This window comes from Cupressus sempervirens, chromosome 9, assembly GCF_028749045.1.
Source record: "Cupressus sempervirens isolate cs-2001-9-10 chromosome 9, ASM2874904v1, whole genome shotgun sequence".
NCBI classification, from domain to species: Eukaryota; Viridiplantae; Streptophyta; class Pinopsida; order Cupressales; family Cupressaceae; genus Cupressus; species Cupressus sempervirens.
Window position 1 is genome coordinate 716,276,360 of NC_143126.1, and position 72,089 is coordinate 716,348,448.

At 35.0% G+C, this 72,089-nt stretch overlaps 1 protein-coding gene across 1 annotated transcript; it reads right to left on the reverse strand.

Annotated features, from left to right (window-relative positions):
* Positions 1 to 18,692: 18,692 nt before the first annotated feature.
* On the reverse strand, positions 18,693 to 19,423 carry LOC149540723 (histone H2A.1-like). The gene has a single exon (XM_089801815.1). It carries the CDS (start codon positions 19,366 to 19,368, stop codon positions 18,949 to 18,951), a length of 420 nt encoding a protein of 139 aa, XP_089657941.1. The 5' UTR covers positions 19,369 to 19,423; the 3' UTR covers positions 18,693 to 18,948.
* Between the last annotated feature and the right edge of the window lie 52,666 nt (positions 19,424 to 72,089).

Sequence of the window (72,089 nt, forward strand, 5' to 3'; positions counted from 1 at the left end):
ATCAGTAGGCTCTTAACTCATTTGCATGACTATTTCATAAATGTTTTCTTTTCGTACTAGCATACATGAACAATTTGTCACGTCAACTTAGTTTTTAATTCACAAACATGATACGTCATCATAATACTAAGTTTTAACTTGCAAAATATAAATTAAAATGGTATGCAAATATAATGAAAAAAGTTGCACATCCTCCACCAACTAAAATTGAGCATGGGTCCCACAATCCCATGTGATCAAAATTAATTAAGTACAAAATAATGTGTATCTATGAAATTAAAATAAATGAATACATGTATGAAGGTAGAGTACATAACACAATGATATTAGGCAAGAGCCTATAACACAATGATATCTTGTGAGCCTCTCATCTAAGAGATTTTGGGTTCGAGTCTATTCAAGCTTAACACATAATAATAATTAATCTCAACAATTATTAAATAATAATTAATCTAGGCTTCAACCCATTACGTATAAATAAAACTAAAAATAATTATTTATTTCATTAATTCAAAAAAAAATTTTAAAATATTTTTATTTATTTATTTTTAAAATTATATAAATAAATATTACTTATTTTTCTTATAAGTGGATTTTAATACTGGTATTTTTTATTTATATAAGTAAGCCTAGTTGAACTTTGGATTGAATATAATTTTATAATATATTTATTAATACAAGTGTAATTATAAGTTAAGAAATGGAATTCACTATATAATCATTTATTTGTGATCAAAACATAGTTTGGGATTATGTGAAAGATGGTGGCACAAGCAAAAATGGGAAAATACCAAAATCAAATATTTTGGTATTCTGTATGTTTTATATTTTGCATTTCCAAAGGTCTAGACATTTTAGGGCTTCAACAGCTCCAGGAAGGTGTAGCGCTTTACTTAAACCTTCCAACACTAATTTAGAGCTATTGAAACCTTATTTCCCTCCTTTACTAGACATTGCAAATGTTGCTAAGAAAATCAATCATATAGAGTTGAATCCAAAAGTTATCAATCCAGTTTAATACGATCAAATTGTGGACTTTATTATGAAGAATTTTAGGAACTAGACTATCTATTTGTACCATGTGATAAAAGAGGGACAATTTGTTCATCAGGGCAAGTGCATACACATGAGAAAATCCAACTATAAATAATTTAATTATAATTATATTTTAACTTTTAGTTATTTATAATTGCATTATGATTTAAAGGAATTTGTTAATATTAGAATTAAATGAAAGTCAAATTAATGTTGTAAAAATCAAATTGGTATTAATATTTAATCCAATAGTAGATATATTTATGTTATTAACTAAGCCATTTATGATTTAAGATCATTTAAATTAATAATATGATAGTATTACATAACATTTTATATGCACAATAACCCAATCAACATTCTCACAATGACACGTGGAGAGGGAGCGAGAGTAGGAGCGAGAATTGGTGAGATCATAAATTTAAATTCTGCTTCAGGCGGGTCAATCTAGGATGGTGCAGAGAAGGGATCTGGGACCTACTAGGAGGATGAAGACCAAGGGATTCAGCCAACCTCTAGGCATGAGGGCCCATGAGAACCTAGGAAGGACCTCGGGAAGGAAGCACTGAGATGGACTATGCTAGGCCTACACTCTACTTGGAAAGTCCTTGATGCAAATTTAACTAGTCAGTGGTCTCCTCTCTTTGGTATCAAACCCACAGGTAAGTCTTCCTTTCTGGAGATAAAGGATATATCATATAAGAAGGGTTTATTTTCCTTCGAATTCTCTTGTCTAGAAGATCTCACAAGGATCCTCTACACAGGGTCTTGGTCCTTTGGTCAATCCACCCTTTCTCTACAGAAATGGACCTCAAAGTTGGATCTTAATGATTCTTTCTTTGTCCAAGCTCTTGTATAGGTTCATCTTCTTAAACTTCCTATGGAGTTTTGGTATGAAGATATTTTTGATGGCATCGAAAATTCTTTTGGGGAGCTTATTTCCATTGATCACATAACAGTGTCAAGAAGTTGATTAACCTATGCTTGGATCTGTATTGGGGTCAATGAGGACAAAAACATGTCAGAGGTTGTGTATCTCCATTCCAAACTGGGAATGCATATTCAGAAGTTGAACTTTGAAAGTGTCCCTTTTGTGTGCTTCCATTGCAAGAAAGTAGGTCATGTAGCTAAGATATGCCCTAGATTTCTAGAGGAAAAATCTAGGAAACAATAGTTGAGTAAGAATAAGACCAAGGGTATTTCCAAAGACAAAATCAAGAATACCAAAGAGGGAGATATGGTATGGAGACAAAAGGAAATTTTTAACCATGAAGGAGAGCCTAAGAAACAATAGGAGGACCAAGTGGGAGCCCAGCCATCGGTTGTTGTAGTGGTTCAAGGGGTAGAATCTGGAGGAATCTCTATCATGAAAGTTAATTTACTTAGGCCTTTGGTAAATCAAAAACGGGCTATAGAAGAGGTAAGCACAAAGGTTGTATCCCATGGAAAGGAATTTGAGGATATCTCCTTTATTGATATCCCTCATATTTTTAATCCTAAAGAGGCTAATAACAAGGTGGATCTTCTATTTGAGGAGTTAGGGATTGTATGCTCTAAGAAACTAGAAGATGAAGCTATATCACAAGTTTCAAACTCCTAGGCTCTTGAAGGGAGTGGGGAGACTACTCAAAAGAGTAGACCCTCCTCTAGGGAATCTATTATCAACCTTAGCATGGAGATCACATCCCCTAGAAAGGTTTCAAGAGTGATAGAAATGGTTAGATCCTCATCGCCAGGCCAACTAACAAGAATGGAGGCTCTTTTTACGAGTTGTTCTGATGAGCGACAGGGGTAGTGGACTACGATTAGAAAGAAAAAGAAATATAGAGACCCTTTTCTAGTTTCCCCAGCTACAACCAGGAGTAGAGTGAAAGTTGATGTTGGAGGAAAACCTAAAACCCCTAGAAGGAACAGTCTTAGCCAGAACAAAAAAAGAGGAGACTAGAAGGAATCTAGCAAATGGGAGTCAAAAGACCATCCAAGAGGCCTGCCTCACAAAGAAGAGATGAGGGTCATATCCTCTGGAATATATGTAGGCTAAATGGAGCCCACAAACAAGAGGTGATTAGAAATATGATTATGGATCATAGACCATATTTTATGCTTATTCAAGAAACCAAAATGAAAAAGGAGTATGTAGAGAGAATCTCTTTCAATAGTAGTTTGGAGTGGTTTTCCACGAATTTTGATGGGGCCTCGAGAGCTCTGCTCACCCTCTACAACTCTAACATTTTCAAGCCTCGGGTCTTATATGGTGAAGGTAATATTTTACTCATTCAAGTTCTTAATATCAAAAATAAGGAAAGTTGGTATCTTCTAAATGTTTATGCTCCTAATTCTAAGGTTGGTAGGAGAAATTATTGGGTAAATATTAGAAATATTTTAACTACATTCCAAGTGGGAAATTGCATCATTATGGGGGACTTCAACACCCCACTAAGGGCTGATGAGAAACAAGGTGGTTTGGCCCCGGATCTGGATAGTAGGCAAGACCTTTCTAACTTCAACAATGATTTGGCTTTGCTTGATATTGAACTTCAAGGAGGTTTCTTCACCTGGTCTAATAGAAGAGTGATAGAGATTGCATCCAAGTGTGGTTGGATAGGGCTCTCATTTCTTTATACTAGATGAATTCCAACAACTACAATTTGTCATTATTGGCTCAGATTGGTTTAGATCACTCTCCTATTTCTCTCACTATTGACTCCCTTTCCATCAAACATAACTCCCCCTTCAGGTTCAAAAGAATGTGGACATCCCACCCAGATATCTCTCTTCATATCTCAAACTAGTAGAATATTCACATAGAGCAAACTTCCATGTTCAAGGTGGCCAAGAATTTGAAACATATCAAAAACAAAATCAAGAAGTTGGATAAGTTAGATTTTGGTAACATATTCCAATCCAAATCAAAGATCTCAGAGGACCTCAGCATCATTCAAGGTGTTATTCAGAAGGAGGGCTATAATGAAGAGCAGTTGGAGGAGGAAAAAAATATTCTTTTTGATAAGTAGGAGATAATTTCCACAGCTAGTCAAATTGTGATATGAATATCAGGATTTAACTGTGTGATTTTGAGTCAAACTCGATGACCCATATTTCATGAGTAGTGATTCAACATGAATCCATCTCTCATGAGAATAAATGGAACACTTAGCACTCATTGGATCTGGAGTAGTACTGGGATGGGTGACCTCCCGGGAAGTCCCGGTGCTTCACCCCTGTGAGCATCACCTAGATCCAATGAGTGCTAAGTGTTCCATTTATTCTCATGAGAGATGGATTCATGTTGAATCACTACTCATGAAATATGGGTCATCGAGTTTGACTCAAAATCACACAGTTAAATCCTGATATTCATATCACTATTCTTTTTGAGCTTCACAATATTATTGGTCAAGAGGAAGCTTACTGGAAACAGAGATAAAGAATTGTCCGTTTAAAAGAGGGGGACCAAAACACTAAATTCTTCCATATCTCTACTTTGAACCACAGAGACCATAATAGAATTAGTAGAATCAAAAAGGGAGTTGTTGTTTTGGAGGAAGAAAAAGATATAGCGGCAGAGGCCATCTTTTTTTTCTATAATCTTTTGATTAGAGAACTTAATCTCTTGGAAGATGATCAGTAAGACACTATCTCCAATATCCTGGCTTTGATCCAGCTAGAGGACAACTCTATGATTGAGGCTATTCCTTCCCCTCTAGAAATTGAGTGGGTAGTGTTTTGCCTCCCTATGGAAAAATCCTCGGATCTGGATGGTTTCTTTATTTTCTTCGTCCAATTATTTTGGGAAGTGGTTCAACAAGATGTAATCAAAGTAGTCCAAGAGTTTTTTGGAGCTAAATGTCTACTCGAGGAGGTTAATTCCACATTATTAGTGCCTATCCCTAAAGTTTTAGGGGCATATTATATGGATCTTTTCAAACCTATCAGCCTCTGCAACTCTTTCTACAAGATTATTTCTAAAGTCCTAGCTAACAAGATTATCAAGATCCTCCCTATTATTATTGCTCCTCAGTAGTTTTGTTTTGTTTCGGGGAGGAAAATCCTGGATTCTATCATGATTGTTCATGAAGTCATCCATTTTTTGGAAGAAGGCAAGAGAGAAGGCTTTATCCTCAAGCTTGACATGTCCAAGGCCTATGCTCGAGTTGACTGGTCTTTTCTTATCAAGGTTCTTAGAGCCTTTGGGTTCAATTCTAAGGTCTACAACCTTATCAACCATCTAATTACTACTTCCTCTTTGGTTTTTTTTATCAATGAATCTCCTTCAGCATTCTTCAGAGCATTAAGGGGGTTAAGGCAAGGGGACCCCCCACCACCCATTCTCTTTATCATTTTGGCTAAGTATTTGGGAAGGATGATTTTAGTTAACAGAAATTCAAGGGCTTTGAAAGGAATCAAACCTTCTTCTGGTCTCTTGATCTTCTCTCATCAAAAATTTGTGGATGACACCATTATGGGGGGTGAAGCTTTGATTGGGGAAGCCAGGGTGGTCAAAAATATTTTAAGCTCTTACACTAGGGGATTAGGGAAACTTATCAATTGGAATAAGAGCTCTATCTTCTTCATCAATACTCTAGTTGTGAGACAGAGGAAGATGGATGATATTATGGGATGTGGCATAGGAAGCCTTCCCTCTACTTATTTGGGTCTCCCTATGGGCCTCAAGCCCCCAGATTCTTTCTAGATTAGTCTTATTGATAGTTTTAAAAGAAATTGACTGGTTGGAAGGGTATCGCCCTAAGCCAAGCAGGCAAAATTCAATTGGTCAAATCTACCCTTTAAAATCTTCCAACCTATGTGCTAAGCCTTTTTGGGGTTCCCAGCAAGTTTGTTGACATAATGGAGAAGATCCAAAGGAATTTTCTATGGTCTAGTTTGGAAGACCACAAGAGATTTCCTCTCATTTCTTGGGACAATGTGTTCCTTCCCAAACACTATGGGGGTTTGGGTATCAAAAAACTGAGACTTTCAATAAAGCTCTTCAAGAAAAACATATTTGGAGAATCTTTTCTAGCAAGGAGGATTGGAGAGATATCATGGAGGACAAATCTCTTCGAAGACCTTCCATTCAATACTTGTTCAACAAAGACACCATTCCTAATGGCTCAAATATTTGGAAAGGCATGCTCAAAGCCAGAGATACTACCAAAAGCAATGCAAAGTGGAGAGCGAGAAATGGTAAGGACATTCTTTTCTGGTAGGACAATTGGTTGTTTCAATGGCCTCTCCTCAATTTTTTTGTTTTTGATAGATGGGCCTATACTTGCATTTAGAGGTTTGGTATTAAAGTCAATGACTATAGATTAGGACAAGAATGGAGAGAACTTTCTTCTATCTCTGAGGGTCTCAAACCTTCAATGACTATCCTCCACTCAGTGAATTTGAACAATGATTAGGACCAGTTAATGTGGGAGAAAACTTCTAATGGCATTTACTCAGTGGTTTCTTGGTACCAAGCTCTGATGAAGCAAGATTCCAAACCTTTATGGGTGAATGCTTGCTACCCTGGCCTTATTCCTAAAATCAACATCTTCTTTTGGTTTTTCCTCCAAAATAGGGTTCGAACTATTCATAATCTTAGTAAAAGGGGACTCTATATTCCTAATATATGTGTTTAATGCAAAAACTAGGTAAAGTCAGTGGACCACTTGTTTATTCATTGCACTTTTTTGAGAGAGGTGTGGTCTAGTTTCATTCGAGGTTTTGGTTTGGACTAGTGTGCCCTTGCCTTGACTACTGACTTATTTAGGCAATGGGACATTTCTTGGAAGGGTTCTGGTCTTTATTCCATTACTAAATAGGCTCTTCCCCACTATAGTTGGGGAGTATGGAAAGAATGCAACAATCATATCTTCAGGGATGTCATCCTTCCTACCAAGATTGTGTTGGGTAAAATTCTTAATGCCCTTATGGAGAATTGTCTTTTTATAAAGGATCTAACCCATTTGTAGGAGACACCAGAAGAGGTAATGACACGCAGAAAAGAAGAAAAGAATGTCAATGGTCGTTATCCCCAGAAGGGTGGCACAAAGAAAACTTCGATGGGGTGGCTAAAGGTAATCTGGGAGTAGCTAGAAGTGGTGGGGTGATTAGAAATTTCTTTGGTTATGGCATAGCGGTTGTCACCATCCCTCTGGGGCACCAAACTAACCACTTTGTTGAGGCTTGCGTTGCCCTTCACACTACTAAGCTAGAAAAAGATATTGGAGTTAGATGCCTCTGGCTTGAGGGAGATTCTAACAACATCATAAAGTGCCTCAAAGGTGAACATTCTCCTTCTTTGTCTATTGAGAATATGGTGGAAGAAACCAAACAAATCTTGCTTACTTTTGAGAAAGTCTATTTGTCGCATGAATATAGAGAGGCTAATTCATTAGCTAACTAGATGGCTAATGAGGCAATCAAAAGGGACACGTCAACTAGGTGGATTAATGGTGATGGGCTCCTAGTGGTAATTAAAAGCATGATTGAGATAGAAAGAATCCAAGGAACGATGGGTAGTATAAAAAGTAATGATGAAAGGTAATGTTGTCAAATCCACATATCACTTAATGAAACTAAGCATGAGTCGAACACAAGGAAACTTAATTTGGTGATTTATTGGCATGCTTTTTGGGTGTTTTATAATCATATTTTCTCTTGTATTCTTGAGGACAAAAGAAAGCTTAGTTTTAGTGAGAATTATCAAAGGTTTGTTCTTCTCTCTCAAAGTTTGTAGAGAATCATCCCTACTCTTAACAACACTACGGTGGGAAAAAGGCATCGCAGAGAGCCAGAGGATGAAACGGAGAAGTGGAAAAGGAGGTTGAAGGTTTGGGAGAAGATGAGGGAAGGTGGCATTTCAAACTAAATTGAGAAATTGCATGGTTGGAACCCTAAGGTGACTACACTTATGGTCACGTCTTGGAGAGAAGGGAAAGTTAAGATTGACAGAATTGATCTCCTGGTTAATGAAAGTGTTATTGTGGAGGTTACTGACTCCCCTTCTAAGGGCATCAAATTATTTATGGATAAGAAGGTTTCCCTCAATGTTGTTAAATACTTTTCCAAGAATGCTAAGGAGATGAAGGATTTGTTGAAGATGGGAGTGTACTTTGAACCAACTTCAATAATAAAAACTCTAGAGTTTTGTTCTTAGGGTGATCATCTCTTACATTATGATGGACACAAGGTATGATAGAGTTTGTACTCATCACTTTGTCATCCTTAACCGCTTCAAGTATGGCACTAAGATTTCCATTCCCTATTACCTCTTCTTCTCTATAAATAATAATATCATGGGATATAAAAAGAAATCTTATGCTAACCTATCTTTCCATGAGGGCTTGTTGTTACTGATTTATGAGGACATTAAGGCTTAGTGTTAGGCTTCATTCAGATAATGAAGAGGAGGTATCCAAGATTATAAAAGATTTGAGAAAAAACAAGAAGAAAAGTGAACCCAAAAAGAATATAATCAAGGTTGGGAAAGGCTTGGTAAGTAAAATTATTAAGTCTGAGGTTAATTCTGCTAAGGACTACAATGAGGAGGATGAGGGAATAAACACGAAGGAGGAGAATAGTGTGAAAGAGGAGGGTACTAGCAAGGTCCTTGTTCACAGAAAAGTGGAAAGCCTAGCCATGAGGGGAAGGGGCAACGAAAGGGATGTAGATCAGGATTCTAGTAAGGGACAAGAGATGCCCACGCACCCCCCCCCCCCCCCCCCCAACATCCAAGAGGAAAGAAACGAGGATTATGGCACAAAAAAAGCCACTTGTCCTCTCAACTCTAAGGGCAGGAAAACAGTTTGGAGAAACTTTGAAAATAGAACAACAAAAATGGGCATTATGAAAGAAACTATCCAGCCCAAGGTCTTGGAGAGCAATGATGGCAGAATTCATCTGGAGGAACTTATTGATCTAGACATGGTGATTCTCAGTGATAACGCCAAGGAGGTGGAGATGAATCTCCTTAATAACGTCTGAAATAGCATGGTGGAACAACTTTTGGTCTATCAAGTGGATTTTTCATGAAGTTGAGCAGATAAAGATCAAGTTGTTGGGTCTAGAAAGGAAGGAAGGGGAAGACAGGATTGACAAAATTAGTAATCTAGATAACAAGGTAATTGAGGTGGAAAAAAGAATGGAAAGAATGGAGAGCTCTTTCCACAACACTGCTAACCAGAGCTTCAATATTATCAGAGCATTAAATGATAATATCAAACAGCTACATTTTATGATGCAGGTTAGCACAGGGGTCAAAGATGACATGGAAAATGAGGACAATAGGGTAAAAAAAGATGATTTCAACCCCCTTGTTAAAAGCTTGAGCAATAGAATGAGATCGAACAAGAAGAAGAGGGACAGGGATGAATCTCCTGATGACATACAGTTGATGAGTGAAGCAGTTGAGACAATGGAAATGTTCGAGCTCAAGACTGTTGAGTTGGTCAAAAATACGGTGCCCTAATTGGTTTCCCTAGCTTTTCTATTTTTCCTTTGGTTTTTCAGGTGCTAGGCTTGCCTACTCTTTTAGAGGATGTGTTTTGTTTTGTCAAGTTCTCCTAGCCTTCTATGGCATGTTGTTTGTTGTTGATTTTCTTCATGCTCAAGACTTAATGTTGGTTTCTTTTGTTTACTATTGGGTTTCAGGCACCCATTAAAACCTATTTTACTTAATCAAAAACATTTTATATGCACAATGAGACTTATTATTTAAATACGTATTCATTTAACAAGTATATTGACATTAAAATTTATATGAACATATCTCTAGTCAATTTGGACTTTGGTAATTAAATTAATTATTTTAGTAAATTGATCTTATAATATAATGGTATGTTAGTTGTAGTTTGTATTTTTAATCTGGAGTTTGAGGTTAACCCTTGGGAATTCTAAAACTAGAGGCTTTGGGGTTTTCTTTTGTACGTGAGAATATATAACCATTTTTATGTTAGGATCAGTTCAAGTGTGATTTTGGAGTGTATTTATGAGCAAGGTCACTTGTCTCAATCATTATGTCATTTAACCAAAAGGGGTAACTACCATTATTTTGATTGGTATAATTACTTGATCACCTTGTGTTATCTATTATGTTTGTTTAATAGTTACCTTTATGGATTGTGTGTATTCCACATTGTAGATAGATGTTATTCATGTTTGATTGTCATTGATCTCATGTTATGAGACTTGTGGATTTTTAATATGATCGTCAAATATCCATTATGTAATGGATGATCTTTGGAAATGTTATTATTAAAATGGATAATGGGTTCTTGTATAGATGTGACTGATGAAGGGTGCTCCCCTTAATACCATAAACACATAACAGAAACAAAGAAACAACAATAAATGCGAGAAGAAAGTATAGACTTCTTATTTGTGTTGCAAATGCAGAATTACAGAATTCACAAGTACAATATGCTAACCCACATGGGTGCCTTCATTACAGTAATTTGCAAGACTAAGTTGTGAACTACCTGTCAGAGTTGTTTTAGACAATGTTTGGGTCTTTCTTAAATAGACAATTTTATGCCACCCGAGAAGGTTCTAGATGCTCAAACTCAATAACTAAGGCTGACAGACCCTAGCAATAGATATAGAGTCAGCTAAATACATCTTTGACTTTTATTTTAGGAATTTGGGGTATCCCAACTTTGGAAGGCCATAACTCTCGAACTGTTGCTCTGATTGGCTATTATAACCACTTTTTAAAAATGCTAGCTCCTAATCTACAGGCTTGAAATTGCGCAAGTGCCCTTCCATTGAGTTTTCAGACCTCATTTGGGCACTCTAAGGCCTCCAACGGTGAGCTTGAAGATTTTTCTACAAAATTTTCCATCAAAAATCCGCAATAACTTCTTTGATACTTAAGTTGGAGCAATGAGATTTTTATGGTAGACTTATAACTCTGAAATGAACCTTCATGTAGAAAATGAGAACATTTCAAGCTCGTATGACAAACTTACTAAAAATAGCAAGTTTCCAAAATAGTAACCACCCTATCTACTAGTCCTTATTAAAATAGAAAAGACTAAAAATAAAATATTTTTGGGTGATGCAAGATTGCTCTTACACCAAGGATACTCCTGCATCAGTGATATTCTTTTCTAAGCTCTATTACTTTTCTTTGGTGGGTTTCATTATTATTGTTTTATTATTTTATGATAAGCTTTTGTGAGAGTAATTGTATCATGCTCTTCATTTTTTATTTTTTTTTGATGAATTGACCTTTTGCATTAATTTATAATTTAAAGATACACTAGGGTAGGTTATCTAGGTGTATAAGGGGAAAGTGACTTGCAATGGCAATCAGAACCCTAAGTGGTTTTTAGAGATGCAGAGTTTTAAAATGAATTAATAAGGTATTTGTGTTCCTCACTCATGCATAAGCACTACTTTGAACTAAGATGGGAGTAGGAGAAGATGCTTGATCATGGTCTTACGTAGTCAATGAGCCTTATATGTACGAAAAGTTATTGACACACATAGAGTCATTAAGTAGTCGAGGTTTAGAGAGTCTACAAGAGTAACCTTAGAGTTGACTCTATGATGACACTTCTCCTTATGCATCTTAGATTTCCTATATATATGTTTATGCATGTGTTCGTTTTCTTCTATGATTGTCTATATGAGTAGCACCACTTGAGATACAGGACTTTCAAGATCCATTGCCTAGGATTGTGTTGATGATTTTATGGTTTAATTATCTATGTGGGACCTAATATTGTCTCCTTAGCACAATGGTAGTAGGTCATTTAAGCTCCATGTGGTTGAGAGGTAGTGATTGAATTACCATTGACATTTTGATGGACTTCTACTAAAGTTAGATATTCTTGTAACAGTTGAGCCTCCTTGTTGATTCTTCTTATTGGAGACTTGTACTTATCTTCAATTAATCTTCATATCATGTACTTTATATCTTGAGATCACTATGGGATATTATATTATATTTGTATTTGGTTATTATTACATACCCTGCAGATTGTCAATGGGTATCATATTCATGTAATTCATTTATTAGGTGATGTATTAATGTGTATATGTGGTTGTGAAATATTGTACTTATGGTTGATAAAATTAACACATATGTGATTCTACGTCATTCAACCCTTGAGAATTTTAATAGGTGAATGTTTTGAATTTATTTATATGTGGTGCATCCTATTATAATAACTTTTGCATTATCTTTGATTAAGTGACAATAGGTTTTGAAGGAACCTTCGGATACTTTAAAACGGATTACATAAAACATTTAGACTTTAAAATTGTACAAAACAACAATGACAACAACAAAAAAAGTTGGGATCCAAACAAAAGCCAACCAATCAATAAGACAGCAAGGGACAAGCCCACCTAGAAATAGCAAAACGTAAAAAGATCTAGAAAAAGACCAGTTACCCAAGGCTCTTGAAAAGCTCAATAGCTTCTAATTCCATCTTTTCCATTTCATAAATCATCCTCTTAACATCTTGGATCTCCTCAAGGAAACATGTAAGTCCTTCCTAGTACTAGCATTGGTTTTTTTGCTAGGGCCATGTTGAGAGTTTTGTGGAGAATTCTTATCACCTATAACTTGGATGATAACCTTGTCAAGAGTAGAACTCTTCAACTTCCCTAAGAGGATCCTCAAATGATCAATCAAAGCCTTTAGCATCTCCTACCTTTGCATTCTCCATGTTGGCATAATTGTTTTCTACAAGGTAATCATATCATGCATACCCTTAAGATCAACAACATCCTTCTCTTTCCCAATCAAGTCCACATCGTCACCAACATTCATGGTAATCTCATCAACAAATTCTTTGCCAATAATAGACACATGAATCATGTAAGAAATGAGAGAAAAGGCTAACAATATACATAATATCATGTCTAGTGGCAATGAGGTACATGGTGCTACCAATCAAACTTTTACCCAAAATAACATCAATTTATAAGCAATTTTTTACTTCACCATTCTAATATTTTTTCTATAATTACAAACACAAGGAAAAAAAATTTATATTCTAATTATTTTATGAATAGCTCTTTATTCAAAAATAAATAAAACATTGCGACTACATCCCACAAGTTCAAATAATATAAATTAGACAAGTATTGACAAATCTATATATGATTAAAGAACATCCAACCCATCTAATAGGATAACAATAGCAAAAATGCAATAGCAAGAGTTTATGTCAAAGCAATCTAACATCATTACATTCATCAAAGCTCTTCTAACAAGTTTTTTAACTTCAAAATAAGTGGAACTCACCTACATTAATATTTGGAAATGAGATCAAAGATATAAATGAATTAGTGAAATTGCATGAGAAATAAACACTATTTATTTATTATTTTTATTTTATTTTTAAATAAAAATTGTAAACCTTTACGATGCTTGTTGTAATATACTCTTTTTCAAGAAATTTGTGGACATCAACAAGTTGAAGATTATTAAAAAAAAACAAAAATTAATTATCCATCAACACAACTAACCATTATTACAGTTATTTATTACAATTTTTCACATGAATCTTATTCTGCGAATTTTCTCAACTATTATCATTTCTTAATTGTGATTTAATGTTCTTTCAACATAGAAATTCACCTATACTGTAACATGAGCGGTCATCAAGTTTGATTGCAACTTCTTCAAGGGAGAAGACAAACTTGTAGAGAACGATGACAAAGAGAGATTGAGAAATTGAAGATTCCAATGCAAAGAAAATATGCATTAAATTATTATGGGCATGAGAAATGATATGCTAAATTATCGTTCTCTAAGGTGCCTATTATTATCTTATCAAAAAAAATTTAATTAAATACATTCAATTTACTGAAGAAAAAAAACATGTTCTTGTAGGCAAGAGCCTATAACACAATGGTAACTTGTGAGCCTCTCAACTGAGAGGTCTTGGGTTTGAATCCACTCGAGTTTATCACATAATAATTAATTTCAAACAAATCATAATAATTAATCTAGGCTTCGGCACATTACCTATCAAAAAATTAAAAACATGTTCTTGTAAAATAACTTCATATTACTGTACATACACTCAGTTTACTAGATATATAACAATTGCCTTCTAATATTACATTTGAAATATTAAACAGCCAAAACAAGGGGGTTGGCCCTTACAAACAATCCAACCGGCCAAATACTAGCAGATTACCAATCGAGCAAGCAGACAAAAAGCAACCCCTAAGCCAACTTAACACACCGAAAACAACTCAAATAACCTAAGATAAACTTTCAAAATAACCAACAAAATATTAGTGTACCATAACCAGCACCAATTCAAACATAACAAGATTTTAAACAAAGGCATCACTGCCTTAAAACTAACCAAGTCCATGACCCACCAAAAAAACCAAGAACGCATAAAGAATTTGGAGGGGGGGACAAGGCACTAGTTAGCCTTCCTGTCACCTTTCCCCTTGAGGAGAACATTCACCCAATCTTCTGCCCAGAACCCGAACAGTAGTTTAGAGTCTTCCTGATTCAAACCCTCATCCTAGTTACCTTGAAGCAATTGCAAGGTGGTAGTCATCACATGAGTTACTTTGATGGTGAATTTGGACAAAAGGCCAAACCTTTCCTCCAGGACCATCATTTTCTCTCTTATCTTCTTGACCTTTGCATTCATAACCAACATCATTTCCTCCAAAGAGCAACACGACTTGCACTTCTCCACTTCCATGTTGTTAACCTACAAAATTGGGGAGTCAAATCATCTTCCCTTTAAAATTTTCCCAAGTCAAGGAGGAGGCTGTCATGGGAGAGGGGACCCTATCATCCACCATTTTCAGGAATTGATCTCTCGTGAGATCCACCTTATTCATTGTGAGGGACATCCTTGCTCTCTTTTTCCTCTTCTCCTGAGCTTGACGCCAAGGAATTTGATATATCCACCTCCATTTCCACATCCTCATCCTTCTCCACTCTATATCTTATCGTCTCTTGTTTCATCCTTTGCTCGGGGGGGGGGGTGTCATATCATCAAAATCTGACTCCTCATCCTCATGCAAGATAGTGGTTCTCAACTTCCTCTTAGCCTTCATTTTTGTGAGTCTTCGAAACCTTCTACCACCTCTGACCTCCTCAGAATCAATTGGGTCCATGTCCTTCCCTTTCTCTATTATCATGATCTTCCCAATGGACATCAAGTGGGGCCTCTTAATCTCAATAGGGGAAACACTAGGAGAGGGTTGGGGGGTGGGAGCCTTAGGGCCAATAATTCTCAGACAAACACAGGGAGGGCGAAGGTCATGAACAATAGGGATATTACCAACCTCCACAATTCTAGGGAGTAATAGGGCCAAATGAAAATGGTAGAGGTGGAACATTAACCTTGGTGCAAGATAGTGAAATTAGCACCCTTTTTCATTTTTTCCTTTCATAGCCAAACAGTGTCCACTAACTCATGCAGCAAAAAGAAAGGAATAGAAAGGCTATCATGGTTCCTAAAATGGTTAAGGAGGAGAAAATGGTAATAATAACAAACCCTGTACCTCCCTTCAAGAGTGAGACATTTCGTCAGCACTAAACAGACATTGTTCCAAGGCTCAAGAAGCTTTTTCCTTATAAATCCACCACAATGGCAATCAAGTTCTTCTCCCTCTCGAAAGAAACAACTCAAACTAGCTTCATCCGTGACTCTAGTCATTTTCTATCATTTCCTACTCGCCAAAGCAATGACTTCCTCAAACACTTGAAAGGTTATACCATTCACCATCACTCTTCTATCATCCCACAAATTCACAAATTTAACCTCAATTTGTTATCATAAGAGAACTTATTTTCTTACAAGTTCACATTAAAATTCAAAATTTTGATTGTTATCTTCAAATTTAATTGAGTGAAGATATTTACAAATCACACTCTACAATCAAGAATAAAGTGAGAATTTATAACAATTCATAACAAATTAGCTCATACTTACAAAGCAATAACCAACCTTTCAATCTAAAACATTTCAATCAATGCTATTTATGCTCATAGCACATTTCAATTAATGAAAGACATTTAAAAATCAAATTGGTATTAATATTTAATCTAATAGTACATATATTTATGTTATTAATTAAGTAATTTATGATTTAAGATCATTTATATTAATAATATGATAGTATTATATAACATTTTATATGCACAAAGAGACTTATTATTTAAATACCTATTCATTTAACAGATATATTGACATTAAAATTTATATGAACATAGCTATGGTCAAGTTGGACTTCGATAATTAAATTAATTGTTTTAGTAAACTAATCTTATAATATAATGGTATGTTGGTTATGGTGTCTTTAACCCTTGCAAATTCTAAAACTAGGGGCTTTGGGGTTTTCTTTTGTACATGAAAAGATATAACCATTCTTATGTTAGGATCCATTCATGTGTGATTTTGTAGTGTATTTGTGACTAAGGCCACATTTCTCAATCATTATGTCATTTAACCAAAAGGGGTGACTACCATTATTTTAATGCATCTAATTACTTAGCTACCTTGCATTATCTATTATGTTTCTTTAATGGTTATCTTTATGGATTGTGTACTTTGCATTGGACATAGATGTTATTCATGTTTGATTGTCATTGATCTTGTGTTGTGACATTTGTGGATTGTTAATAGATCATCAAATACCAATTATGGAATGGATGAGATATGGAAATGTTTTGATTAAGTAAAAACAAGTTTTAAAAACCCGAAACCTTATTACAAAAGGACAATCTCAAAAAAGTTAAATCATTTAGGAACAAAACCAAAACAACCCTCCAAAAAGAAACACAAAAGGTCACAAACAAAACTACTAAAAAAAACAACAAAGAAACAACACTAGGAAAGCAAAAGGATAGCACAAAAGACAAAAAAGAACTAGCTACATGGCCTTAATTAGGTCCAAAGCCTAATCAACTAGCATCTGCATGTTTTCCGCATGATCTATGGAAATGTTATATTGAAAAGGATAATGGAACCTTATAAAGATGTGATTCTTTTCTATGCTCTATTACCTTACTTTAATAAATTTCATTATTATTGTTTTTTTATTTTATGATAAACTTTTGTGAAAGCAATTATATCCTTCTCTTCAATTTCTTTTGAAAAGAGCATTAGGGTAGGTTATCTAAGTGTACAAGGGGAAAGTGACTTACAATAGCAATCAAAGCCCTAAGTTATCAAAGTAAGTCATGCATAAGCACTAAAGGAGAAAACCCAATAGTTGTGTGCATTCCAATAGTTGTGATAATAGTTGTTAACTTAATACCCATACTTGTTGATTTAATATCCAACATTTCTAACAAAATTGTACCAATGGATGTGACTTTAAAGTTGTTTTTGTTAATGATGATTATCCATAAATGAATGAAAAGTGTCCTTTTTCTCAAAAAACAACCAATAGTGTGATGCCACATCAATTGCACAAATATGGGGTCTCCAATGCACTATGATTGGTCTCACTTTTTTTTTGGGGCTATTTTGAACACTTTGACAAAAAGCATGCTAATGTGGCATATATTTTTGATGATGTGGCTCTAAAACCTTAGTTATGAGCAAAGGACTTGCCAAGTAAGCTACTATGAAAAAATGAGAATGATGTGGAATTTTTGCATAAGATTTTGAGAAGCACAAAGTTAAGGTGCACAACTACTAGGTCCTCTCCCCTACTACAAACTAAGATGGAGTGGGAGAAGAGGCTTGATCAAAGTATTGCATAATTAATAAGGCTTATATTTATGAAAAGTTATTGACACATAGTCACAAAGTGGTTAAAGTCCAAAGAGACTACAAAAATAACCTTAGAGTTGACTCATATAATGACACTTCACATATGCATTTTAGATTTCCTATACATTTGTTTATGTATGTATTAGTTTGCTTCTATAATATCAATACAAGTAGCACCAGTTGAGATAGAGAACTTTCAAGATCCACTGTAGACAATTGAATTGATGACTTATGATTTAATTATCTATTGGCTGTGGTACCTGATGTTGTCTCCTTAGCACAATGGCAATGGGTCATTTAAGTTCCACACTATCCATAGACACTAGTTAAATTAACACTGACGTAAAAAATGAAGATTATGAAAAAAATTTATAGAAATCAAATATCTGTCAATACAGACAACCACTATTATTGTTCTTAATTCAAAATTTTCGCTTAAATCTTATTCGACAAATTTTCCAAACTGTTATTATATCTGTAATGTGAATTAATGGTCTTTTAATACCGCAATTCGCCTGTCCTCCACCCTCAGCGGCGATCAAGATTATTTGCTACTTTTGCAGAAGGAAGATAAACTTGCAGGGAACGACAAAGGGAGATTCAGATATTGAAAATTCCAGTGAACACAAACTATGCATTAAATTATGGGCATGGACAGTGATATGCTAAGTTATCGTTCTGTAAGGCGCCTATTATTATCTTACCATAACCTTTTATGAAAAATATTAAATACATTTAGTTCACTGGCAAAATCATAATCTTGTTACATAAATTCATATTACTGGAAATACACTCAGTTGACTGGATCTATAACAATTGCTTTCTAATATTATATTCAATTTAACATCGACTTGCTAATACCGGCTCAAATCAACGTTCGAATTCTTTAGTATTTACTCTGGTTTTAATTGAGCGAGGATCTTAGAAGTTCTCACTGTGGAATCCAAAGAATAAAGTGAGAAAATATAACTATTCATAACAAACTAGCTCATACTGACAACGCAAATCCAACCTTTCAATCTAGAACATTTCAATCAATGCTATCTACGCTCACAGCAACTTTCAAACAATCTCGTGCCAATACAAAAGCGAACGAAGAACTTGACATCTAATACAGACCGCTCAGGAAAGGAACAACAAATATAAATACTGGTGGTGTTACAAAACACCATTTAAAACACAAACCTGTACTTCATTTCACCGGAGCTCATTTCTTCTTGGGAGACTTTGGCTCCTTCTCCGAAGCAGCGACAGACTTCTTGGGAAGAAGAACCTGATGAATGTTTGGCAGAACACCGCCATGAGCGATTGTTACTCCTCCAAGCAATTTCCCTAATTCTTCATCATTCCTGACGGCAAGAAGGATATGCCTCGGAATGATCCTGTTCTTCTTGTTATCCCTGGCAGCATTTCCAGCGAGCTCAAGAACTTCAGCCGCCAAGTACTCCATTACAGCTGCAATGTAAATTGGGGCACCAGATCCAACTCTTTTAGCATATCTGCCCTTCTTCAGATATCTGGCGACTCTTCCCACAGGGAATTGAAGGCCGGCCTTGAGCGATTTGGAGACGCTCTTCTTCTTTGCTCCGCCCTTCCTTCCTCCCTTTCCTGCCTTGCCTGACTCCATTTTCACAAATCTGTAAATACTAAATTGAGGATTCTGCTTTCAAATTGATATGTTCGCCACTGCAGCTTGTGATCTAATTTGACTGCTGGGTAGCTTTATATAGTCTCTTGATAAGCTGGGGATTGTTGATCACCGTCAGCTTGTTTTTCTGTGAACGGTTGGGATGTAATCTTCACTGATCCGTGGGACGTCCGTTCCACCAATCGGTGCTTCCTAGATTTGAATTTGAATGAAATATCATTCCCTCGTTTATTTTTTTCGTGCCACAAGCGGTCCCACTGATCTAAATTTAGGGAAAGGCTTTCACGCTTATTTTAATTTTCCATGTTTTTTTTTTTTTTTTTTTCAACGTGCGGGGTATCAAATCGGGATCTTGTCTTTGCGAAGTAAGATAATTTTTTATTTTTAAAGTAATTTTGGGAAATGGGTAATGTTACTAATTTTACCAAATTTTAGGTTTTTAAGGATTATGTTGAAATTTCATAATATAAATTTGAAGGTTATTGTGAAGGGAAATGAGAGCATATCAAAAAGTCATTAACATCGCATATTGTGTATTCAATAATTTCTTGAATAGTTTCTAATAAGCAAATCTAAAATCAAATATTTATATTATATTCATTGTTATCATTTTTTTTAATGAAGAGCTTGATGTTGACTTCTAGGATGCAAATGACATATTAGACAATAATTAGTCCTTATTGTTGGCAAGAGATTAAAGTTTTCATTTACTTTTTCTCAATTAATCTACCTCATAAATTGTGCCCGAGAAACATTTAGCCTATGATCTTGTTCGTTCAATTATAATAAGTGAATTTTTATTATGTTATTTTTATTTTATAATAAGTCAAATTTAACATTTAACTTAGGATTTTCTGAAGTTTTCTCACTAGCATAGGGTAAAAGCACAAACCTGTGTCACCTTTTATAAAGAAACGTGATATCAAAATGTGACAGTTCAACATTGATGACAAAAAAAATGGTATTTGTGTTTAAAATATGAAGATGATGTAAACTAATGAAATGTGTAGAATTGTATGAATTTTATGCCTATAATTTTTATAATTTTTTTGACTAATAATTTATTCATTTTATTTTATTTTGAAGTCCCTTTTTTAACTGTAAAAAATATAGGATGTAGTTCCCGTCAAACAAGTATGTGCAAATCATCTTTTTTTGTTCTGATTTGAAAATATTTTATAGATGACATGTATAGCTAGTGAACAAAAAAATAAATTTTTATTTTTGATATATATTTTCTTTGTTATAAGTACTCAAGTTCGACCTTGTCAGAATCCAACAGTTTTTTCCTCTCGTCAAAACTTCCCTATCAAATCTATACTTTCTTGAAAAAAAATTACATATTCATGAAGAGGATTCTCTCCTCTAGTGATAAATTTTTTTTTTTAAATTTTTTTGATATGATTTACTATTTTTTTTCATTTTTTGAGAGAGCATCTTCTGAAATGTTGAAATATTGACTTATAATATTTTGAGATTATAACATATTATAACTAATCAAAACACTCAAAAATCTATATAATGATGATATTGAATCTGAGATCTATAAAAGGGTATTTTTAGTTTTTGAAAAAAATTGAGTTTTGGTAGAGAAATGAGATTTGACCAAAACAAGTTTTTGTATCACAAACGGTGACATAGATCTGTGCTTTTACCTCATAGATTTAGAATTATTTTTTCTGAATGATTTATTTAGTTTAAATTTTTATTAGTTTTTTTTATTACTTTAGAGTTTTTTTTAGATGATTAATATTTAGATTATTTTTGTTTAATTTTTTTTGTGAATTAAGATTTATTTATTTTGAAATTAATAGTTTTTTTTTTTTCAAACCAAAAGGTCGAAGCCTATATAAATATATTAAATTAATGAAATAAATGATTACAGGAATGTTGTTAGAGTAATAAAGTATTTCCTTGTTAACTAAAACATTTTGGTTTAATTATTAAGTCACTCATTATCTCTATTATGCTTGAGATAAACTTTAGGCATATAATAATTAATTATTATCATGCAACCTAGGTTAGTTACCTTTTAGGGTTTTGATCTCCTTCACAAGGATTGACCTCTCTTTGTAAAAATTTATTCATTTAATACAATTACAAAAAAAAAAATTGCATAAAAAATGTTTCTTCTTTTGTCAATCTCTAAATTCAAGCCTCCATAGTTTTGTTTATCTCTTTCTGTGACAAGCATTTGCATGCAATAATTATTGGGAGCCATGGGTTGGGATTTCCTCAACTTCAACATGGTATCAGAGCATTATAGGGCAGTTGTGTTAGTTCTAATATTTTATTGGTTCGACGGAGTGAGTTATGTATTCAATTTTTGTTTCTATGTACTAGGCAGATGTAGTGGGTGGATATCTATCCATTTTGGTGAGACGGTTCATTCACCATACGGACACTCTTTCTTTCCTATTTTTTTAGGCCACAAAGATATATTCCATCTTCAATTGATCAACTCTTCAGACTTAATTTTCTCTACTTGATCATGTTCCATGTAGTGGAGGTTCTTCAAATTAGCAGTTTGATAATATTTGCAACTTCATACTTCGGTGGTGTTCTTTATGATCATCATTTTTTTACTATATTCTAGGATGTCCTTTCCATCTCTTTTTGGAGTTGGGTTTTTCCCATGTGGTTTTCTCTATTTCTCCTCTTTAAAGAGATTTGGTTGTGACTGGGTACCTCACGAGGGCTTGTTGTCGGGACCCAATTTTACTTTCAATAGTAAGTTTCTAGGTTTTTAGTGACTCCTTAAGTTTATCTTAAGGGGGGTGTTACAGTAACAAAGTATTCCCTTATTAATTAAATCATTTTAATTTAATTATCAACTCACTTATTATCTCTAGTTTACTTAAGCTAAACTTAGGCATATAATAATTCATTCTTTTATTAATTTGTAATGGACACCCCTGGATGTCCCATAAAACTAAACCAATTTGCTGAAATGAATTTTGTCAAATAGTTTGCATGCAACCTCTTAAAACCCCTTATAACTCTGGAAATCAAATGTTTATTTGTTTGTTGTGTTTCATGCATGGAATTGGTATCATACAACATAAACAAGCAAGAAACTACAATAATATGCAAAGTGGAAATGAACTGCTGCTAATAAAATGTTATTTTCAGAATTCATAAAACCAAATACATGGCAGATTTATCAACTCACTAATTACTTCAGCAATATTGTCATAATACTCCAGCCCATGCTTACGAACTTGCTGCTACAATACTTTGTCCTCCAATCAGTCCACTACCTTCATAATACCATTCCCTCCAAGCGGCATAAGCGTCGGACAAGTAGTGAAGAAGATATGAGCAAAATATCAAATCTGCCTGTAGCCGAAAATGCAACTAAACTGCCTGATAATGAAGCCAATAAGAAAGAATTCCAAAGGCCAAACCCCAAGGGAATGACGTCTAGAATGTTACAAGAGAGGATAGACGTCCTCAAATGCCAAGAACAAAGCTGCAACTCACACACCAATTTCTTCTCATATTCAACCTTTCTAATGAAGCCACAAATGCTTCCTTTTATTCTATTCCCACGGGTCCCCTCAACTCATATGGGCAATGTGGGATAAAAGATGTGTAATATAAAACATATATTAAAATACCCCTTATGTCTCCCTTGGGTACACATCACCATAAAATAAATATTAAAGTAACACTTTAATATTTTACAATTAAATTAGACGTTACTTTAATAAAACTTCAGGCATTAAAATGTATTAGCAATCGGACTCCGAATAATGCGAGTGATAGCTCATCGGAAAGCTCTCACCGAGGAGTATCGAATCCAATCACCAAAATTGACCTGCATTGTGTCCTGCCGACTTACTAAAAATAGTAAGTATGCCTGAAACTGAGTAAATCAACTTCGTTTTGGCCCAAACTGGAAATGACTAGGCCAAAACACTCCAAGATCCCATTTAACCCTTCGTTAGCCCTCGGGACCATGTAGAACAAGGCTAACGCGCACACACTTGGTCAACTGCTAAAATGGGGACATTACAGTCTGCCCCCCTTGAAATTACTTGTCCTCAAGCAATCTCAGTCCAGCCTGCTGAATAACCTGCTCACTCTCCCATGTAGAATCTTCCTCCGGCAGGTCTTTCCATTTGACCAAATACTCCTTCACTATCCTGTTTCTAAGCTTCCTCTCTCTGGTATCCACAATAGCCTCAGGTACTAACACAAGCTTCCCCTCCTCATCCAAAGGGGGTAAATCTGCAGAAGGCACTACACTCTGACCAATGGCTTTCTTAAGCCTAGACACATGAAACACATTGTGCACTCGATTGCCCTCTGGAAGCTCAAGCTCATAGGCGACTTTGCCCACTTTGCGAATCACCCTGTAGGGACCATAAAATCTAGGTTTCAACTTTTCAGCTCCGCTCTTCTTGAGCGATGACTGTCTATATGGTTGTAGCCTCGAGTAAACCATATCCCCTACCTCGAAGCTACGCTCTATTCGGTGCTGATCAGCATACAATTTCTGTTGATTCTAGGCCTGTTGTATATTCTCTTTGAGCACTTTCAGGATGTCCTGACTATCCTGCAATAAGTTTTTGGCTTTGGGCACTCTACTGTCCCCCAAAACTAAATCCATGAAGCTAGGTGCTTCATAACCATAGAGTGCCATGAAAGGAGTCATCTTGATGGACATATGATAAGTGGTGTTATAACAATACTCTCCCATATGCAACCATCTGATCCAAGCCTTTTGTTGTGTAGTTACATAGTTCCTCAAATATCCTTCCGCCCATTTATTCACAATCTCTGTTTGCCCATCTGTTTGCGGATGATAACTAGTGCTAGGTGTAAGATCTGTACCACACAACCTAAACAACTCTTGCCAAAAAACACTCATAAACTTACTATCCCAGTCACTGACAATGAATCTGGGCAGCCCATGTAACCTGAATATCTCTTTAAAGAAAAGATCTGCCACCTGTGCTGCTGTGTAAGTGGACGGAATAGCAAAGAAGTGAGCAAACTTCGTCAAGCGGTCCACCACCACATAGATGCAATCCCTTCCCTGCACTCGTGGTAAACCAGTGATGAAGTCCATCGAAATACTTTCCCATTTCCTATCAGGAATGGGCAAGGGCTGTAATAAACTTGCAGGAAATGTGTGTTCTCCCTTATTCTGTTGACAAACCATACACTCCCTAACATACCTTTGAACATCATCCTTGAGCCCTTTCCATGAAAACCGCTCTCGGATCTGCCTGTAAGTCTTGAAGACCCTCGGATGTCCTGCTGTGGGTGCATCATGAAATGCCTTCAATATCGCCTCTCTCAAATGTGATGACGGAATCAAATAAACCCTGTCCTGAACTCTGATCAATCCATCTATCACCTCATAGCGATCATCCTGTATGGTACCTGAAATCAATCCAGAAGCCCAAGCATCTCTGACATACTCTGCTATAATCCGATCTCTCCAATCTCCTGAAATCTCTACCAGAGCACATAAGTGAGGTCTCCGAGATAAGGCATCAGCCACCACATTTTTATTACCTTTGACAAACTCTATGTCAAAGTCATAAGCCTGCAATTTAGTCACCCATTTTTGTTGCCGGTCATTAAGATCACGCTGGCTCATGAAGTATTTAATACTTTTGTGATCAGTCTTGATCACAAAACGTCCACCTACCAAATATGATCGAAATTTGGCCAATGCATGCATTATGGCCAACATCTCCCGGTCATAGACAGAATAACTTTTCTCAACTCCTCGGAGCTTCCTACTCTCGAATGCAATGGGATGCTTCTCCTGCATCAATACTGCTCCAATCCCATCACCTGATGCATCACAATGAAGCTCAAAAGGCTTTGTGAAATCCGGTAGAGCTAGAACTGGACATGAAGACATTACCTGCTTGAAATGCTCAAAACACCTCTGTGCTGCCCCTGTCCACACGAAGGCTCCTTTCCTGGTAAGATCTGTCAAGGGTGTAGCAATCTGTGAGAATCCCTTAACAAACCTTCTATAAAAACCACATAAACCAAAGAATCCCTTAAGCTGTGTAAGGTTTGTGGGAGTAGGCCACTCTACAATAGCTCTAATCTTTTCGGGATCAACCCGAACGCCATCTGCACTAATGATATGCCCCAGGTAAAGGAGCTCAGTCATGCCAAACTCACATTTAGATTCCTTGGCATACAATGACTCTCTCTCCAGAATAGATAACACCTCCTCCAGATGATGTAAGTGCTCCTCCCAGGTCTTACTGAAGACCAAGATGTCATCAAAGAAGATCAAGACAAATCTCCTCAGCTGCTTCCTGAATACCTGGTTCATACAACTTTGAAATGTAGCAGGTGCATTGGTTAGACCAAATGGCATAACCATGAACTCAAAGTGGCCATAGTGACATCGGAAGGCTGTTTTCTCAATGTCCTTTGCTCTCATCCTGATCTGATGGTATCCGGATCGCAAATCAATTTTGGTGAAGAAGCATGCCCCATGCAACTCATCAATCAGCTCATCAATCCTAGGAATGGGATACCTGTTTTTAATTGTTTTCTTATTCAGTGCCCTGTAATCGATGCACATGCGCATTGTCCCATCCTTCTTCTTTACCAATACTACTGCTGAAGCAAAAGGGCTCTTACTAGGCCTGATATGCCCCATCTCCAACAAATCCTTAATCGCCTTCTCTATCTCATCCTTGTGTTTCTTAGGATGACGATAGGGAGTAATCATAACTGGTTTGGCTCCCTCCTCGAGCTCAATAACATGTTCCATCCCTCTGTCAGGAGGAACCCCATGAGGAATATCGCTAAATACTTTAGCGTGTCTATCAAGTATCTTCTGGACATCTAGTGGATGACTCTTTTCTTGTGGCTCTAGTGAAGTTGGCATAATGTGGCACTCTGCCGCCCACTCTATGTCATCATGACGAAAAAGTCTCTGCATTCTCCTCAAGGACACTATTTTGCAACCTCCATCTGAAAGCCCTCTAAGTACCACAGTTCTCCCCTCCTGCTAGAATCTCATCTCCAATTTCGCTAGATTGAGTGTGAACTCAACTAGTGAAGCCATCCATGTCATGCCAAGGATGACATCATAATCTCCCATGTCCACAACATAGAACTCATCTTCCAACTCGTAGCCATCTCCAAACCTGATGCAAAGATTAGATATCTTTCGAGTGCATAATAACTTATCACCGTTAGCCACCATGACTCTAAACCCATCATGCTCCTCTGTCTGTAACCCTCTCCTGGCTACCAACTGTGCATCTATGAAGTTATGTGTAGCCCCAGTGTCAATAAGAGATATCACTTTCTGCCCCTGGATAGTACCCCTGACCTTAAATGTGATTGCCTTTTGGGCCCCTGTCAAGCGTGCCAACGATCTATCATCCTTAGGAATGTTGCTCTCCTCTATAGTGTTACCCTCATCTGAATCGGAGTGCTGATCCTCCCCTTCTGACTCTGACTCTTCTGCTAAAAAATACTCCATTTGATTTGCCTTAGCCTTGAGAGAACATTTATGAGATAAGTCCCAAGGCTCTCTACAATGGAAGCACAGCTTCTTCTTTCGAAGTTCATTCAAGGTTTCATTGTCTAGTCCTTTTGATCCTTCTTTGGGTTTGCTATACTCTTTCTGAAATGATTTTTTGTCTTTGTCCTTGCGGTAGGAAGAATCTATTGAATGGTTTTTTCCTTTGTATACCGAAGGGGCTAAATCTCGTGCCTTTTTAGTTGCTTCAGCTAACGTGAGTGGATCATGTCCCTTCACCCAACCTCGTAATGGATCAGCAAGACCATCACAAAATAACACCACCAATCTCCTAGGAGAGATATCAGTAACAAGTACAGACAAGCGCTGAAACTCGGCAATGTAAGCATCCACAGAACCTGACTGTTTTAACTGTGCTAGCTCCTTGAAATGTAACTCGGGATCCTTAGTGTCAAATCTCCCAATCAATATTTCGGTGAATTCCTCATAGGATGTAATCTGATTATGCCCCAAAGTCACCATGCCATGATGCCACCATTCATGTGCAACGCCATCCAAGTGCATAGCCGCATACTTGATAGCCTCCTCCTCAGGCATAGGATTAAGCTGCAAGTATGTATCTACCTTCTGCACCCAAGCTCGGGCAGTCATCTTCCCTGAAGCATCATAATAAGGTAAAGAAAGTTTTCCAACTTTCTTCCTCAGCTCAAAGTTTTGATTCCTCCCTCCTGCTTTAGGCATGTGTCTCATCCTCAAGTCCATATAATCTCTAAGAGAAATATCCGCCTGAAACTCTGGTCCACTAGCCTCCCAGTCCCTCCTGAACTGATCCTGTAACTCGATAATCTGCAGTTCATTTACTGGATGAACCGGATCTCTGGGTGGAAAAGTGGGTAGAAGAGGTCTCGAGCTCACAGTCCGTGCTGGGCGTGCAACGTGTCTAAAGTTATCAGCCTCATTCCCATTGTTGCCGTGTCCATTATTACCATTAATGTTATTCTCAGGACCATTGTTGTTGCCTTGGCCTTCATGGTTATTGTTTCCCCCGTTGTTATTATTTCCCTCGTTGTTATTGTTTCTGTTGTTGGCATCACCTGGATTAATATTGACACCCATCTGTCTAGCCATGAGCTGCAACATCATGTCCATTCGCCTATTCTACTCCTGCTGCATATGCTGCCCCTGCTCTAATGTATCCAGTAACTGTCGGAACAGTACCTCCCCTTGATCTGGACCAGCATTTCTGCCTCCGCCTAATCTTGTATTCTTGTCATCTCGATCACCCATATTATTGTCCTGATCACAGAATATCTCCTCTGTGTCTGTATGGTTGAATTCAATGTCCCCCTGCACGGATGTACTAGACTGTTTGCTTTGCAAGTCTGAAATCCTATTTTGTCTTGCTCTGGTATCGCGAAAATTAGAAGACCCCTGTCGCATGCTCAAACATAAATGCTTAGCCTGTGTTTTTTTTACTTACTTTTTCCCTCGATCCGGCTGTTCCAAATTCCCTATAAGACCCCCACAGGATGGCAGGACTTATAGCTCTGATACCACTGTAATGGACACCCCTGGATGTCCCATAAAACTAAACCAATTTGCTGAAATGAAGTTTGTCAAATAGTTTGCATGCAACCTCTTAAAACCCCTTATAACTCTGGAAATCAAACATTTATTTGTTTGTTGTGTTTCATGCATGGAATTGGTATCATACAACATAAACAAGCAAGAAACTACAATAATATGCAAAGTGGAAATGAACTGCTGCTAATAAAATGTTATTTTCAGAATTCATAAAACCAAATACATGGCAGATTTATCAACTCACTAACTACTTCAGCAATATTGTCATAATACTCCAGCCCATGCTTATGAACTTGCTGCTACAATACTTTGTCCTCCAATCAGTCCACTACCTTCATAATACCATTCCCTCCAAGCGGCATAAGCATCGGACAAGTAGTGAAGAAGATATGAGCAAAATATCAAATCTGCCTGTAGCCGGAAATGCAACTAAACTGCCTGATAATGAAGCCAATAAGAAAGAATTCCAAAGGCCAAACCCCAAGGGAATGACGTCTAGAATGTTACAAGAGAGGATAGACGTCCTCAAATGCCAAGAACAAAGCTGCAACTCACACACCAATTTCTTCTCATATTCAACCTTTCTAATGAAGCCACAAATGCTTCCTTTTATTCTATTCCCACGAGTCCCTCAACTCATATGGGCAATGTGGGATAAAAGATGTGTAATATAAAACATATATTAAAATACCCCTTATGTCTCCCTTGGGTACACATCACCATAAAATAAATATTAAAGTAACACTTTAATATTTTACAATTAAATTAGACGTTACTTTAATAAAACTTCAGGCATTAAAATGTATTAGCAATCGGACTCCGAATAATGCGAGTGATAGCTCATCGGAAAGCTCTCACCGAGGAGTATCGAATCCAATCACCAAAATTGACCTACACTGTGTCCTGCCGACTTACTAAAAATAGTAAGTATGCCTGAAACTGAGTAAATCAACTTCGTTTTGGCCCAAACTGGAAATGACTAGGCCAAAACACTCCAAGATCCCATTAAACCCTTCGTTAGCCCTTGAGACCATGTAGAACAAGGCTAACGCGCACACACTTGGTCAACTGCTAAAATGGGGACATTACATAATTGGTATCATGCAATCTAGGTTAGTTACCTTTTAGGGTTTTGATCTCCTTCATAAGGATTGATCTTTCTTTGTAACAATTTATTCATTCAATAAAATTGTTTTTTTTTTTTTTTCGTATCAAAAATATTTCCTCTTTTGTGGATTTATGAATTCAAGCCTCCATAGTGATAGGTGTTTGCATGTAGTGATTACTAGGAGTTGTGGGTTGATCTTCCTTCAACTTCAACAAATATCATATAGTCATTAAGAAGTAATGTAAGGAATAACATCATCTAGAAATAAAAGTATTTTAAATCTAAATAACTAAATATCTGAAGTAGAACAAAAGAGAGAATCGAAGACTTAAAAGGACTAGATATAGCTAAAGAGGGGCATGCTCCTTGAATTATTCTTTAAAATACTTGTGAAACAACCTTGTTGCATGCTCCTTGTGACAATTCCTATGATGGCCCTTTATCTTAGATGACTCTCCACCCAACATAAGAGGGCTGTCAGTTGTATGTTGAATGAGAATGAATAATGTAGCTACATGAATTCTGACTTACCTAGCAAACCTTGAGTCCAAGGCGTCCTAATGATGAGTTAGGGTATGAGTAACATAATGAAGGTCTTTCACTTCTATTAAATGTTTGATGGCATCATAGACCACATCACGTAGTCAACTTGTTGCCAAATTTTATTTGTTGAGAAGCCCTCCAATAAGTGCATCACCAGTCTTGAATGACCTTATACAATTCATTATCTAAAACCACACCAAGCCTTACAACCTTAGGCATCAACTTCATCACATTGACTTCAAATTGAAGAAAATTGATCACATAGGAAAATAAAATGGAAATAAATTGATGACGATAAATTAATCTATGAGATAAAGGTGCCAAAACATCTTTACCAATTATCGTACAAAAAATTATTACATAATTGACACTATCCAAATAAAAAACAATGTCAATTAACTTTAAATTAAAAAATTAAATGTAAATGAATTGGATATTTAGGTTTTCTAACAATAAGAGATAAAGATTTGATGCTTTACACTAAACAATATCAATTATTAATAATGACAATAATATATCCAAGCGCAATATTTTAAAGAGCTCATTATACAATGCTAAATCTATATTTTAGTAGAAATAGCAAGAAAACAATAAAGGGGAAAAATCCATGTGCTACATTGAAGATATTTTGTGAGTTGATATGATTGCATAGTGTTGTGAAATCTCCAACATAATATCAAATACAATCTAAATGTAGCAGTCATATTCCAACTTCAGCAATAAATTTTGAAATTTTTGTTCAACCATGAACTATTACACAAAAATTCAAAAGCCATTGAAATTTATTTTTAATTTACAAATAGTATTGTTATTTTACTTGGTATAAGCTTATGAAATTTGTTTAGGAAAGTAGCACATAAGTCAAATTTAACATTTAACTTAGGGTTTTCTTAAGTTTTGTTACTAGCATAGATTTAGAATTATTTTTCGTGAATGATTTATTTAGTTTAAACTTTTGTTAGTTTTTATTATTACTTTAGAGTTTATTTTTAGATGATTAGTATTTAGATTTTTTTGCTTAATTTTTTTTTGTGAATTAAGATTTATTTATTTTGAAATTAATAGTTCTTTTTTTTTTTCAAATCAAAAGGTCAAAGTCCATGTAAATATATTAAAATAATGAAATAAATGATTACAGGAATGTTGTTAGAGTAATAAAGTATTTCCTTATTAATTAAAACATTTTGGTTTAATTATTAAGTCACTCATTATCTCTATTTTACTTGAGATAAATTTTAGACATATAATAATTAATTATTATCATGCAACCTAGGTTAGTTACCTTTTAGGGCTTTGATCTCCTTCATAAGGATTGATCTCTCTTTGTAACAATTTATTCATTTAATATAATTACAAAAAAAAAAAACATAAAAAATGTTTCTTCTTTTGTCGATCTCTAAATTCAAGCCTCCATATTTTTGTTTCTCTCTTTCTATGATAGGCATTTGCATGCAACAATTATTGGGAGCCATGGGTTGGGATTTCCTCAACTTCAACATGGTATCAGAGCGTTATAGGGCAGTTTTGTTAGTTCTAATATTTTCTTGGTTCGATGGAGTGAGCTATGTATTCAATTTTTGTTCCTATGTACTAGGCAGATGCAGTGGGTGGATATCTATCCATTTTGGTGAGATGGATCATTTACCATATGGACACTCTTTCTTTCCTAATTTTTTAGGCCACAAAGATATATTCCATCTTCAATTGATCAACTCTTCAGACTTAATTTTCTCTACCTGGTCATGTTCCATATAGTGGAGGTTCTTCAGATTGACAGTTTGATAGTATTTGCAACTTCATACTTCGATGGTGTTCTTCATGATCATCCTTCTGTTACTACATTCTAGGACATTATTTCCATCTCTTTTTGGATTTGGGTTTTTCCCATGTGATTTTCTCTATTTCTCCTCTTTACAAAGATTTGGTTGTCAATGGGTACCTCACGAGGGCTTGTTGTCGAGACCCAAATTTACTTTCAATAGTAAATTTCTAGGTTTTTAGTGACTCCTTAAGTTTATCTTAAGGGGGGTGTTACTGTAAGGAAACTTGGCAATAAATAATATAACCATTTCCACATAACCCATAATAAATCTGAAATAAATACGAAATTAAAATCCACATGCAAGAGAATAGACAACATACCCACAAAATGTGACACAAGATATACCCTGGGAAACCCTCATCGAGGGAAAAAACCCAGCCTCCAAAAGCATCCATCACCATGTATTATTCAGCAAAAATACCATTGCCATACAACCATGGAAGCCTTCATGGCCATAGTCACAACCGAGCAAACTATGTGAACAACCATGAATCCACACATCCCATGCCATGCTTTCAACCTTCACAAATGCTCCCTTGGCTAACCTATCAAGTCTTGTCCTGCTCGACTCTTGCCTTTTGTCTTCTCCTTGTCACTTTTACTCTACAACAACTACCTTTGTGGCTGCTTATATAGTAGCAAGTCCCACAAAACCACTAAGTGGTATTACATAAACCATGTGCTACCTAACCCACTGACCCCACATTTAATATTGGGCATTTAATTCTTTTTCCCAATATTAAATAATTACATAAAATATTTTCACAATGTTACAATACAACTCATCAAGAATATTCCATGGGAATCTTTACATGTTGCACGTCCATCTAAGTACAACATTACATAATAAAAATAATAAAATAACAATATTATGCAATATGTGCAACACCCATTATCTCAACAATCTCCCACTTGTTGTATACATTGCATAGGGTCAATCCGTAGCCACATAAATGAACAAGGGAACAATCCCTCCAAGCACATCCACCATCATGGATCAAAATACACCAAGTGCTCCATCCTGGTACCCGCAACAAAATCAAAGTATCCAACATCTCAAACATGAATGATCTCACCTCCTATTATGCCACTGCCACTGGACATACATAGAAGCCATCCAAAGAGAAAGCCACCCAACCTGTCACATTAGAAGATCATAAAATCCTGTACCAACTGAAATTCCAAGCACAAAAAACCTGATCCAAAGGTAATCACATGTATCCGTAGTTGTCAAAATATCCATAGCTGAAATAGCACCCACAGCAAGTGCCAAACCCATCCAACTATCCATACCTCAAAGGTATAACAAGTGAATCTCATATCACCGACATATCCAATCTGCAACCTGCAATCACAAGCCTCAAGAGCAATACCTGCCACATATATACCAAGAAGCTCTCACTGCAAAAGATAATGCCAAATCTATAACCAATCCACTCAACACATCTCAAAGAAGTGAATCCATGTAGTATCAAGGACATCCACAATACATAAACTAATATCCTGCAAGAACAACTCTCATAACAAGTCTCCAATGCTCTCCCAAGTTCACCACAACCAACAGAGGAAAGAGATAAAGAAATAACCATGTCATCTCTCACATGACATACATGAGCACAAACCAGTGATCACAATCTCTAACCAATCTCAAATCCAATGTAGGGAAAAACTAAACATCCAGGAAGATAACCAAGACCAGAGAAACCATGCAAATCATAACCTGTATCATGTCCTTCTACACACACCTCTAGATGTAAACTGTGCAAGTATGATCTCCTCCATAAAACCCCAACAAGAAGCCTCAACAACACCCAAACCATACCATATAACTAATCATGGATGTAAGCCTCTCACAAGAAGATCAAACTCAATAAACCCATTCCTAAACCAAGGAATAACCATTCCTAATCCAAGGAATATGCCCAATAAAACCATCTCTCAAACTCAACCAGCATAACAACATATGCAAATGGAGATAACCAATGCTAAACCATCTCTCAAATGAACCCTCCAGAAATAACTCATGTACCATAGCTCAAGATCCATTTCCATGAAAGACAAGCATAAATATAATGCAACTGAGAGAAACAATGGGCTATACCTCTCAAGTAGCAAACCGCCGAGTAGACCAAGAGTGGGGAGTGAGAATTCTCATCAAGATACCCAAGTCTCCAACCAAGACTCATCTAAGAACAATCTCCTCTCAAGTCCATATCAGGTGACTGCCCCTCGGACTTCCTGCTGAAACCATCAACCGTCCCAACAAATACTTCTCTAATCCAAGAGAAATCAGCGTCACCACCGTCTCTAAGTATCCATGAGCACCTGTAACCAATCAATTCATGCCAACTCCAAATGCGACATAGCAATATCATGAAGTATCCAACTTATGATTAGTGTACTCAATACCAAGAAACTAAACCAAGATCAATGTCAAAGTTCCAACCATGGCCTTAGGAACATAAACATGACAACATGATCTTACCATCTCAACTAAAGAGATAACATGCTCCATATGAACATACTATAACATGTCACAACTCTAAATGTGTATCAAGAGTATACCATGACATAATAATGAAACCATCCTCACACCAAGGATAACATGCCAAATAAAAGCATAAACCACACCTTTGCTAAGAACCCTATGAGTCCTCAAGATGCAACCATCTCCACACACCATGAAGAAAAACATCTCCACGTACCAGGAAGAACCATCTCCACATACCATGAAGATAACCAAGAACTCCATGAGTTCTCAAGATCTAACCATCTTCAAACACCATGAAGATAATAGGTGCATCATGCAAATGTCAAAGATGCTTCTGCAGCAACAGGATCTAAGACAAACCTCCAACATCTGCAAACACTCAATAAATATATCAATGCCAACAACTCCCACTCAACCGTGGTACCAAGTCACCTATGGCATCATAAAATCCATCCTCTCCAAACCAAGAAGATATAAACCAAACCAGGAATTAATCCTGCACTGTCACCCCATCACTGTCACAAGCTCCTACTAAATCATGTATCCAAGCTATCCATGACATAGTGATGAAAAACCATCTTCTAACCATGAGAATCAACCAAGGCATCAAACCATCAAAGAACTCAAAGTGCACATCATGAGCTCCTCAAAAGAAACTAAATAACTATGATCCTCAACCAAGAAGATATACCACCATAATTGAATCAGAAATCCAAGCTAATGGACATCAAGGATGTACCTATATAACCAATCATGTCATGCCAAAATCCATGACACCATGATCACATCCATGAACTGAGCATCTGGCTCTCAATATGTCCAACCTGTCAGCATAAAATAGTCAACCACAATCCTCCACCATGACTGTACTTGGTAACAACATCTCATCCTTTCTACATGAAGATAAAATTATGTGACTTAGGGCATAGACAACCCAAATCCAAGCCACCAATATGAATATGCATCAATAATGAAAGATCAATGGGCAAAGACAACCCATAACTAAGCTATAAATGCAACCTGTAAGTATAGACCGCTTACAACACTGCACAACTTGTAGATCCAACAAGTCATCATGCATATCCAAATCAAACACTGATAACCATATCATCATGAGACCAAACTTGAGTATACAATGACATCAAAACTTAAATCTCCAATGCCATAAACTCACAATGTTACCATAGTCAAAATATATCTATAAACTGTTCAGATAAATATATCAACAAATAAATCATGCCAAACCTGCACCAAATCTGAACCAATGTCTAGAGCTCTCCAAGAGCTTTCCATTGACTACTCGAAGTCCAAAATCTGACTCCGTATGCCCAAGTTATGCCCTAATCCATGCTCAAAATAAATAACATCTGACTTTAGGGCTCTTAAAATCTGACAAAATCTAAAAATTATAGAACCAAACCTACACCATCTTGTATTTCTCTGAATTAGCTTTCCAATGCCTATAAGAACTCTGAAATCCGATATTCTGAGAGAAAGTTATGGCCATTTTACTAAGACAGTCTTTTTACCATTTTCAGTACGATTTTTCATTTTTAATTTTTTCAGTGACAAAAATTTCGACGGGATTAAATTTGACGGCCATCATGAGCTGAAACCAAAAAACTCTTTCATTTTCTCTGAACATGGCAAACTAGGGCATATTATATATCAAAATTTATGGAAATGTCGACCCGGATCCAATGGTGAGGTCTATTTTTACCCAGGAGGTCATTTCTGCAAGCTACCCCCCAAAACCCTCATTTAAATGAAACATCCAAAAAAATCTTTTGTCCAACAATTTCACATGCCCAAATATTTTAACATCCCATCATAACAGCAAACCCAAAACCCTCAGATCTGCAATAAATCATTCATATATCTTGCCCTTTCTTTTATCCTCTCATGCATTCCCATGGATTCAATCTAGGGTTACAAACAATAAAACCTGGCTCTGATACCACTTGTAAGGAAACTTGGCAATAAATAATATAACCGTTTCCACATAACCCATAATAAATCTAAAATAAATACGGAATTAAAATCCACATGCAAGAGAATAGACAACATACCCACAAAATGTGACACAAGATATACCCTGGGAAACCCTCATTGAGGGAAAAAAACCCAGCCTCCAAAAGTATCCATCACCATGTATTATTCAGCAAAAATACCATTGCCATACAACCATAGAAGTCTTCATGGCCATAGCCACAACCGAGAAAACTATGTGAACAAGCATGAATCCACACATCCCATGCCATGCTTTCAACCTTCACAAATGCTCCCTTGGCTAACCTATCAAGTCTTGTCCCGCTCGACTCTTGCCTTTTGTCTTCTCCTTGTCACTCTTACTCTACAACAACTACCCTTGTGGCTGCTTATATAGTAGCAAGTCCCACAAAACCACTAAGTGGTATTACATAAACCATGTGCTAAAACCATGTGCTACCTTACCCACTGACCCCACATTTAATATTGGGCATTTAATTCTTTTCCCCAATATTAAATAATTACATAAAATATTTTCACAATGTTACAATACAACTCATTAAGAATATTCCATGGGAATCTTTACATGTTGCGCATCCATCTAGGTACAACATTACATAATAAAAATAATAAAATAACAATATTATGCAATGTGTGCAACACCCATTATCTCGACAGTTACAGTAATAAAGTATTTCCTTGTTAATTAAATCATTTTAATTTAATTATCAACTCACTTATTATCTCTAGTTTACTTAAGCTAAACTTAGGCATATAATAATTCATTATTTTATTAATTGATATCATGCAATCTAGGTTAGTTACCTTTTAGGGTTTTGATCTCCTTCATAAGGATTGATCTTTATTTGTAACAATTTATTCATTCAATAAATTTGTAATTTATTTTTTGCATCAAGAATATTTCCTCTTTTGTGGATCTGTGAATTCAAGCCTCCATAGCGATAGGTGTTTGCATGTAGTGATTATTGAGAGTTGTGGGTTGATCTTCCTTCAACTTCAACAAATATCATATAATCATTAAGAAGTAATGTAAGGAATAACATCATCTAGAAATAAAAGTATTTTAAATCTAAATAACTAAATACCTGAAGTACACAAAAAGTGAGAATTGAAGACTTAAAAGGACTAGATATAGCTAAAGAGGGGCATGCTCCTTGAATTATTCTTTAAAATACTTGTGAAACAACCTTGTTGCATGCTCCTTGTGACAATTCCTATGACGAGCCTTCATCTTAGATGACTCTACACCCAACAGAAGAGGGGTGTCATTTGTATGTTGAATGAGAGTGAATAATATAGCTACATGAATTCTGACTTAACCAACAAACCTTGAGTCCAGAGCATCCTTATGATGAGTTAGGGTATGAGTAACATAATGAAAGTCTTTCACTTATATTAAATGTTTGATGGCATCATAGACCACATCACGTAGTCAACTTGTTGCCAAACTTTATTTGTTGAGAAGCCCTCCAATAAGTGCATCACCAAACTAGGGATTATAATCTTGAATGACCTTATACAATTCATTATCTAAAACCACACCAAGCCTCACAACCTTAGGCACCAACTTCATCACATTGACTTCAAATTGAAGAAAATTGATCACATTAGAAAATAAAATGGAAATAAATTGCCAAAAAATCTTCACCAATTATTGTACAAAAAATTATTACATAATTGACACAATCCAAATGAAACAATATATTGAGATCACCATCAGAGACTCTACCAGTTAGAGCATGTTGGCCGTGGAGAGGTCAGAGAAAAACCTAATAATAACAGGGGTTGTAGTCCATATTGTGGGTGTGACAATGTTGATAATTTATAGTATGCTTCCTGATATAAAAAATTGATTCTAATGATGCCATATACAAAGTCTTAGAGGAGTGTGACAATTTTCTTTAAGTAGAACTAAATAGCAACAAAACTTAATCCCAAAAATGTGGACTAACAAATGTAGTGCAAATCATGACACACAAACTTTGAAGACAATTCTTTAAATTATAATAGGTAGCATATTTTGTTTGATAGCTCGATAAATTCAAACAAGCAAGGGTCAAAATTATTAGTCTTGGTGTGGACTAATTTTTTTTATGCTCTATTTAATATTAATCTTTGTCTTGACTATTTGCATTCTCCAATTTCCCACTTAACCTATGATTAACTAAAAAAATCATAGTAAACAAAACCATTGCATTTTAATTTTGAATTTTTATTAGGTGGATTATTTTTCCCTCGTAGTTCTTTTAATTTCTAGGTTGGGAAATTTGAGTGTAAATAGGCAATGGATTTCACAGGTTTGTGTGTTGAGTTGGTTGCATGGTGGTCCCTCTTTTCATGTAGTAGTTTGTCCATGCATGTTTTATGTGTCTACCATATTTTCATTAGCACCAATATGTATAGTAGCCTTGTGAAATTATGATTGTAATTATCATCAAGTAATGGATTGTTATTGGTGCTATGAAATCTAATGAATATTTGTATCCATTGCCTGTTGTATAATGTGGTAGTGGACATGAAATGTTTTCAACTTCTACTTTGTTTTGCACTTATGTTTATTATTACTATGAACAAAAACACCAATCATCAAATTCACATGTGATAGCATAAACTAAATATTGCAAATGATAGGGACTTGACCTACGCACAACCCTTGTTTATGTGATTGTTTTGGTGCATTATTATGGTTTATTCATTAACCTATATTAGTATCTATTTTTTATTTGTTGCGTGCTTATGCTGACCTTTTCTTGTACCATGTATGTAGCACTTTTTTTATGCTAAATTCACCTTCTACATCAGGTGTAAGTGAGAGTTATGTGGAAAAAAATAAGGATACATTTCAAATCCTATTCCACACCTAATTCCACCTTTAGTTGAGAAAAAAAATTAAAACAAAAAATGAAAAAAAATATTACTCTCACTACCAATTCCTTATTGCACACACATGAATGTTTTTCCTTGCACCATGATGGACATTTTAATTGAATTATGATATGTAGACTTATCTTCGACCATCAATGCATTATTGTATTTGAGAGACCTTCTTTCAAATGTTATGGCTGAGGAACAAATTATAGATTGGAGAGATAAATTCTCAAGGGTTAATGATCATGGGAAATATTCTAGGGTTGAGATTGATCTAACAAACTAATATTTGAAAATTATTGAGAATATTAGAGGAAGATACCTTGAATTGACGCATTTTAATTGATCCACTCGAAGAGAACAAGGATTCAATGGATTTGAATGAAAAATATTGATTTGATTTGAAGAGAGGACTTTGAAGGGAGCAATTATCTAGCCATATTATTTGATATGGTTGGATGCCCATTAAACTATGCCCTCATACACGTCAAGGCTTGTAATTATATGTTGTCAATACTTTGTATTAGTAAATCCAAATTAGAGACTATTGTCACACATCCTTTCCCATAGTACTACTATGCATGTACACCTCTTTTCATAGGAATACCTATGATTATGAATCTTAAGGAAATATAAATTGCAAACATTTTACAATTAGTTAGATTTTATTATTATTTGGTATTGAATGAATATGAAATAGAAAATTATATAGTATATTATTTTATCATATATATATATATATATATATATATATATATATATATATATATATATATATATATATATATATATATATATATATATATATATATATATAAAGTCGTATTTATAAAATATAATATAATGTATTAATGGTTAATTATATATTTTAAAATATATAAATATTTTTATGTATCTAGTGTATAACTTTTTGCATCATGATTTCAAATCACACTCTAGGATCCATCATTTCTATTTCCTCCAGGTCCTCTCATCTCGAATATGGACCACAAAGCATTATTTCAAATGTCGATGCAAAAATATTTACACAATCAAATCTAGATGGTTGTATAACTCTGATCTTTGATGGATTGTGGAAATCTCTTTATAGTAATTATACATACTCTTATCATTACTATTATTTTTATTGGTAAAAGGCAATTGCCCATTTTTCATTAAATTTATTGAAATTTTTACATAAGTCTTGTTGTGATGTGGAGCATTATCAGACTTAGAGGTCTATTCGGCACAATTCCTGAACCCCCCCCCCCCCCCCCCCCCCCATTATTTCTACGAGGGTTTGAGGGCAGCGCCCTAGGTGCGCTCCTTGTCACAGTATAGGGTGAGGTCAAGGAGTAATGGCCTCATGAGGGATTTTGGGGGTAGCACCCCTGAAGCCTAAAATGACTCTACTATTGTTAAAGGAGTCAATTGTTATTTTTTTATTGGATGAATTATTCTAGCCTAATTTTGTAAGTGGAAAAAGCTTGTATAAAATCACTTAGTGTTAGGGATTTCATAAAATACGATGAGATTGTAGCTTCCTACGATGGTATTGAGTTCAAAGTGATTGTGAATTGTAATCACTGGATAATAATAGTATTGGACGTACTATTGGTGGATGTAGCCCAGGGATTAGGTGAACCATGTTAAACCTTTGTGTCTTGTGTTATCTTTCTATGCAATTTATTATTGTCTAATATTGGTTATATTTTCATGTAATTGTTATTTATGTCTTTGGTTAATCCCAATAAGACTTTATTTGTCCCATTCAATCGTTATCATTTTTAGGTGAAGAGCTTGATGTTGCTTTTTAGGATGGAAATGACATATTAGAAAACAATTTATCCAATATTTGTGTTTGATGCCCTTTGCATTGTTATGCTTCACTTATTAACTTATATTAGTGTTTGCTTTTTATTTCTTGTGTGTTTATATTGAACATTTTCTTATGCCATGTGTATGACAATTCATTTCTACTAATTTCACCTTCTACATTATGTGTAATTGAGAACAGAGTTGAACATTAAAAAAAAAGGAAGGATACATTTAAAATCCTACTCCACACCTAATTGCACCTTTTATCAAGAAAATGAAAATTGAAAAAAATTTACTCTTATTGGTAACTCCTTTTTGCACACACATGAATGTTTTCATTACACTATAATGGACATTTGCATTGAGTTATGACATGTAGATTTCTCTTCAAACCATTGATACCAAATTAAATTCAAGAGACACTCTTTTAAATGAAATGGTAGATGAACAAATTATAGCATAGAGGGATGAGTGATTAAGGGTGAATGATCCAAGGTCGAGATTGTTCTAACTGAATAATATTTTAAAACCATTGAAACAATTAGAGGGAGAAGCCTTGAATTAGCATCTTTTAATTGACACACTTGAAGAGAGAAAATTATTTAATGGATTTGGATGGAAAATATTGATTTTATTTAAACAAAGAGTATATTTTGAAGGCAGTGGTTATTTAGCTGTATCATTTGACATGGTTACATGCCCATTCAACTATGTGTTGGAAGCATGAATGCTAATGATATTCCTACGGGGGAGTATTGTAGAAACATGATTAGATCATTATCATGATGATATGTTACATTCATGAATGTGTTTCTCATTGATGTCAACATAGCAGTTTTATGTGGTATTTGACAGAAGAACAACGGTAAAGATCAAGTTGGTATGGACAAATCGTTGAGTATTTTCACTAGCAAGGTTAATGAGGATACTACTAAGTGTCTAGCATATGCAGCTAACCTTGAGAGCAAAAGATATTAAGTTTGGAAGAATTTATGCAAGTTTTGAAGAAGACTATTTTGAGATAGAGTTTACAAAAGCATGTTCTAGTTAACTTATTATATCTCTTGCCGAGTTGTTATTCTAAGAAGCAAGGTTAAAGGCATGTAGAAGACATGTTGGATATGACATGCCTAAGCTTGCTCGTCATAATATTACACGTGCAGAAAGTTATTCAAGTTACAAGGCGATAGATTGATGTTATCACTAAAGTATAACGTGTTATTAATGAGGTCCTGTAATAATTAATTAAGAAGGTGTAATAGCCGACTCAGGGAATTGTTTTATGGTTTTGGTATAAAGGAAGGACGTTTTCCTTTTTTATGAATGAAAGAAAGAAGCAAGCATGAAGAGCGGAATAGAAGAGAAACAAGTTAATTGCGAAGATAAGCAGAGCATAGCGAAGTTGGAGAAAACTTCATTGCCAAGGTTTTATTTAGAGATCTAAGGTTTTATATTTGGTCTTGAGGTTCATGACCTAGTCTACAAGGTATAACAGTGATTAGTCTGGTTGATAGGACAGAGGAAAGAGGATAAAGCACAATACAAACAATTATTCTACAATAAATAATCGAGAGATCAGTTGGACAGTGAAGTTTAGTGGTCTTTCCCCAGAAGTTGTTTGGACAGTGGATCCTTCTACCTTCCACAACTCCTAACAAGGTTGGAATCTCCTAGCAAGGATTTAAAGTCTCCTAACAAGGACTCTTATGTACTGAATGTGTTTATAGACTCCTAATAGGGTCCATCCTCTAATAAGGAATATATATATATATATATATATATATATATATATATATCAGTATATCTTTGTGGGCATCATTCCCATCGGGGTTTTCCCTTTGATCAAGGGTTTCCCTAGTTAACAAATATGGTGTAATTGTATATGTGCATCTTGTTATGGTTGTTGTTTACTTTGGTTTCATGGTTAAGATTAGTTAAGGTTGATAAATGTTTTAATTGGATAATTGATTCACCCCTCCCCCCCTCTCAGTTATCTTGGTGGACTATTATTTTTAACACTATGCCCTCATAAACATCAAGGCTTGTAAATTTGTATTGTCAGTACAACATACTAGTAAAGTCAAATTATAGACCATTATCATACATCTTTTCCAATTATACTATTGTACATGTACACTTATTTTCACATGAAAATGTGTATATTTAAATTAAAATAAGTTATGAATTACAAATATTTTACAATTAGTACGACATCTCACGTGTCACCTCGCAATCTGACTCTATAGACGAGGAGAACTCAACTTGAGCAAGGAAGCTATTTTAGTTTTTTTTTTGTCATTGGGAATCTCATAATGAATTTTACAAAATGTATAAACCTGAGATGTGCAGGATAATTGTTTGATCCTTATGGTTTGCATTTGTATTTTGTAAATTGAGAACTATATGCTCTAGCTGAATTTGCTGGTAAATTGAACTATGGTTATGTTTTTCTTTTTGCCTTATTGATATCTAATACAAAAATTAGTACAATTTTCATGCTATTTGACATTCATTTGAATGTGAAATAGAAAATTATAAAAGAATTATTTTATGATTTTAAAATAATATATACATACATATACATATTTATTAAATTTATTGGTTTTTATTATTTTAAAAAGTCATATTTGTAAAATAATAGATAAAATATATTATATTAATGGTTATTTATATATTTCAAGATATATAAATATTTGTTAATGCATATGAAACTCTAGTCTGTATTTTCGGTTGACCTATTTCACGTACAATGGAGAACTTTGCACTTGAGGATATAATGTTTGGACTCCCCCTCCACAAAATAGACTGAAATCAAATTGGAAAATGATAAAAAAAAACAAGAAGTCTGAGAAGGTGGGGAGGGCAATGGATGGGTTGAGAAGATGAGAGATTGGACAAAGTAATGCTAGAGTTCCTAAAATGTGGGCTATTCTAATCACATCAAAGACCCCTTATTTTACATCACGTGCTAATCACACATCATTAGGTAAGAGGAATCCTCCCTCTCCTCCCATCAATGGGTAGTTCCAATCAAAGTTGGATGCGCTACCAAACTCCTTCTAAAATAGATTTCAAGGAAAAAAAATTGATTGTTTACCAAGGAAGAAACTGATGCAAAATTATATTATTTGTCAAGGAATAAATAAATTAATTGTTGGCAAGGAATAAATGGAGAATTTATGATAAACTACTTATTACATCCTCGACATGCATTGATTCTTCATGGGTTTTTGCGAACGAATAAAAAACTAAACAAGAGCAAAGAATTAAAATGTGGAGTCACCTTTAAAGAAGAAATAACAAATGATTTTTAAAAAAAGTTTACACTCATTATTGTCATTTTTAGATGAAGAGCTTGGTGTTGCTTTATACAATGAAAAGAACATGTTAGATAATAATTTATCTAATATTTTTGCTTTACACTCTTAGCGTTATCATGCTTTACTCATTAACTTTTATTAGTGTCTACTTTTTATTCCTTGTGTGTTTATGCCAACCTTTTTCTTGTGCCATGTGTGTGGCATATTTTTAATACTAACTTCACCTTCTACATTATGTGTAAGTGAGAGTTACATGGAACATAAAAATAAGGATTCATTTCAAATCCTATTTTTTGCCTAACTACACCTTTATTTGATAATAAAAATTGAAACAAAAAACATGAAGAAAAATATTACTCCGAGCACCAGGTCCTTGTTGCATAGACATAATAATTTATTGCACTCTAATGGATATTTAAATTATTTTATGATATGTAGATTTATCTTCGAACCATCAATGTGAAATTGCATTCAAGAGACCATCTTTCAAATAACATGGTAGAGGAACAAATTATAGATTCAAGAGATGAATGATCAAGGTTGAATTTTCCAAGGTTGATATTTTTCTAACATATTAATATTTTAAAACTATTGAGGAGATTAGAGGGAGAAGCCTTTAAGAGACACCTTTTAATTGACACACTTGAAGAGAATGAGGATTCAATGGTAAATAACTATTTCATTTGAATAAAGAGTGGATTTTGAAGAGAACAGTTATCGAGCCATATCATTTGATATAGGGGAGAGGGAATTTTAGTTGTGAGGGATAACTTCGTTAACATGTAGCCACTACATGGGATATTGCAAGACCTTCAAAAAAAATGAAAAGTAAAATGGACATTGAACTACCTACATCTAAGGTTTGAAGGTGTGACTCATTACGCAACTCATTAAAATAACACACCTAGCGAAATGTGTCCAAAAATAACTTTGTAAACATTCGACCAAATCTTAATCTTAAAATCTCTAATAATTGAATTTAAAAATATCATTTATGTTAATAGAATATTGTATAACTATATGAAATGTGACATATGTGCAACTTAAATGGACCAAATAGTTACTACTAATCATAAATATTTGTTATATATAACTTTTATATTAAACACTAAAGAACAAATACTTCAACACAAAAAAAAAATGTTGTTATAAAAATACCACATTATTATATAAAATACAATCTATATTCAACACAAAGGGGCTAGTAATTGACTACTATTTATTTTTTGACAATATCACACATGTCATAAGAAAATATAAGACATTTAAAAGTATTCAACTTTTGTATTTGTGATGAGAAATATTATTAATATGATTTACTCTATGCATATACATTGCTACCCCAATAGTTGTACACATAAGATTAGTATAAATGTACACTAAGATGTTGATGTTTATTTAAGCAAGCATCTTATTTTATCAAGTGAGCATATTAATTTTTAAGCGATACGCATACATTAGATACCCATGATATCTTGTTTGAGACAAAGTTATACTTATTAATGAATTTGTTTATTTATTTATTTTATAACATTTGTAAGTCTTCATATGGTTGAGTATTGGTCTATTTTTTATCAACATTTGAATTTTTATTATTTACAAATAGATCAATTAATTACAATATATGGTAAAAGTGTGTTGGAAGATTGGATAATATATTCACAAGAGGGTGATCGACTATTGAACCCCGCTCAACTACTGGTTCCTCTCCCCTAGTTGGATACCCATTCAATTATGCTCCCATACACATAAAGGCTCATAATTATGTGTTATCAGTACTTTGTACTAGTAAAGTCAAATTAAAGGCCATTGTCATACATCCTTTCTCATTGTAATAATCCACATGTACACTCTTTCTTGCATGGATATGTGAAGTTCGAAATTTAAAGAAATTACAAATTACCAACATTTTTACAATTATTGATGTTTTTATGCTATTTGACATTAATATGAAAGTGAAATATGAAATTATAGAATTTTTTAAATCATTTTTTGTTATTATTTTAAAGTTATATTTGTAAAATAACAAATATGATAAATTAATGGTTAATTACATATTTCAAATATATATAAATATTTATTAATTTATATTGAATTGTATTCTATATTTTCAACCAATTAATTTACATGCATGAACTCTATGAGAGGATGCAATGGTTGGGTTATCCCTCCATAAAACTGATTAGAATCAAGTTGGCAACTAGTCATAAATAAAAAGTGTAGGAATGCAAAGAGGGAAAAGGACGGGTTGAATGTAAAAGAAATCAAACAAAGTGATGACATGGTTACTAAAATATAGGTTATTCCAATAACATCAAAGACCTATGACTTTGCATCTTGCTCTAATTGCATATGACTCTAGGTAAGAGGGGTCCTCCTTCCCTTAATGGGCAACTTCAGTCAAACTTGGATGATCAAACAAAGCCCTATACCAAAAATACATTTCGACGACTACAAGATAACATAAATTGTTTCTTAAAATGGTCCCAAGAATTTTATTTTTTTAACAATACTCAAGTTTTAGGGTTGGAAACTTGGCTCATCAACAAACATTTCCCATCAATAACTCTGGACATAAGAAAATAGTTTTATTTCAAAACCAAATGTAACCGTGGTGTTGTTGGCATTATATTGTATTTGTCATTAGTAACAACACTTATTCAACTATGAATGATTACCGAGCTCATCACTCAGTCTATAGTGTATATCGAGCATTTAGTGGTTACCTTGTAGGTTCATCATTTAAGCAGTTCACACTGAGAATTCCTGAAGCTACCGAGTGAATGTGTAGTCCAGCAGTATCTACCGAGTCTACAGTGTTCATCGAGCTTCACAGTGTCTACCGAGTCATCAGTTTGTATGATGGAAGCCAATATTTACTGAGTGATGGAAGTGTAGTGTTTATCGAGTGAAATCAAGGTAAACGAAGGATTCAATTTTTACTGAGTGACACTATATCTACCGAGTCTCCAATGGTTACCGAGTTCCAAGCTACGTTGTGTGGTTAGTGTGGACTGAGCTTCTACTTCTACTGAGTGCATGACGATGCCGAGTATCAGAAGGTCACCAAGTTAGCTTGAAGAACCTGAGTTTTCTACTGTTTGGCCGACTTAGTAATATTTTGTTCACTTGTGTTTTAGTCGACCTTGTAATTATAATTATTGGAATGATATATATGTAATTTATTATATCATTTACAATGTATGCATATGAGTATCAAGATAGACATGTAATGTTTTGAGAAGTGTAAATACGAATCAGCAGTAGAGCATAATACTTAGTAAGGTCAACAAGGAATAGTAAAGATTCATCAATCACAAAAGGTGATCTGTACTTCAAGGATCTAATAAAAAATCAAGTTATAAGTCAAATCTACTATTTCATCCTAACAGGTGAACCGGTTTATAAATCCTTTAACAAGGTAGACTTAAGAGTCTTTTGTAAATCTCAACCGAGTGCATACTTCAGTGTATGTTTGTAAATCCTCTAACAAGGTGGACCTAGCAGTCCTTTGTGCTCCTAATAGGGCAGATCACCAGAAGTGGTCAATGTAAGCCTTAACAGGCCAACTTTATACTGCAGTATTGAAGTTTTGTGGGTATCATCCCCACCCCAGTTTTACTTTCTATTTGGAAGGTTTTTGGGTTACCAAATCACTGTGTACATGTGTTATGGATGTTTGATCTCTCATATATGCAGTAGATTAGATGAATGAATGGTGAATAGTATATATGATTAAAGTGCTGAATTGTTTTGAAGTTTTGAAGTTACTGATTCACCCCTCCACTCTCAGTAACCTGTCATATCTTGAATATTTCCAACAGGTGTAACTATAACCACAAAGTGATTCATACCTACAGGAAACCTAAACTTCCATTATAAGAATTCTTCCTATCCCAGTTCATAATCCCAAGCTCATTCCATCTCCTTTCTCTAGATATAGTCTCCTTCCTACACATTCAACACCTACTTTTTATGCTTTGGCTCCACCTCTTATATCTTGCAAGTGTCCTACAACTATTGTATCTCAATATAATGTAATTCCATCATTTATTCCTCGTATACTATAAAATAACTCAAAATTGATTGATCCTAAACCAAATCAAACTTTAAAACAAAGCCAAGTGTAAACACCATGCTCAAGATTGCCATGATAAATATTGTTCTAGATATGTGACCTTTCTTCCCAAATCTTGTCCTCCCCTAAGACACCAAGATTCCTTGATTTCATTTGACCAACCTACACATAACACAAGTGAGGGATTTAATCTTAATAAGATAAAACTACATATAAACATGATGATTATATTTGTATCTTTGATTATGTTATGATTAAATTGGATGAATAAGATAACATTGACGATGATGATGATGATGATGATGATCTCAAAACAAATCATTCTAATGATAAGGATGTTGGAGACTACAATTGGAATAATTGTTAGATTGTCACTGATGTCAAACCTTACTGGAAAGACATTTGCTAATAGTGTAGAGTGCCATATCACTTGATTGATGAAGAAGATTTGAAAAAGAGAGATAAAAAGATTAATTGGTAAAGTGTTGAGTAAAGAGGAGTAAGTATGATGTAACTGCAATGGGAACTTGATTAGTAAGTATTTGACAAGATAATGTGTTGTTTGATCATTGTATTAAGTGGAGAAGACAATTGAGTTGAAGTGTAAAAGAGATGATTGAAGCAAGTCAAGAAGTTGAGTAAAACCCAAACTTGACTTAGTATCAATTTAGTAGGTCAATGAAGAATTTGAAGTAGAAGATTAAGGAACTTAAGTTATAGTCAAGCAAAACATTATTAGTGAAGTGATGGTAATGGCCAAGCAAGATGAAGAGGAAGTTGTAGTAGGGATGAAGCATAGTAAAGGCTAAGCGAGCTAGTGTAGGTTGAGTGAGACAAATAAGTAGACACCAAGCTACCCAATGATGATCAAGCTGAAGAACATAGTGATGACCGAGTGTCATCACGTTAACATTTTGTGAAATAATCTAGATTTGAGGCTGACACAATTGAATTTACAAATTGTTCAAAGAGCATAAATGACAAGGATTGATGAGTTGGTGTATTAATGCATGAATTGAGTTTGTTAAGTGATCTAAGGTGAGGATTTAATAAGAAGTTTCCAAAAGTTTCAAAGAAAGAAGTAGAAGGATAGAACGATGGATAGATTCATTGAATCTGATTAAACCCTAAGACCTACAATTATGTTTAAGCAAAAAAAGATCAAAGCTACCTATTCAAGGAGGCAAAAGTGATTTTTTACAAGTTTGTTTGAGGTTGGACTAGCAAACTTGTAAAGAACACAGTTGCAGAGGCAAAGTGAGAAGTTATTGAAGGAGTCATTTCTTGAAGAGTTTCCAAGCAAATCAAAGACTAGAGATGGAGAATGTAATGAAGACTAGTCAATGAACCAGGAATGATATAAATGGAGTTTTGAACAAACAATATGAGTTGTATTTTATCATATCAACCTAGTTGTTACTTTCCAACCATTGTGGCAGTAAAATCCTTTAATCAAGGTTGACCTAACATTCATATTATAAATCCTTTAATTAAGGTACCATTATGATGGAATATTATAAAGTCCTCTAACAAGGCCACTCCTAACAGGGTGATTAAATTCTTTAATAGGGTCACACCTAATAGTGTGTTTTGTAACCTTTAACAGGATTGGCTCTTAACCAAGCTCACTTCAAAAGAGTGAAAAGTGGTAGCATGTTACTCGGTGGTTTTTCTCAAATTGGATTTCCATGTTAAATCCTGGTGTCATACATGAGTGGATGTTGTTTCGTGTTTCATTTTGTTTATTGTTATATGTTTCTGTTATTCGACATATACTAAACAAAGAGCTAAGTGATCATGTGATAAGTTGGATTACTGATGAATTACTATATTGGCCAAGTGGATTTAAGAGTTTGAATAAGTTCTTAAAAGTTGTTAAAATTTGAATAAGTACATTTAGACCTGACGATAACTGATTCACCCCCTCCCCCCCCCCCCCCCCCCCCCCCTTAATTATTCTAATCGTTCTAACAAAGGATTATGATGATATGCATGAGCTTATTGATGTTAATCAAGACTTGCTTGCTAGATTTGCAAAACATTTATCTTTTGTTAGTGACAAATAAAATGACTCGTCCTTAAAGCATAGTCCTTGATTGGAACTTGTGATGGTTCCATCTCTTCATGTGCTTAACACTAATTCTATTGTGTATTTCCTACCTTCTTCGATTAACATAGTTAGGGATGAGTAGGTGAGTGATATGCTTGACTAGATCCTCCTGTAGGATGGGTTCTTTTTCTATGATTTCCTACTATGTTGTGATTTCCTTATAATGTGTTACTTGTTATATATTTTGTTTTAAATATCTTTAAACAATCATTGTTTCTCCACTACCACAAGGTGCTAAAATAATCAATCTATTTTGAGATTCATCTATTTGTGTCTCATTTGTTCCATACGTCATATACATTTTATTTCATAGATGTGATATTGTTCATAAATGTGCCTTTGTGTTGTTTGATTAGGTCTAATGCAATTCAATAGATACCAATATTTTTGGTCTCTACAATTCCATACCAAAAAGTCTCTTCTTTGTATCTTCCACTGTGCTTGTAGTTATTCTACCTTTTGGGATGATGTCAATTTTTTTAATATGATGTTGATGTACATGAGTTGGCATATGATCATACTAACCATAGAGTTAGTATATCCATTTATTGCTCTCTTTATCGTATGTGTCATTTCTCTTGGTTTGTCCTTGCTCGGGACATGTTATATTGGAAATGTCTCTTGTGGGTGCATGTATGTTTTGTTAAATTTATAGTCACTTTCATGTGAAGGCATACACTTATTCATTGTTCCATATTTTTCATATACACAATGATTCGGTGCAATATCTTATGTGTATGAGTAAGAAGTAAATATATTCCCTGGGCTTATCCTCTTGTTATATTGTAGAGATCAAATTTACAAATATCTCTTGTTATATTATCATGCCCTATGAATTTTTTAGTGAATCCTTAGAATGACCCTTCTATTTTATATCCACATAGAAACATGCTTTCGTTGGGACTAATTTATCTTTTTACGGATCCCTTAATGGAGACAATATTTCCTTAAGGACACATCCTTCATTCTTTGGTGGATTGATTAGCATCTCATAGCTTTCCAACCTTTTAATTCCATATATCTCGTGCAACAATACTTTCTCTTTGAATGATCCATACAAACTGAACCACCGCCCCCCCCCCCCCCCCCCCCGCCCCCTCTTTCTCTCTCATCTCTTGGTTTGGATTTTTTGAGTAACTAAGTCACTTTGGTCTTGGTTTCTCTTTGTCTAATTGACCTTGATATGTTTTTTTACAAAACATTAATCTAGTTTACTCTAAGCATGACGTTGTCTCATACTCTTTCTAAAATAGGGGTTGAATGTATTGTCCCAAAAAGATAGAACCTATAGTTAGATGCTCAATTAGGCCCCATATTAGTGATTTTGAGATTTCATGTTTGTTCTGCGTGACTATGTTACCTACCTTTTCTTATTTTGGCATCTTCTCTTTATTTTTGATTCCCCATTTTAATTTGGGTTCAATTTTCTTGGTATACAATTCCGTAGGCACTAATGTTCCATGGAGTAAAACACTTTGGGAGTTGTGTACTTTGAATTTGAGCCCAAATTTAAAGTGGTGTCACAATCAATATTTTAGTACAAAATTAGATCATTTATCGACCTCCTTTGATTTTTGGATCTCAAAATATTGTGAGAGATATACAAGTAGTATACATATCCTTTTTTTGGTAGCTATTAGCATAATTTCTCATGTGCTATCTGGATTTGAAGGAAAAAATTAAAGTTTCAAGAATTCTCCAAGCATCTAAGATATTTTGAAGGCAATCTTCTCCTTTGTGACAAGCCTCTCTTTGAAATGGCCAAGTAGAGGAGTTCTTAATCAAGGAAATATGTCCTCCTGTCCAAGTACACAAATTTCCTTATATTCTTCAAGGTAAGTCTAATCAAGCATAAAACATTGAGGACATTAAAGTGAAATTAAAAGATACATGCCTTTTTGAAAGATATATTTGATTCCTCACTACATTCAAAGACTCAAATTTTATAATCTTCTTTGCTCATCTTCACAAATATGTGTGATCTCAATATCTAGACATGAAGGTATATATAAGGTTGATATTTACATACTTTCTTTTATACATTTTTGTTTTGTTTTTTAGATTGATTCTTAAACGAGTGTTTGACTATGGTAAATCCACTTCCACATCATTTTTCCCATATTTTAAATGTTTTGGAATAGGTGCTTGATCTTTCAAGACTTACTTAAGAAAGTGCAAAACCTATAAGATTGACTACGAAAGTTATAGGCAAGATCACTAGGTATTTAACATGTTCCAGGTGATTTGTACTCGAGAACATAATTCTAAGGACATTTTATACCTACCAAAACTACTCCAAATTTAGACTGCAAGTCAATACAACTTTCTAGTTTTTATTTTAGGTCATTAGAAGTCTATTTATACTTTTATCGATGAACATTTTCTCAAACTTGTCATTCTTTCTTATTTGGCCTTCCATCTTGTATTATCATGTCTTTGCCCTCCAAATCCAGGTTCCCCCAAATTATTATTGCAAAGGATCATTGCACTCATTTAGTTCTTAAGTCTACTTGAACCTATTGGGCTATCTTTCTTCCAATTGTGAATTAGAGAAAGGAGGGAAATTCCTTGCATCACATCACCCCCTCGATTTCTTTTATTATAAGGGTTTCTAAGAAAAAAAGACCAGCATAACAAGGAAAGACTAGGGAGTTTATTTAGACCAATGCTTTGAGCTTCTTGCCATCGTAGATAGAGAATTCTTATGACTATAGTTGAAAATAAATAAGGGAGACTAAACAAATGAATGATTATGGAAAAAGATACCTTGAACATGGTGCAGGGGCACCTAGGTAGGCTTGTGAAATACCTAGGACTCCTAGGATATTTTGGATTGTAGTGGTGCTAGCCACACCACTAGGTGAATAACAAGGCTAGCCTAGTCTTGAGGTGAGATTGTTTAGGCTGAGTTGCTCGTAGTTGCTCAATTAGGCTGTATAGATTTTTTTTGGGTTTTGAAGGCTAGATTGGTTCAAAAAGTATTTGAAGGGCCTTATTATGTGTTTTATAACCATTTAAGGCCTTTTTCAAGGTTTGACATCATTTGGAGCAAGTTTGAGAGTCAAATGCACAAAATGGCAAAATTGCTCAAAATTTGTCAATGTTGTCATTGACAACTTTTCTTGCAATCAAGCAAATTTTTAGTTGGATCTTTGTTACTGTCTGAAGTAGTTGGGATAGGTGTGGGGATGTGTTTATAAGGCCATCCTTGACCTCTTGGCAGGGTTGGATTTTGGAGAGAATTCTGGTTGTACAGACTGAGCAGCAAGCTTAATATCACAGTTTTATGTTTTTGAGTTTGATTGGCTTCCAATGGATTAGATTGAGATATTTTAAGTTTGGAAGCATTAGATCATATTTATTTTTACTAGTGTACAATTCTAGTTTGAGGTTTTGTAGAGTTTTAGTTACTTAAATAAATTATTTTGATTTTTGTTATCTTGTTGTTCTAAATCTAATGATTGAGCAAAATGGAGTCATAACTCCCTCTCCCACCATAGGATATGTATGACCTCTTTGGATTTGATAGATGAATCCTTTTACATATTGTATGGCAAAGGAGGGCCCTTGGAAATAAAATCAAGTATTTCTATGGTGGTGCCTTAGGCGAGCCAAAGTTGCATGGCTAGGGATCACAATTAGATGTAGAGGTGTTAAGAGTGGTTGAATGTGTGTGATACTTCAATAAAATCATGGAGAGTGTTGAAGGAAGGTGTGGTGAATCCCCAACTTCAATGGGTGCCTTTGGAAATAGTTCTATGGGGGGTAAAGCCTACTCATTTGTAGACAACTAGTAAAACTCTTAAAACCCTTGGTTTTAGGCTAAAATTGTGGTCGTGTTGTACAAAAAAGTTGGGAACCCTAGACCCCCAAAATCCTTAATATCTCTAAAAAGGCTGTCTAGATCAGTGGTTTTTTTGACCCCTTATTAAGAACTTTTGCAATTTATTTGAGTTTTACTTCATTTGGAGGGCTAATTGCTTGTAGCCCTTTTACAAGCAATATTATGCATTTCAAAGAGTTTATTGGAACTCATTTAGGGTTTCATTCCAAGATGTAGTAATAAGGTTTGGGAAGTGTCTTGGTGTCATCTGAGATACTCATACTTCCATTTTGGGTCTTGATCATGAAGTTAAGGTAGTTGGTGAACTTATTGAAGAGGAATAAAGCAAGTATAGGAAGTGGTAATGGTATGTTTGTTCTACCTCATTGGTGTGCACTAGTTGAATGGAATAGGACCTTAGTGTTAGGATCCTAAGGGAAGTAGGGTGACTAGATACCCTATTAGGTCAAGAAAAAGACCTAAGGAGATCCTAGAGGAAGCTAGGGTAAGAGCAAGACTAGTTGTCACATCAGAGTGGTATCAGAGCAAGTTAAGGACTTGGGAAGAAGATGTATGACTACAGCTATTGGATAGTCAGTGGGTGAGTCAAGCATGGTGACTAATGCAAAACTAGCTAAGGAAATCGATGATCGAAAGGAGAATAATAGACTCCTTTAAGTAGCCATAGAAGAGGTGAAGACAAAGATGGATGAAGTTGTTGATACAACTAAAAGGAAGGAAGAAGAAGATAATGAGAAGAGTAAGAAGGTGGTAGAAGAAGATGTTGTCCCTAAACCAAATTGTGTCTTGAATGAAGAGCCCTTCTTGAAAGCTATTAAAGCCCTGGGAGGGAGAGCTTTGGAAGGTGTGCCACTATTTAGTGGAAAGATGGATATAGATGCAATGATGGATTGGTTGGATGGCATGGAGAACCATTTTGAGTGTGAACGGGTATTAGAGGCACAAAAGATCAAAGTGGCTAAGTCAAGACTCAGAGGCTCAACTTTGACATGGTGGAAGTATGTACAAGATAAGAGGATTGACATGGGAAAGATTCATATAGCCAATTGGAATGCCATGGTTACCAAGTTGAAGGAGAACTTCCTACTAGAAGACTTTGAAATCCAACTTCACAAAAGGAGACGAGGACTCAAACTAAAATATTCGGATGTAGCCTCTTATACAAAGGAATTTTAGATGTTATTCCTTAGATCCAAGAAGTAAGAAGAGTAGGCAATAGAGGTGGCTAGGTATTTGGGTGGTTTGAAGTGGCATATTCGAGAGGAGCTTGACTTGTGGATGCCTACTACAATTCAAAGGTTTCATCAGATAGCCCTAAAGGTGAAGGAAAAGAACAAGAAGAAAGGAGATTCCAACTTCAAGGACAAAGGCAAGGGCAGAAATCAAAGAGGATGCAGAGGAGGTTACCATGGTAAAGGTAATGAGCAGAGGAATCAAGGTGAGAACAAGCTCACAAAACAAGCCACTGAGAGAACTCCTAGAGGAGGTTATAGCAGAGGGAGAGGCAACCGAGGAGGTAGAAATAGAGGCAGAGGATCAGGCAGAAGCAACTCATACTTTGCTAGTATGAAATGTTATAATTGTGATCAACTTGGCCGTCCAACATATAGATGCCCTGAGAAGCCCTCGTCTTCAAATTGTGACAAGAGAGTGGCATATGCACAAGAGGATAGTTGCAAGGATAATGAGGTGGATCATACAGGGTAAGAAAAAAGGTGAGAACCTTATGTTTAGGAGGATACTAATCAAACAAACTACTTCTGATGAACCCAAACATAGCAGAGCTTTGTTTAGGAACATATACAAGATCCTTGGTAAAGTTTGTAAGGTTGTGGTAGATTCAAGTTCTACTAATAATAAAATATCAGAGGAGGTAGTTGAGAAGCTTAAGTTAGCTAAAGTACCACATGTGAACCCATATAAGGTGACTTGGCTCAACAAAGGACACACCATACTGATCAATGAACAAACTTGGGTGCACTTCTCCATAACAGGGTATAAGGATAGATTATTATGTGATATTTTTCCCATGGATTCTTGCCATCTACTATTGGGTAGACCCTGGCAATATGAAAGAGAGGCAGTCTATGATGGCAAGGCAAATTCCATATCATTCAAGAAAGGAGGCAGAGCATTTAAAATCCAGACTTTGTTGGAGGGTGAAGAACCACATTCTAAGGTACCTAGTGTGTTGTTATGCAATGGGAAGGAATTTTTTAGGGACCTTATAGATGAAGAGAGTCAAGGTTATGCAGTGGTGTCAAATGCCAATGGAGAAAGTAGGACAATCAAGGACCCTTTACCTGTAGAGGTACAAGCTTTGCTACAAAAGTATAAAAACATTGTGAGTGATGGCACTCCTACTACCCTACCTCCTAGAAGAGTTATAAGCCACCAAATAGACATTGTTCTTGGTGTAGCCCTACCTAAAAAAGTATATTACAAGCTCACTCCAAACCAAAATTTGGAAGTGGCCAGACAGGTGCAAGAACTGATGGACCAAGGTCTAATCAAGAAGAACATAACCCCATGTGTAGTCCCTATTGTACTAGCATCCAAAAAAGGAGGAAAATGGAGACTATGTATGGACTCAAGAGCTATAAATAGGTTTACAATCAGGTATAGGTTTCCCATACCTAGGACTGAGGATCTCATGGATTACCTTGGAGGAGCTATGTACTTCACCAAATTGGATTTGAAGAGTGGATACCAGCAAATTAGGATTAATGAGGGGGATGAATGGAAGACAACATTCAAGACCACAGATGGGCTCTATGAATGGCTTGTGATGCCATATGGTCTCTTTAATGCTCCTAGCACATTCATGAGGCTCATGAATGAAGTGCTTAAGGACTCCACTTGAAGATTTATGGTTGTCTATCTAGATGATATACTCATATTTAGCAAGACAAGGGAGGAGCATATAAAACATGTGGAGGCAGTGTTGCAGAGGTTGCATGAAGAAAAGCTTGCCATCAATCTTGAGAAGTGTGACTTTTTCAAGCAAGAACTTGTGTATCTAGGCTTTGTGGTGTCTAAGGGATCCTTGAAGATGAATCAAGAGAAGGTTTTTGCAATCCTCAGTTGGCCACCACCTACTACATCTACTGAGGTAAGAATTTTTCATGGTCTAGCTCAATTCTATAGGAAATTCATTAGGAATTTTAGTAGCATATGTGCACCTTTGCTAGATACCATAAAGGGTGGGGTCAAGTCCAAGTTTAGGTGGACCTTAGAAGCTAAAAAGTCATTTGAGATGCTCAAGAAACAAGTAGCTACCCAACTTGTTTTGCAATTGCCTAGTTTTGAGAAAATTTTCACCATAGAGTGTGATGCAAGTGGCCTAGCAATAGGGGAGTGTTAGGCCAAGAAGGTAGGCCAGTAGCCTTCTTTAGTAAAAAAAATTAATGAGGCCAAAAAGAAGTATTCATCCTACGACCTAGAATTCTATCCCCTAGTTCAACCTCTCAGGAATTGGAGACACTACCTATTACCCAAGAAATTTGTTGTTTTTATAGATAATCAAGCTCTCAGCTATATTAACACTCAAGAAAAGTTGAGTAATAGGCATTTGAAATGAATGGAGTACTCGCAAGCTTTCACCTTCACAATCAAATAAGAAAGGGAAAATGAATAAAGTGTCAAATTCATTAAGCAGAAGGGTGTTAATAGTTTGAGAGGTATAGTTGCATAGCATTGGGATATAGAGCTTCAAGAGTCTCTATAAGGAGGATGGCAATTTTGCAGAATCATACAAGGTATGTTCTAACTTTGCAAATCATTTTCATAGTAAATTCTTTGAGTTTACATTGTAGAATTGATTGCTATTTAAGAGCAATTAGTTGTGTGTACCAAGGGGATCCATAAGGGAGAATCTAATACAAGAGAAGCACAATGGTAGTCTAAATGGGCACTTTGGAGTCAAAAAAACCTTAGAACTAGTCTAAAGAGTCTACTATTGGCCTAAACTGGTTAGAGATGTGACTAAGTATGTGGAACAATGTATGGTGTGTATGAAAGTTAGAGAAGGGATGAGTGATGCAAGTCTTTATCAGCCCTTACGAGTCCCCAGTAGACCATGGGAGTGTGTGAGCATGGAATTCATAGTAGGACTACCCAAGACAAAATAGGGTTATGATAGTGTCTATGTAGTTGTTGACAAATTCAGCAAGATGGGGCACTTCATTCTATCCAAAACTACCAATGATGCAAGTCACATTACACAGTTGTTCTTCAAAGAGGTTGTGAGGATCCATGGCCTTCCATTAAGCATAGCTTTAGATAGGGATGTAAAATTCATGAGTCGCTTTTGGAAGACCTTGTGGAACAGACTTGGCACAAACTTGTCATTTGGATTAGCCTACCATCCCCAAACAGATGGTCAGATCGAAGTGGTTGATAGGGTGCTAGGTAATATCTTGAGATGCCTAACTAAGGAGTATGGGAAAACTTGGGATGTCATCATTCCCCAACTAGAATATGCCTACAATGATAGTAGGAATAGAATCATAGGTAAAAGCCCCTTTAAAATTGTATATGGAATACATCCTAGAGGTATGTGTGAGTTGACGAATCTTGGAGGAATGAAGCATAAAAGTGGACATGCTGAGGATTTTTCCCAAACCATGAAAGAAATCCAAGAACGTATCAAGAAGACTATTCAAGACAATAAACACAATTTGAAGGCCAAGGTGGATGAAAGAAGGAAGGACATTTAGTTTGTTGTTGGAGAATTTTTCATGGTACATATGAAAAAATCCAGATTGCAAAAAGTTATGTCAATGAAGCTATAGATGAAAAGAGCAGGACCTTGCAAAATCCTGGCCAAATATGGAGCCAATGCCTACAAAATTGATATACCATCATATTTGGGCATCTCTCCAATTTTCATTGTGTAGGATTTGGTTGAGTTGAAGGGTACCCTACCTCAGAGCAGTCATGGGGTCAGTACTAATCTGGAGCCTACAATAATACCTACACCAAGTAAGTTAGAAGTTGAACAAGTAATAGATTCTAGAGTTAAAAAGGCAATAAGACACCAAGTGTACATGGAGAACCTCATAAAGTGGAAGGGAAAACCTGATTCAAAGGTAACTTGGGTTGCTAAAGCAAATTTCAAAAAGGTAGGCTTCCCGCAAGACCTATTGTCCACAGGAGTGACATAGTTTTCTTTTGTGGGGGAGTATGGTGCTAGGGCACCTAGGTAGGCTTGTGAAAGACCTAGAGCTCCTAGGCTATTTTAACTTGTAGTGGTGCTAGCCACACCACTAGTGAACAATAGGGCTAGCCTAGTCCTAAGGTGAGATTGTTTAGGCTAAGTTGCTTGTAGTTGCTCAATTAGGCTATATAGAGCATTTTTGGATTTTGAAGGCTAGAATGGTCAAATGAGTGTTTGAAGGGCATTATTATATGTTGTATAAATATTTAAGGCCTTTGGTAAGGTTTGACATCATTTGGAGCAAGTTTGAGAGTGAAATGCTCAAAATTGCTCAAAATTTGTCAATGTTGTCATTGACAACATTGACAACTTTTCCTGCAATCAAGAAATTTTTTAGTTGGAGTTTTGTAATTGTTTGAAGTAGTTGGGCTAGGTGTAGGGATTTATTTATAAATCCATCCTCGACCTCTTGGCAAGGTTGGATTTTGGAGAGAATTTTAGTTGTACGGATTGAGTAGCAAGCTTAATATCATAATTTTATGCTTTTGAGATTGACTGGCTTCCAATGGATTAGATTGGGATCTTTTATGTTTGGAAGTTTTAGATTAGATTGATTTGCAATATTGTACAGTGCTAGTTTTAGGTTTTGTAGAGTTTTAGTTACTTAAATAAATTATTTTGGTTTTTGTTATCTTGTTGTTTTGGATCTAGTGATTGAACAAAATGGAGTTATAATTCTCTCTCCCATAGTAGGATCTATACGACCTCTTGGGATTTGGGAGATGACTCCTTGTACATATTGTATAGAAAAGGAGGTCCCTTGGAAAGCAAAACAATTGTTTGTAGATGGTGATGCCCTAGGTGAGCTAAAGTTGCATAGCTAGGGATCACAATCAGATGCAAAGGTGTTAGGAGTAGTTGAATGTGTGTGATAATTCAACCAAAGCATGGAGAGTTTCAAAGGAAGGTGTGGTGAAACCCAAACTTCAATGGGAGGCTATGGCAAGAGTTCTTTGGGGGGGGGGGGAGGGGGGTGTAGAGCCTACTTGTTTGCAAATAGCCAGTGAAACCCTTGGTTTTAGGCTGAAATTGCAGTCGTGTTGTACAGACAAGTTGGGAAACCTAGACCCCCAAAATCCTTAATGTCTCTAAAAAGGGTGTTTGGATCAGTGGTTTTTTTGACCCCTTATTAAGAACTTTTGCAAGTTATTTGAGTCTTACTTCATTTGGAGGGCTAATTGCTTGTAGCCCTTTTACAAGCAATTGTTTATTGGAACTTGTTTAGGGTTTCATTCCCAAATGTAGTAATATGGTTTGGGAAGTTTCTTGGTGTCATTTGAGATACTCATATTCCATTTTTGGTCTTGATCTTGAAGCTGAGGTAGTTGGTGAACTTATTGAAAAGGAAGAAAGCAAGTATAGGAAGTGGTAATGGCATGTTTGTTCTACCTTATTCGTGTGCACTAGTTGAATGGAATAAGACCTCGCTGTTAGGATCCTAAGGGAAGTAGGGTGATTAGACACCCTATAGGTCAAGAAAAAAACCTAAGGAGACCCTAGAGGAAGCTAGGGTAAGAGCAAGACTAGTTGTCACATCAGAACATGAGTAACATTGAAAAAGTAAAAGAAAAAATCCCTTGGTGAGATTTGAAATATCATCAAAATGGACCCCACGATGAGCCTAGGCTTTGGAAATCCAATCACGTGATGTGTTTTGAAGTGAAACCTCCCAAAAAAATAATCAATCAAGGTGAATTTCTTAATCTATTTGCATGCGCTAGGAAAGACAACCTTAGGGACACCGAAAGATGTATCTCATGAGACATTGTCAAGATAAAAAAAAATTCATACCTTGTTTGGGGTGCCACGCTTACTAGTCACCAAAGCCCCTTGATGCTAGATGCTAGAATCAACTACTAGGTCAAGATTGGTTGAGTCCATTAAAAATTTAGGAATCTTGTAGTAAATGTGATATAAAAATGGGGAAATGCAAAAACATAATCAATGCACTGAAGAAAGCTAAACCCTACTAAAGATCATGCTTGAATCAATTTTAAACTCATATGTGGACTATCTCGAATCCATGCATATGTTTGGTGTGTGGAGGTGGGACACATGAAAATATCATAAAGAAACATACTCTTAATATAGAAATGAGTTATAGTGCTAGGTGATAAATGTTGTTCATGTAAACCATTGTTCTTTAAATTGACTAACCTTGTGATTTTTATAATAGTAAGGTCCATGTCATTTGAACAAGCATCTAGAATTACATATAATAATTTATTAAGATGACTTCACTTTCAATTTTAATTAAATCACTTTTCTCAAAAAATATATAGATTTTATTTGACGACACATTGGGGAAATAAACGAGCATCATCAGATTGTAGAGCTAATTTATTTGTGACTTTTTTAGTTTATTTTATTGAAGAACAGATGATTTATGAGGTATGAATATTTGGATCTCTTGCATAAGTCCTATTAAAATACATTTGAAATTACAAATTCTATAAATGCATCACAAATGTTGTCAAACTACTAGAAACATGACATGTCCCACACAACATTTCAATATTGTTAATTCTAGTTCTAGATCCCATTATTACAAGAAAAACATGTATATGTTTTTCCATCAATGTCTCCCTCCTTTTCTTATTAACTAGATGCATTTAATCACGAGAAAAAATAATAATTTATGTGGTGGACTAGTCATAGGTTTGCTTAGACACATTTAATTTTATGATAGTTGATAAAAGAAGACTCTCTCTCTCTCTTTCTCTCTCGACGTGCATGCACGAATGTGTTTCCATACCCCCCCCCGCCAAACACCTCTCTCTCTATCGCCCCTCTCTATCTCTCCCCATCTCTCCCTCTTTTATCCCTTATCTATCTGTCAATCTCTACTTCCCCCATTATCTTCTCATATATCTCAATCTCTTTCCACACCTTCCATGCACATTTTAATGTATACAAATGTACTCATATATACTTGGAAGATTTGAATATCATGTACTTTACATATGCATGTGTGTATGTGCGCACACACACATACGTATGTGTGTCCACAACCCCCTCTCTGTATCCCTCCTCTTTATCTCTCCCTCTCGTACTCCCTCTCTATTATCTATCTATTTGCCCATCTCCAAATCCACTACTACCTTCTCATATATCTCAATCACTCTCCTTTTCCCATATATATCTTTCTCTTCTCATTTCTCTATCCCCCTCTCTTTTATTTATGCTTCTCTATATTGTTGGATACAATTGTTCAATTGTGTGTTGTCTTTGATGTCACACAAATGTCATATCAATCATTAGACAATGTCTACCGAACTCATAAGGTCAGCATAGCAAAGGATAGTGTCTACCGAGCTTAGAAGGTCAGCAAGGCAGTAGACAGCTGGTTACCGAGCCTTCAAGGTAATAAAATAAATTTAGTTCTTACCAAGCTCACTCGGTAATTGAAGAAAATATGACAGAAACAATTCTTACCGAGTAAACTCGGCAGCCAAAGGATTTTGTAATGTTAACCGAGTCAAGAATGTTAACTCTGGAAATTCTTGAAAGCAGTATTTACCGAGCAGGGTTGGCCAGTAAAGGACATTTATTTGTTTAAGAATAATATTTGTAGCCAATTGTTGAACGGTTTATTGGTAAATGTAATATGAAAATGAGCCGACTTGACAACCTGAATGATATAAGTAAGAAGTCAAGTTGCGAATTCAAAAATAATGATGTGGAAGAATATGGAATCAATATGATATGAAGACTGATTGTTGTTTAAGCATATTCAAAGGATGATCAGAGATCATTGAGAAGCAACAGAGCCATATTTGATCAAGAGGATCTAATGATGCTGAACAGAGACCTGTATCTAGAAAATTCAGTTGCATCTTGTTCAGGTCAATTCATTGTTGCTTTCTAATCATTGTAGTGGTAATTTAAAATCTCTTAACAGAGTTGGTTTAACAGCCATTTTGTAAATCCTCTAACAAGGTGATAGTTCAGTTGAATTGTTCTAAGGACCTCTAGCAAGGCCACTCCTAGCAGGGTGATTAAATCCTCTAATAGGGTCACAGCTAACAGTGTTATTGTAACCTTTAACAGGGTTGGCTCCTAATAGGGCTCACTTCAGAAGAGTGAAAAATCAGTGACTAGTTACTTGGTGGTTTTTCCCATATTGGGTTTCCACGTTAATTCTAGTGTCTTTTGTGTTCACTTCATTTTTAGTTACATGCATGATTGCTTGAAAAGAAAGTAATAGTTTAATTTACTGAGTTACAACAGTTGTTTACCGAGTAAAAGTAGTAACTAGATCATTAAGACATCTAAAGGATTTGTGGATTAATTTTTGTGAGTAACTGATTCACCCCTCTCTCAGTTACTTTATCTTTAATTTCAACAATTGGTATCAGAGCTATTGGTGCTTACAAGAAAAGATTTCAAGGATCTAAGCTAAAGATCAAGATGTCTTACAAAAGGGAAATTCCAAGATTTAATAGGGACAACTTCTCAGCATGGCAAGGATTGATGAGGCTTCATCTGGCTTCCATTGGTGATACAGGGCTGCAGTACCTTGATAAAAAATATGAAGAACCTTCTGGTACATTATCTGTCAGTGATATTGCTAAAAAGAAGACTCACAATAACATGATGATAGATATAGCATCCGCTCTGAGTTATGAAGAATTTGATGACATCAAAGATTGCAAAACTGCCTTTGAAATGTGGAACAAGCTGAAAGAAATTTACGGAGGAGATGATAATGTGAGAAGAGCCAAAGCAGAAAGTTTGAGAGGACAATTTGACCAAATGAGGATGAGAGAGGATGAAAACATTGCAAAGTATGTTGAAAGAGTTAAAGCATGTGTTAGTGCAATCAAAGCATCTAGAGGAGATATCAGTGAAGAGACAGTTATAAGTAAAGTACTTAGAACCCTACTTCCTATTTATGCAATCAGAGTATCTACAATTCAAGAAAGGAGATGTTAGGCAAATCATAAAATAAATTTAGAGGCCATAGTTGGAAGATTGACTGCATTTGAGCTAGACAACTATGACAACTATGTTCTAGCAGCCAAGAATGTTGAATCAGCATTTGAAGCCAAGCTTTCACTTAAAGAAAAAGGGAAAAAGATAAAGGAACCACAATCAGAAAGTGATGAAGAATCAGAACAAAGTTCAGATAGTGATCTTGAAGTAGTTGAAGCTCTTCTAACAAGAAAATATTCAAGAGGCAAAGGAAAATACAAAGGGAAAGTTCCTCTAATCTGTTTCTCTTGTGAAGAAATTGGACATATTGCTGCTAGGTGCCCAAATAAGCAGAACACAGATGAAAAGAAAGGTCACAAGTACAATGGCAAGAAAGACTTCAAATCATTCAAGGATAAAAGTAAGAAAACATGTTTTATGGTAAAAGATTCCAATGATTCTGATGATGATGAAGAAGAAGAAATTGTCTACATTGTTGTAAAAGATGAATCGAATAATGATGAGGAAATGAAACTAATTTCTCATATGAGAAAAAATGATACATGGATCATAAATAGTGGTTGTTATCATCACATGACTGGTGATAAAACTAAGTTTGAATATTTTGAAGACTATGATGGTGGTAGTGTAAGATTTGGTAACAATGAACTTTGTTGTATAAGAGGAAAAGGAAGAATCTCTCTAACCAAGGAACTTGTGTGTGATAATACATATTGGGTAGAAGGACTAAAGCATAATTTGTTGAGTGTAGCACAACTACTCAATAATGGATTCAAGGTAGAATTCATGCATGGAAAAGCAAGATTGCTGGATGGAAAAGGAAAGTTGATTGGATCTGGCACTCAAACAAAAGGTAACTTATTTTATCTTGAACTTGGTGAATGTTTATGTTTCATTGCTCAAATTGAAGAAAGTTGGTTATGGCATAGGAGGTTGTGTCATGTAAACTTTGACAACTTAAAAATCAGTAAATTCAGGAAAGTAAGAGGTATTCCTGACATAAGAAACCTAAGGTTGGTCTATGCAAAAATTGTCAAATCGGTAAAATGGGAAAGACTAGTTTTAAAAGCAAGAACTATCAGACTGAAGAAGTTCTAGAAATCATGCATATTGATTTGTGTGGACCTATTGGCATTGAAAGTTATACTGGTGAAAATTTTTTCATTCTATTTGTTGATAATTATTCAAGAATGATGACCGTCATGTACCTTAGAGAGAAATCAAAAGCATTTGAAAAGTTCAAATGGTATTTGGCCAGAGTAGAAAAGGAAGCTGGCAAAAGATTGAAATGCCTAAGGTCTGACATGGGTGGTAAATTCATTTCACATAAGTTCAATAACATTTGCATTAAAAGAGGAATCAAAAGATAGGTTTCAGCACCTAGAACTCCTGAACAAAATGGAATAGCAAAAAGAAGGAACATATCTATCATGGATTGTGCAAGAACCTTAATGATTGAGAAAGGTATTGCTATCAAATACTGGAAGGAAGCTATCAGCACTGCAGTTCATACCTTGAACTGAGTACAACTGAAAAATGACTTATTCAAAACACCCTATGAGTTGTGGTATGGCTACAAACCCAATGTAAGTTATCTAAAAGTATTTGGAAACAAATGTTACATTTTGAAAGAATCTAGGAAAGGTAAATTTTATGTAAAAAGGGATGAAGGAATATTCTTGGGATACTCTTGCAAAAGCAAAGCATATAGATGTTTGAACTTATCTACTCACAAAGTTATAGAAAGTGCACATGTGAAAGTTGATGAGTTTGCAGAAAGAACAAAAGAAGAAAGCAAAAGGGAACCTAAAGACTACAGAAGATTTATTTACATTGGACCTAATACAATACCAAGTATATCTATCAATCAGAAATCTTCAACTCTAGAGTCTTCATTAATCGAGTCACAAGAAGTTCAAACCGAATCAGCATCTACCGAGCTGCAAGAACCTAAATTACAAACAGAAGCTACCGAGTTAGCATCTACCGAGCCCAAGCAACCTAAATTAGAACCATAAGTTGAGAGATAGAAGGACAACAATGCAATTCATTCAAAAGGCAAGGAGCCTATGTTAGCCAAATATGTCAAAAAGCATTATGCACCAGATCAGATCATTGGTGATAAATCAGAAGGAACAATGACAAAAAGTAAGTTGAAAAGCACTTGTTTACTTGTTGATTTTCAACTTAGAAATGTCAAAGATGCACTAGACAGTGAAAGTTGGATTGAAGCTATGAATGAAGAGATAGAACAGATAGAGAAAAACAAAACATGGACTCTTGTACCTAGACCCAAAGACAAGAATGTGATTGGAACAAAGTGGGAATTCAGAAACAAACTAAATGAAGATGATAAGGTATCAAGGAACAAAGCTAGACTAGTATGCAAAGGATATTCACAAGAAGAAGGTGTGGACTATGGAGAAACTTTTGCTCCTGTTGCAAGATTGGAAGGTGTCAGAACCTTACTTGCATATACTGCATTCAAAGGATACAAAGTTTATCAGATGGATGTTAAGTCAACATTTTTCAATGGCATATTGGAGGAAGAGGTTTACATTGAGCAGCTTGAAGGTTTTGTTGATCCAGACAATAAGGACATGGTCTGCAAGTTGCATAAAGCATTATATGGTCTGAAACAAGCCCCTAGAGCATGGTATGAAAGATTGCATAACTATCTTATTTAGATTGGTTTTCAAAGAACTAATGACAATAGCAGTTTGTACATAAAGGAAGGACCAGATAATAAGATTATTTTGGCAGAAATATTTGTAGATGATACTTTGTTCATAGGAAATGATGATCTTTGCAAAGAATTTTCAGAACAAATGAACAAGGAATTTGAAATGTCAATGTTTGGTGAAATAAAATTCTTTGTTGGTCTTCAAATTCAGCAGAATAAGAATGGCATTTACATTGATCAATCTAAATACATCAAGGAGATACTAAAAAAGTTTGGTATGGAAGACTGCAAACCAGTGGGGACTCCTATGTGTACTGGATTAAAACTCACCAAGGATGATGAATCAAAGGAAGTGGATCAAACATTATATAGATCTATGATTGGAAAGTTGCAATATGTAGTGCACACAAGACCAGACATTGCCCTTGCAGTAGGAATTGTGGCAAGATTCTTAGCAAAACCAAAAGAAAATCATATGATGGCAATCAAAAGAATCATGAGACACTTGAAAGGAACTGAAGAATATGGATTATGGTATAAACTTGGAGGAAAATTGAATTTAAAGGTGTTCAATGATGCAAATTGGGCAGGAAATATTGATGACAAAAAGAGCACAAGTGGATGAGCTTTCTTTCTTGGAAAAAGGTTGGTTTCTTGGACAAGCAAAAAGCAGAATTGTACATCTCAATCCACAGTGGAAGCTGAATATGTTACAACAGCAGTGAATTGTTCAAACATTGTGTGGTTTAAACAACTATTGGAAGGTATGAAGCAAGAAATAAAAGAACCAGTTGTTATGTTTTGTGATAACACAAGTGCAATTAACATCTCAAAAAATCCAATGATGCATTCAAAAATCAAGCACATTGCCATAAAGTATCACTTTGTTAGAGAATTGGTGCAAGAAAAGGAAACAAGATTGCAATATGTGCATACAAAGGAACAAATTGTTGACATATTCACAAAGCCTTTACCTAAGGATGCATTCTTGTTTCTAAGAGGTAAGTTAAGGGTCATTCCCCTACCTGAAGTTCACTAAAATACAGTTTAGTGATGCATCAACAGAAACAGAATTGAAGATCTATCAATTGATGCAACAAACCAATGAAGACATTGCATATGAATCAATACATTAGGTACAATGCTATTCAATTGTTTTAAGTTATCTTTGGCATGTGTTGTTAAAGAGGGAGAATATATATTGTCATATCTTTCTAAAATTTGCAAATAATAAGAGTTTGCGTAAGAGGGAGAGATTATATGTAAGAGGGAGTTTTGTATTCTGTCATTAAAATACTTGTTTTCAAATTTCATTCTGCTATGACATGTTGTGTTGCCATCAATGCCAAAGAAGGAGATTGTTGGATACAATTGTTCAATTGTGTGTTGTCTTTGATGTCACACAAATGTCATATAAGTCATTAGACGGTGTCTACCGAACTGAGAAGGTTAGCATAGCAAAGGACAGTGTCTATTAAGCTCAGAAGGTCAGCAAGGTAGTAGACAGTTGGTTACCGAGCCTTCAAGGTAATCAAAAAAATTTAGTTCTTACCGAGCTCACTCGGTAATCAAAGAAAATATGACAGAAATAGTTCTTACTGAGTTCACTTGGTCACCAAAGGTAATTTGGTAAAAGTAGTTCTTACTGAGTAAACTCGATAGCCAAAGGATTTTGTAATGTTAACCGAGTCAAGAATGTTAATTCTGGAAATTCTTGGAAGTAGTATTTATCGAGCAGGGTCGACTAGTAAAGGACTTTTATTTGTTTAAGAATAATATCTATAGCCGACTGTTGAATGGTTTATTGGTAAGTGTAATATGTAAATGAGCCGACTTGACAACCTGAATGATATAAGTAAGAAGTCAAGTTACGAATTCAAAAAGAATGATGTGGAAGAATGTGGAATCAATATGATATGAAGACTAATTGTTGTTTAAGCAGATTCGAAGGATGATCAAAGATCATTGAGAAGTAGTAGAGCCATATTTGATCAAGGAGGATCTAATGATGCTGAACAGAGACTTGTATCCAACAAATTCATTTGCATCTTGTTCAGGTCAATTCATTGTTGCTTTCTAATCATTGTAGCAGTGATTTCAAATCTCTTAACAGAGTTGGTTTAACAACCATTTTGTAAATCCGCTAACAAGGTGACAATTCAGTTGAATTGTTCTAAAGACCTCTAGTAAGGCCACTCCTAGTAGGGTGATTAAATCCTCTAACAGGGTCACAGCTAACAGTGTGTATTGTAACCTTTAACAGGGTTGGCTCCTAACAGGGCCCACTTCAAAAGAGTGAAAAATTGGTGACTAGTTACTTTGTGGTTTTTTTCATATTGGGTTTCCACGTTAAATCTGGTGTCTCTTGTGTTCACTTCATTTTCAGTTACATGCATGATTGCTTGAAAATAAAGTAATAGTTTAATTTACTGAGTTACAACAGTTGTTTACCGAGTAAAAGCAGTAACTAGATCATTAAGACATCTAAGGGATTTGTGGATTAATTTTTGTGAGTAACTGATTCACCCCCCTCTTAGTTACTTTATCTTTAATTCCAACATATATTTGTTTGTCTCCTCTGGACTACCGTAGATCTCTAAATCCCCCTCTATCTCCACATCTCTATCACTTTATCTCACCAAATATCTATCTTATAATGTCTTCCTCTTCCTCTATATCTCTCAATCTCTTCTTCTTCATATCTCCACACCCCTCTTTATCTCCATCTCTCCATCATTGTTTTCGGATCTATCTTTATGCCCATCTCCATATCTATGTCCCTCTTTATCACCCTATATCTCTCCATCCATGTCTCTCGTCCCTCTCTCCCTTTATATTCTTCTCTACCTTTGTCTAACCTCTCCCTCACCATATCTGAACATATAACTCTCCCTCTATCTCTTCATTGACTTATATAAATTTATATTAGATTACCTCTTTATCCCTATCTCTCCACATCGGTTATTTCACCTCTCCCTCTATTCCTATCTATCTATCTCTCTTTACCCCCATCTATACCATTTTCTATCCATATCAAATTATATATCCATCTCATTCTCTTTCCTTGTCTCTCTTATCATATATTTATCTCTTCCACATCGGTCTATCCCTTCTTCTCCTTCTCCATCTCTATCCCCTTACCCCCTCTCTCTTTCTCTTTCCATCATTCATCTTTTCCATCTCTATTGCAAACATAACATGAACATCCCTATTGCAAACATAACATGCGCTTCTTATTGGTAATGCAACATGATTACCTTCCTCATTCAAACATTTTATTCCAATTTGATTTAATTTTTTTGAAGTAGACTCCAATGATTCACTCAATTGATCTCATGTAATATTTGGGTGTATGCTAAAAATACACCAAGGTGCTATAGCTGGTTTTTATGCTTCACTTATTAGTTCCTGCCTTTGGCAGGAAACTAATGGAATCACCAAGTTCCATAATTAAAAAATTTCATTGATACACTAATGTTTGCAAAGGGTTTATTAATTTGCATTTTTTTTGGAATTGAAAAATATAATTTTCTAAAAACTTTATTGGCTCATGATAAAAAAGGCAATGAAAAAATTCAATTTTCTTCAACAAAAATACAACTATTTTCTCCAACACCTTTATTAATGCAAGCATTAATTGCAACTTTATCTTTTATTGTGACAAGTGGATAAACTTTTTTTAAAAAGAATCATTTTTCTAACACCTCTATTAATGAATGCATTAATTTCAATTTTATCTTTTGTGACAAGTGGATAAACTTAAAAAAAAAAAAAGACAATAATTTTTAATTGATGTTTATTTTTGTAATTTGTAAAATGTTATTCAAATATAGACATTTTAACTCTTTTAAATTGTCAAATTTCAAAAATTATTTTTTATATAGTTTAATTTCATATTTATTTTAATTTTAATTTATATATAAGTTTAATTTAGAATTTAATTATTTTTATTTTTACATATATAAACCAATGCTTTTAATAGATTTTCTTTTATTTTTTATTTTTATATATAATTTTATTAGATTACACATTTATTTAACATATATAATTTTTATTATATTGACACTTTTAATTTATACTTTAAAATACATAATATTAATTTTGTATCAATTTTAATAAAGTTCAAATTGTTTAGCTTGGTATATTATCAACTTTATTTATTATAAATGTGTTTGGTTTTTTTTTAAAGCATAAATGTTATTTTTAAATTAATTTATGTTTATTTATTTTTATGCATTAGATTTAAGCTTAAGAATATTGTCCAACTTCTTCAATTGGATGAAATTAAAATTAATCAATTTAACTCTTTTAAAAATAATAATAATATAATTTTATCTATATCTTATATATAATTAGTTGATAAATATATTTGGTATGATAAATGTTCTTTAGGATGTCATCTAATTTTAATTTAGCATGATACTATAATGTTTATTTATATAAAATTGGACTCCTCCTCCTCGTGGAATTCTAAAAATTAACACTAATGGTTTTTCCCAGAGGAATTCAGGCCCTGCTGGTATTGGGGGAGTGGCTCGTTGTAGTTTTAGTGATGTTAAATTCTTGTTCTCAGTTCATAAGGGTGATTACAGTAACAATCTCATGGAAGTTTAGGCTATTTTATATGTTGTGGAATAGTGTTGCTTTTGGGGATGGAGTAAGATTATCTGTGAGTCTGATTCTCAAGTGGTGGTGAACTTGCTTTCCTTGCAGGAGCTTGAGGATGTTAGTTGGCAGTTGGCCATTGTTGTTAATCAGATTATTTTCTTTTATACCTCTTTTCAGTTCATTAGGTTCACTTATATTCCT

Bases quoted from the DNA above. Each gene is read 5' to 3' on its own strand.
- LOC149540723 (XM_089801815.1), bottom strand. From the start codon at position 19,368: ATGGAGTCAGGCAAGGCAGGAAAGGGAGGAAGGAAGGGCGGAGCAAAG.